The sequence below is a fragment of the Carassius carassius genome, chromosome 28 (genome assembly GCF_963082965.1).
Source record: "Carassius carassius chromosome 28, fCarCar2.1, whole genome shotgun sequence".
NCBI lineage: Eukaryota > Metazoa > Chordata > Actinopteri > Cypriniformes > Cyprinidae > Carassius > Carassius carassius.
Window position 1 is genome coordinate 21,108,468 of NC_081782.1, and position 66,673 is coordinate 21,175,140.

The 66,673-nt window shown below is 38.7% G+C and overlaps 1 protein-coding gene across 1 annotated transcript; it reads right to left on the reverse strand.

Moving 5' to 3' along the window:
- Positions 1-8,914: 8,914 nt before the first annotated feature.
- LOC132108182 (tumor necrosis factor receptor superfamily member 19-like) lies at positions 8,915-42,922 on the reverse strand. Its single transcript, XM_059514791.1, has 10 exons — positions 42,580-42,922; positions 41,991-42,083; positions 41,714-41,824; positions 34,165-34,343; positions 31,276-31,361; positions 20,460-20,621; positions 13,608-13,730; positions 13,296-13,398; positions 12,136-12,341; positions 8,915-9,489 (listed from the first exon to the last, which is right to left on the reverse strand). Exons 2-10 carry the CDS (start codon positions 42,078-42,080, stop codon positions 9,485-9,487), a joined length of 1,065 nt encoding a protein of 354 aa, XP_059370774.1. The 5' UTR covers positions 42,081-42,083; positions 42,580-42,922; the 3' UTR covers positions 8,915-9,484.
- Between the last annotated feature and the right edge of the window lie 23,751 nt (positions 42,923-66,673).

The window sequence follows — 66,673 nt, forward strand, 5'->3', positions numbered from 1 at the left end:
ATAAACTTAAACTTCTATAACTTTGTTTTCTGTTTTTAAGTTTCTTCTTTTTTCAGTTCTTAAATTTGGTTTAACTTTTTTCACTTCAGCAATAATCTTCCAAATTTAATTACTTTATATAGTTGTTTCTTTTCCCCCAGAAAAAAAGTTTAAATGTGTGTGTCGTCTTAAAAAGATGTCTATGAAGTTAACAGGCACATACTGAAAACCACAAAACTCTGTCACAAAAAAAAAATATATATAAACTGTTTTCATTTCATGGGGTCTTTAAAAATACCAGGATATCTTAAATACTCTGCTGTGGTTTTGTGCTTTAGCACTTTTTTGTTTGGACAGTTTTGGACATGTCAGGCAGGTAGAGAGGGAACATAAGGGTTTATGGGCTTGGATTCTGGGAACGATGCTGGTAGTGTAAAGTAAACCTCTGTCTGCTCACGTTGTTGCAGGGAAACCGGAGAGCATTACCATAGAGAGATGCTGGCTCATGGGGGAGGGAAGGACCCCATGCTGATGGTGGAAGGTAAGAAAAGAAGTCTGTGCTCGGGAGAATGAACAAGGTCTCAGTTCAGTCACTGCTGTTACTTTGTCCCTTAAAGAGTCAACATAAAAAGCCCAGATTGGCCTTTTTTACCTTCTGAGTACATGTTCCTGGTGTTATACAGAATGATTCATCAGTGCATGTTATTACAATAAAGTGCCCCAGTAATGTCAAAATTTATTAACCTGTAATAAACAATTGCCAAGAGGCTATTTATATCACAGCAATGATAGAAAATACGAATAGACTACTATTGGGTAAGTGAAGATGATCTCTAGATAATAAAAAAATTCCCAGCCCTGGTATTGCAAAGATAGATAGATAGATAGATAGATAGATAGATAGATAGATAGATAGATAGATAGATAGATAGATAGATAGATAGATAGATAGATAGATAGATAGATAGATTATCTATATTAGCTATATTATCATTAGGGGTTCTCCGATTGATTGGCTGGCGATCTCAAGCTGATGATGTGTGGCTCAGTCTCTGTCCGGCGCGGGTGCTCTTCTGGAGACCGTGCACTCATGCACTTTTAAAGATAGATAAAAGTCACATAACATAAAAATCCTGATTATAATTAAAATATATTATTTGTTTTATATAACATGATGCAATTATAATATATGCTGTTAATTCAGTTATTAACCATATTAAAAATAATGATGATAATTTTTACATATTGGTATCAACTAAACATTGATCTACATTATTTATTTTATTAAGTCATATCAAATCAGTTCATATATAGTTTATTATATAGGCTATATTAGGGCTGGGCAAGTTACCACGTTATTATCGCATTAATGCATTAATTGATTAACACCGAAAAATTATTTATCGCACAGTTTTTTTATTACTTTGAAAGTCGTTGCTCATTGGCTCTGATTATACATACAGACAAACCATGGGTCACATGAGGGGTGGGAAGGTTCCTGTTATGTTATGATAGAGGCTGTGGACTCTGAGCATTTTTATATCATGCTGGATAAAAATGCACCCTTCACAAGATTTCACGGCTGGATTCGACTGAGTTTGCAAGGTTTGTGAAATTAAATGTCCATTAGTCATTCAAAGATTTGTTTAAATTATATAAATGCGTATTTGCTTAATGCTGACAGCGAACGAAAAAGTATTATAATATTTGCCTTTCTATTACTAATAGGCCTAATATAAAATAAATCGTTATAATACATACTGTATATATTAATTACTTTGTTTAACCATTTTATCTGATTATTAGACTATATGACCATATTAGACAGAACTGTTAATGACGACGATGAACAAGAGAGAGAGTGTGAGCTCTGTGTGTGCTCAGGCTCTCAGTGCCATCAAAATAAAAGTCCTATGCGCTGCCAAGCAGAAAAACTTGGTAATGTATCGGTCGACCACTAATTATAATATATGCTGTTAATTCAGTCATTGACCATATTAAAAATAGTAATGATAACAGTAATATTTTTACATATTGGTTTCAACTGAAATTGTTTGATTTATTACCATATTATTATATTTGAATTTTAAGCATCTGATCTTTTTTTACTGAAATTCATTCAAATAAGGTTGGGATTTACAATAATTATGAGTTAAGTAATATATATATATATATAGTTTTGTTTTGTTTTGTTTACTTTTTGAATTATCTTGTATGTGTTTACCTTTTTAATTTTCTTTTTTTATTTTAATTTAAAATAATACAATTAATATATCTGCTGTTAATTCCATTATTAACCATAATAATAATCAATAAATAAATAAACATTAGTGTCTTCACTTCCTTATTCTCTGTTTCCTTAGCTACATGTATTTTCCACTGTTAACTTTCCGGATCAGAGTACACCCCATGCCCCCTCCTCTGTGCCGGATCACAGTGGAACAAGAGCCACCCTAGAGAGAGCCTGTAGCCGGGGACATTTTTATCTGCCAGGCTCCTCGCTCCTCGCTGGCCGGATCCCAGGCCTCTGGTGCTGAAAAGTCCAGGCTGGATTAGATGGCATAGCAGAGAGAGGAGAGTGACGGACTGACGGCCACGTTGACTGAAGCCCTGTGTTCTCCAGCCTTGAGCTGCACAGAAGCGTCTTTCATGGCCCTCAGCTTTCCCAGGGACCTCTATTTTAGTGCCGAAGGACAGACTGAAAGAACAATGCAGACTCGAGCACCTGGGCTGGGATGTGTTTTAGTACTGTAGCACACAGATGCTGACATGCATGAGCTTTAGATACAGGATCACAGGAGGGTCAGGTTCAGGTTTTTTAATAAGAATATTCTTGTTTTCAGAATAAACACATTGACTTAATATGGTGTAAGGGTGGCTATAAGTTGTTAAAAATCTAAGAAAGTTTACAAAAATAAACTAATATATCACACACTTTTATTTATTGGATTAAATAATAGTATTATAGTAATAAATTAAAGTTAGGTTCCAAAGTCTCAATCCAAATGTTTATTTTCAGCATATTAATCAGCATATAAAAATGATTTCTGAAGGTCCATGTGATTCTTAACACTAAATTAATAGCTTAAACCTCTTAAAATATTACATAGAAAACTGTTATTTAAATTGTAGTAATATTTCACAATATAACATTTTTTGCTGTATTTTCTAGCAAAAAAACAACAACTTTTGTCTATGGAATATTTTAGAATATATGGAATCATTTGCGTCATTAGCAGTCAGATGTGATCCTCTCAAATTATGCTTCAGAACATGATATATGTTTACACGATACATGTGATGATGTTTACGTTTATGTCGAAATATGTTTATGTTTGATTATTATTTTGATATTTTATATATATATATATATATATATATAATAGATGTTTCCATACAAATTTATATCCTCATAACAAACTAATAAAAAGATTTAGGAAAAGTCGAAATTGTGAGATGCATACTCAGAATTTTGAGAAAAAAAAAAGTAATTCTGTTAAATACTATATTATAAATGATGTCATTTAAATATCTACTTTTTTCCAAAATTGTTGAACAGACCTCAAGGCACATAATTCATGTGCACAGTGGCATAATCCCTGAAACTTTAGCTACCTTTTAATTTTTTTCTCAAAGCTTTGAGACCTCCAGTTTTAATTACAGTCAATGATGAAGTAACTTCAGCCTTAGGTAGAGCATGAGCTTAGTGTTTTCAACTCGTGACATGTTTGAAATAGTTACAAACACAAGCCGTGGAGTATCCAGAAAATCTCTTCATCTGCTGGGAGGGAAGCTGTAATTATCTTCTTAGTTTTGAAACATTGCTCAACCTCAGTCTAAGCAAGTGTTCATCGAGACCAGCACTACTGGATCTCAGTGTGCAGTTTTTGGAGCACATAATGAAGCCCTGAACTCGATGCGGTTGCATAACACTTCATATAGTGTCCTCGTTTGTCCTCTTGATAACCCTGTCCTGTTTCACATGAAACCCAAACCAGCGCTACCTGAGTCATGTTCCACCATGTCTGTGTGCCCATGTAACTGCACAAGCTCAAGGTGTGGTGAAGGAGCCAAAGAACGGTGTTTAAACAGGGATTAATTGAGGAGAGATGAGCCTGCCTCACTTTGATCTGTCTTTAGTTTCATCATCCTCCATTCCCAGTCAGGAGCTCTTCTGACCAATCGCAGAGAGCCTCCTCATCCTCTTGTTCTCCTCTGATAAATGAAGGGAAGCTGTTTGAAAAGGCATGTCGGACATTCGTTCTGTGGTTGACCGCCATTTCAAAGCACACACAGCTGGGTTGTTCAGGACACCTTGAACTAGAAAGTCCCTTTGATTCATAATAAAACACACACTGTGCACCTGCACTGATAAATATGGCGACTTTAGTCCCATCTTTCCTCGCAAATGTTTGATCCTGTCAACCGTTTAATCAGGTTTCCACATAAAAGAGATTAATTATTCCTCAGCGTTTATTTATTAATAATTATAATTATTCATATATATATAATTGACTTATTATGGTTAACTTTTTTAACATTACACAGTGTGTATATAATATTTTTTATTTGGTATTGTTCACAAGTTTGGGTTTGGTAAGATCAAGAACTTGTGGGGGTATTTTATTTATATATTTTTTATTTATTTAGACCATTTTTAATGGACTATTTGAGTATTGAGTATCATACAGTTATATTTATAATGTATTTAAAATCTTGTGTAAATAAAATGTAGAAAAAATAAAATGTTAGGGGATAGGTAAGATTGAGGGGTATTCTATTTGTAATATTTAGATTTTTTTTTTTTTGAGTATTATAAAAGTGAGCGTGTACATAATTTTAATAATACTCTAATAAAAATGTATAAATTATACATATATAACGATTGCAAAAAAATAGCAAAAAATAAAATAAAAATAATATTAATTATAAAAAAGGGCTCAGATAAAACTTAAATAGATAGTTCTGGCACGAAAACACATTTGAATTGCTCCAAATGATCTAGATCATTCCAGAGATCAAAGGAAACAATAATGTAGTCCTCTATATGTAATCTAATGTAGTAACTCTTTAACATCAGAAATGTAAAGCTCATTCCTGAACATCAATCTGATATCTTTATTGGATATAATTTGTATATTTTTGGTTTTAGAAAAAAAAAGGAGTCTGGATTGGGTTTTACTCTGAATCCCCTCCAGAGTGAGCTCAGGAAATTGGCATCATTACAGTAAGTGCTATTGAAGCTGGAGACGTCTAGTCCTTGTGTGATCCACTCAGAGATTAAAGCAGTACTCCGGCTTACATCTTCAGCTCTCTGAACAAAATCTGTGGCTGTAGCATTCATCATAAAAAAAAACAAAAAAAAAAACACACGAGTACAGTAAGGTGTACAGCTGGAGATAATGCTTCCTTTTACCGATATAATGCCAGAGGTAGAAGTCAGACAGGTGTTTTAGTCAGACAGGTTTTAATGCTAGTCTCTTCATATCTCTTATGCCCGGGTCATGTCAAGTAGGTCAGGAACCTCCTGGCAGCTATCTGGCAGCTTGTGCTTAAAAACCGAACAAATCAAGATCCCAAATCTACAGAGCCCATAAGGGGACATGACGACGGAAAAAAAATTATGAGATAAGATGAGAATTTATACTTGAATGATTTTGGGCTGTCTCAGAAATTTTGATCACTGACAAAACTGTATTAAAATTTTGTACTTGTTTTTAGAGAGAATGCAAATGTTCTTGGAGAAATGCAACACTTTTGCAAGATAATGCACATTTTGCAAGAGAACGTTTTTCAGGGGGACGCCATTGTTTTGAGAGAGCGCAAATGTTTTGCAAGAGAATGCAAAGTTTCCCAGGGGAATGCAATACTTTTGCGAAAGGATTAAAATATTTTATGAGCAAATGCAAACATTCTTGGGCGAGCACAATACTTCTGCGAGAAAATTCAAATGTTTTGCGAGTGAACGCAACGTTTCTCAATACTTTTGCGAAAGAACACAAATGTTCTGCGAGTGAAAGCAATGTTTCTCAATACTTTTCCGAAAGAACACAAATGTTTTGCGAGTGAAAGCAAAGTTTCTCAATAGTTTTGCGAAAGAATGGAAATATTTTGCGACCAAACGCAAAGTTTCTCAATACTTTTGCAAAAGAATGAAAATGTTTTGCGACCAAATGCAAAGTTTCTGAATACTTTTCTGAAAGGACACAAATGTTTTGCGAGTGAAAGCAAAGTTTCTCAATAGTTTTGCGAATGAATGGAAATGTTTTACGAGCGAATGCAAAGTTTCTCAATACTTTTGCAAAAGAATGAAAATGTTTTGCGACCAAATGCAAAGTTTCTCAACAATTTTGCAAAAGAATGAAAATGTTTTGCGACCAAATGCAAAGTTTCTCAACAATTTTGCAAAAGAATGAAAATGTTTTGCTACCTAACGCAAAGTTTCTCAATACTTTTGCAAATGAATGGAAATTTTTTCCGAGCGAATGCAAAGTTTCTCAATACTTTTGCGAAAGAATGAAGATGTTTTGCGAGCGAATGCAAAGTTTCTCAATGCTTTTGCGAAAGAATGAAGATGTTTTGCGAGCGAATGTAAAGTTTCTCAATACTTTTGCATAAGAATGAAAATGTTTTGCTACCAAACGCAAAGTTTCTCAATACTTTTGCGAACGAATGGAAATGTTTTCCGAGCGAATGCAAAGTTTCTCAATACTTTTGCGAAAGAATGAAGATGTTTTGCGAGTGAATGCAAAGTTTCTCAATACTTTTGCGAAAGAATGAAGATGTTTTGCGAGTGAATGCAAAGTTTCTCAATACTTTTGCAAAAGAATGAAAATGTTTTGCGGCCAAACGCAAAGTTTCTCAATACATTTCTGAAAGGACACAAATGTTTTGCAAGTGAACACAAATTTTCCAATACTTTTGCGAAATAATATGTTTTAGGAGCGAACGCAAAGTTTCTCAGTACTTTTACACAAAAATGAAAATGCTTTGCAAGTGAACATTTTCTCAAGGGAATGCAATAATGTAGCGAGAGAATTAAAAGTTTCTTGTAGGAATGCAGTACTTGTTTTTTTCTATCACCATGTCCCTTCAGGGGCTCTGTACAAATCTACATCCGTTGTATATATAATTCTGAATCAGAGGGAGAACATTTAATCAAATAAGGCCATACTGTGATTGCGACCAGATTTCAGATTTTCATCTCATCATTTAGTACAGAATCAGAATTAAACCATTGTAAAAGCAAATATTTGCACAACTAATTCTAAATATCTTGTTAAATTTGTTTAATTTTATTATCTATTAATTCGGAAAGATGTGCATAGCAGGGTTTGTGGGTAAAAAAAAAAGTTGCACAAGATTTTAGTGCAGCCAGTTGCTGTGTGGACTTGGCCTCCTCTCTGTGTGTGCATGTGTGTGTGTGTGTGTGTGTGTGTGTGTGTGTGTTTTAGAGGTGACCCATGCAGGAAAGAGGGGGAAGGGAGGAGGGCCTATTTACATTGGCAGCTCTACAAGGGGAAATGAGCAGACTTCAAAGCGCCAGCAGAGAGGAATTGTAAATCGAGTGCACACAGTTTAGCAGGACGATGCACACTGATACTGGCTGCACTGCATTCACTGAGCTGGGCAGCAGCAGATATGTTTCAACCTGTGGAAGATGATATTGTCATATTATAATGTAGTGTTGGGAAGATGAAACCTCTGCCCTTTTAGATGCTGCTTCTCTGCCAATGTAAATGCTGCTTAGATTTACAGCGATGCTTTGAACATTGTTCGATACAAAGTATATGGAAAACCTTTACCTAAACAAGTAATTAACACAGGAAAATCATCCTGGTGAAGCTTGAGAGAGTAACTGGAATTTGCCCCTCGTGTTTCATGCCCAGGCATGTTGCAGAAAAGACCCTCCATCGAGGACTTTGTCAACGCCCTCGTGTCTGATCTGAACCCTGACTTTGAAACCTTCATCATGGACTCTGTGAGCTGAAGGATTTTTTAATAGTAGTATAACTTTATCTTCCTCAGGGTAATCAGTCTTTACAACTGGCTAATTAACTGTTTGGAGAAAGAAAGTTATGAACCAAAACTGAACGGTCTCACAACAGTGCATTGTGGGATATATGCTAGTGAATTAAAAAAATATATATACATATTGTTCACATCAAAAATATAAAGTATATGTGTTATATTATACAGAAAAAGAATGTATATGTGTTTTGTTTGTTTGCTTTTCGACATCCAAAATTAGTGCAAAAATATATATTATCATAAATGTAGAATGAATGTATTTAAACATCATACAGCATGTTCGTACTACATGTAATTATCACTAAATGTAGTTATTTAATTATTAAACTGAATCGTTAAATAAAATAAGGTTTCATAATTTAATAAACCATTTGTATATCACAGTACTCTTTTTTTACTATAATACCAAAAGTCTACTATAATAAAAAATACAAGTAATATTTTTACTGATTTTAGGGTATATATATATATATATATATATATATATATATATATATATATATATATATATTAATTACAAAATTATATATAAATTATTAAATTAATTAATTACAAAAATAAAGAAATATATACTTTTTTAGTTTATAATTACTAAATTAATGATTCCAACATAAACATTCAGTCATACATGGTAAAAAAATTATATACATATGGTCTAACAACTGGGCATACTTAAATATATGTGTATATATATATATATATATATATATATATATTAATATTGTTGGATAGTAATTAAATATTATATGGTCTCCTCAAATAAGGTTATTAATTTACTCAGGTCTCCTAGTGTATATCTAAAAATACAGTGCATTGTAGATTATAGTTTGTATAATTTCAGATCACTGTTATAATGGTATTATTTTTGTGCTTTGACTTAAAATTTTCATTAAATACTCCAGCAAAGCTTATAAAGTTTTATTTACAAATTTGATGAGCAACACCATTCATAAGGTTTGTATGAGTTCACCATGCATCATTACGAAAAGCAAGAGTGAAGGTATGAGATGAGTATCTACATTATAAAAATATTGTCCTTCTATTTACTCTCATACAGTATCTACAATTCAACACACTGGAGATCACACACACACACACACACAGCGCAGTTTGATCTATGGAACTGGAATGCACTGCAAAGAGCAATGCAAACCATTCAGGTCAACTGCAACCAATACCTGCAGCTGAACCTTAACTTCAAGCCACCTCAACAGGTAGTCAGTGCTGGGGTACAGAACTATCTAGTGCTTTCTTTACAAAAGACAGCAATCTTCGGTCTCGTGTGGTTTTGTTTACACATTAATAAAGTCTCTTTAGGCTGCTGTTGGCGAGCGTCACACACGGCTGGAGAATGACGGCAAAACACAGGTTTTCATTATGTGTGGCCTGATGTAATCGGAGGTGGGATCTTCCTTTGCTCGTTCTACCTCCAGAGTGACTCTCAGAGACCAACAGCAGAGGAGATAAGAGCAGGTCATCCTGGAGCGAGACAAAAAAAGCACAAGAACAAACCTGTTAATCGCTTGGCAATGAATCAGTCAAAGTAAATTAAAACATGTCTCATGAAGCCTCATCATTTATGAGAATTTAGCACAGACACAGTGAGGTTTGGCTTGGTCTCTTAAAGGGATAGTTCACTATTTTTTCTTTACAATGGAAGTGAATGGAGACTGGGACTTTCAAGCTCCAAAAATGACAGAAAGCACCACAAAAGTTGAGCATATGACTTACGTGTTATATTTCAGGTCTTCTGAAGCCATATATTAGAAAAAAAAGCCATATGATTGAGTTTTAGTTATTTGCGGAGAATAGTGTATGTTTAAATGTTGCCTTAAAATGTGCTGTGCCAGAAATTCTGTCAAAATTAATCAAAGCTTTGGAATATATTGCATGAAAAAAAAGAGGCCACAAATTGAGAATATGTTCTTATTATGTATTTATTCATTTCCTTGATTAAAGGTAAAGTTCACCTAAAAATATACATTTTGTCATCATTTGCTTGATAAATTTCTTTCCTGGAACATAAAAAATCTATATTTTTTTATACGAATTTTGGTATCCAAACACTTGCTGGTGGCTAAAAATACAATGGAAGTCTATGGAAACTGTTTGGTTCCCACATTTTATGATTTAACTAAATTTTTAATAAATGAATAAATAAATAATGTTAATAATAATACAATTTGGCCATCATTTACCTAAAACTAGTGAATAAATGAATCAAAAATGGCCTTGAATTAAAAAAATGAATAAAACATGGCCACGGATGGAAAAAGTCGAGTGGAAATGAATTCTTAAAGGGACAGTTCACCCAAAAATTAAAACTTGAAGTATCTTTGTTCAAGTGATACTCTCATGAACGCGAGTTGAAGACAATTGTTGCATAAAGCCATTATTTTGTTTTAAAAGTATTCTTGTAGCTTCATAAAACTAAGGCTGAATCACTGATGCAACATGGACTATTTAAATAATGTCCTTACTACTTTTCTATGCCTTGAACATGTCAGTTGCATTGCTGTCTACGCAGGATCAGAAAGCTCTCGGATTTCATCAAAAAAAATTAGTAATTTCGTAATTTATGAATGACATGAGGGAGAGTAATAAAGATCATTTTAATTGTTGGGTGAATATTTATTCTGTCAATGATATCTACTTTTTTCATCCATGTTATGTATGTTTGGACTACTTTTAAACTACCTGTAAGTTTCTTTAGTCATTTCCAAACTTGACAGTCCCCAGTTATTTTCATTATACGGACAAGAACAACCATAAGACTCTGAAAATTCTCTTTGTGACTTCGACGAAGAAAAAAAAAAACGTCATGCAGATTTTAAACAATTTGTTTACAGATTTTTTTATACTATTGTAAGCTTCCTTTTTAGTTTATAATCTCACATGCCAAGAAATACTTGAAACAAAATCTAACTATATAATCCCAAACATCTTGATTCATCGTGTTTAAAGCTCACTACTAGCTGGTGACATTTTGAAAGCTAACAAAGTAAGGGAACGCATGACTTCACGTGTTTCACACCAGCACGCTGTTTAACAAAGGGCCCTTTTATGTGTATCAAAGGAAATTGAATAATTTGTTCCTTTCATGTTCGGCTTTTCACCATAAGGCTTTTGTTTCCTGTGATCGCATGTCTACACACCACCCTCGGCTCTGGATGGCATCGACAGTTTGTCAGTTGCTCATTTGCTTTGGCTCTCGTTAAACGAACACAGAAGTGGAGTGTTTCAACATCTCAGTTTCCATTCGGCTCACATCTTGAATTCTGTGTCAATTCTATTGCACAATTTTGATTGATTGTTAATATAATTCAGCTAACAAGGCATATAGTAATGATAAATGCCTCAATTGAAAACTTCAAAACTTAATTTTTGGGGGGGGGGGGGGGGGGTTGGGGGGGTGATTGTGTAACATCACAATAGCCTTAAACATGTTTATATTAGTTAATGCATTAGGTAAAATTACCTAACATTGTACTATTTTAAAGCATGTATTTTTTTTGGTTAATATTAATTGTTAAGTTTTTGGTCCATAAGAATTTTTGTTTTGTTTTTTAAGAAGTCTCAATAATAAATATTATTACACTTAAAATAACTCATTTGTATTTGAATATATTTTATAATTTATTATTTGTAGAATTTATTGCTGTGATGCAAAGATGATTTTTTTTCAGCATCATTATTCCAGTCTTCAGTGTCACATGACCCTTCAGAAACCATTCTAATAAACTGATTTAGTGGCAAAAAAAAAAAAAAACACTTATTATATCAATGTTTAACACAGTTATGCCATTCTATATTTTTGCAGAAACTTTAATAAAAACGTTTGAGATTCTGTTATGAATTGAAAATTTAAAAGAACAACATTTGAAATAAAAGTAACATTATAATTGCCTTTTTTAATTAACATGTATTTTGTGTACCATTAATGTTACAAAATACAACTCGTTGACATTTAGTAAACATATTTTTGGCACAAAACTAACCTTTTCATTAATTTCTGTGGCAGCATGGGAATATTATAGACTCTTAAACTGGACATTCCCATGTAATGAGTTTTCTGTCAGTCACCTTGGACTGATGAGTTGCGTCTGACCCTGTAGCTTCGCTCACCTTCAGTTGCAGACAGCTGTGGCTGTAGAAGCCGACTGTTTAACCCATCCTCAGGCTCAGCTGGGGTCAGGCCTGAGCTCTGCACGTCTCGTTCCTCGTCCTCATCACAATGTGTGGACTCTGAGGGATCGTCCGAGGTGGTGAAGGCCTCATCAGGTGCACATCCCAAATCTGCCTGGCTGCCGCCCAGAGATGGATTCACCGGTCTGTTGGGATAAAAAACATACTGTCAAATTACACAGAGCTCAATGGAGGAGTTAAGCTGGAGGTAAACTGCTTCTGATGGCATCTTAAAGACACAAGGCTCATTATTAAATAAAAAAGAATGCAGACAGAATACAAGAATGTGTCCTTTTGTTTTCTGAATTCACACAATACCCACATTTCTTTTAAAAGAGCAATACCACTCAAAATAAAAGAATTAAAAAAGTGTTTATTATCTAGAATAGAGAGACCAATAATCAATGGAAATGGAGAAAATGTAACAAAAGTCAGTTAACATTATTTTCTAAAAAAAAGTAGCAAAACACGTAATGCTTTTTTATTTGAAATGAAACATTTGAAATATTGGTCACCAGTAATTTTATTAATAACCTGACACCAAATAAGATACAGTACCATTTAAAAAAAAAAAATTATTATTATTATTATTATTATTATTATTATTATTATTGTATTTAACAGGGATATATTTAAATAGCTCAAAAGTGACAGTAGAGACAAATTTCTACGAAATAAAAACTTATTTCAAATAAATAGTTATCTTTATTCATTAAACCATCAGAATGATCAAAAACATTTCAGAATTGTTAACACTTTTCAACATTGATAATATTAGGAAATGTTTCTTGAGCAGCAGATCAGGATGATTTCTTAAGGATCATGTGACATGATGCTGAAAATTCAGCTTTGCATCACAGTAATAAATTGCATTTTGAAATATATTAAAATAGAAGACAGTTACAGTTACTGTATTTTGAACTGTACTACTATTTCACAATATTTTTATTTTGTTGACTTAAGACTTAAATAGAATTTTGTCAGCAACTGTAAATGAATCTGTTGAGTTTGATCTAATCTTCCAGGTCTGCCATGCAGACTAAAGTGGCACAGATCCAAACCTGATCCTTGAACCTCATTTGAATGTGAATGTGACCCACCCTTCATTGAGACTGTTCTGAGAGAGATATGGACGAATCTCTCGGCCGCGGCTCTGGCTCCACGAGTCATCGCAGCACAGAGACGGGATCATGTGCACAGGACCTGGAAAACAAACCGCACATCAATCCAACGTCATGATAATCAACATTCCTGTTACTCTGTGTGTGTGATTAATAAAATGCTCATCTGACGGATAATTACTGGATAACTGACATGTTTGGACTCGTCCAGAGAAAACGCACAACTCCTCATCACACTCCAGCCGTTTAGCAGCGTGTTGGTAAGACTTCTGAAAGGTGTGTGAAACTCACCGCAGGTCTGTCCGGAGCTGTGACAGCAGTGACAACAAGGTCGCTGGGAAAACTCCAGAGCCCTCCGATCCAGACAAGACAGCTCGGAGCCCACATAAGGGCCCTCATGGGACCTCACTGAAACTGAGAGATCGACACACGGAACAACAGAAAAAAAAACAGTGACGTTTCATTATTGCCTGATTAGACAAAGATTAAAGCATAATAATGAACTACTTAAAAAAAAAAAAACATTTTAAAAAAGTCTCGGTTACGTCTGTAACCACGGTTCCCCGAGAAGGGAACGAGACGATGCGTCGATAACCCTTTGAGAACACATTCTGCGTGAGTGCGTCTGAAGCATCCATGTCAACTAGTCCAATGGCGAGAGTGAGCGTCAGGAGTGACGTCACGACCAGGAATTGATAAAAACCCCAACCGGAGCAACCGGTGTTAGCTTCGACAGTGCCGAAGCAAGTCGATCACAGGAACGAAGGAAGTATGGCAGGGAGACGCATCGTCTCGTTCCCTTCTCGGGGAACCGAGGTTACAGACGTAACCGAGACGTTCCCCATCGAGGGAGAGACAATGCGTCGATAACGCTTTGGGAACGAGAATACCCAAACCGCCATATAACAAGTGCCTGAGTGTCAGCCAGAAAAAACCAACGGCTCAAGAATTAAAAACCTGAGACCCGGGAGTAGCGTCCAGGTCTAGGCTATAAAACCTGACGAATGTGAGTGGCAAGGACTAGCCTGCCGCATCGCAAACATCCTGAAGAGAGGCCCCAGATAATAAGGCTCTAGAGGCCGCCATACTCCTAGTAGAATGAGCTCTGACCCCCAAAGGGCACGGTAGGTCAGAAGACTCAAAGGCAAGAAGGATAGCCCCAACTATCCACTTACTAAGTGTCTGTTTAGTGGCAGGAAGACCTATCTTAGGTGACCCGAAACAAACAGCTGATCGGATTTCCGAAAAGAAGAAGTCCGATGAACATAAGTGTCCAATGCTCGCACCGGGCACAAGAGGTTAGACTTTTCCTGGTCCGATGATGCAAACGGGGGAGGACAGAAAGCCTGCAGAACAATAGGTCTCGGAACAATGGTCGGTACCTTAGGGACGTATCCCTGCTTAGGGTAGAGAAATGCTTTGACCATCCCAGGTGCAAATTCAAGCGCAGCGCAGACCCCCCTGACGGTTGATGTAAGAGACCACCGATGTATTGTCTGTGCGGACCAGCACATGATGGTCCCTCAGGTCTGGCAGGAAGTGCCTCAAAGCTTTGAAGACCGCCATCATCTCCAGGCAGTTCATGTGCCAAGAGTGATGATGGCTCTCCCACAGACCCTGAGCTGAGCGGCCTTCCATTACCGCTCCCCAGCCAGTAAGGGAAGCATCTGTCGAGATGGCAACCCGATGACAAAGAGCTCCCAATACCGGACACTGGGACAGGAACCAGTGTTCTCTCCATATGACCAAGGCACGGAGACACCGCCGCGTGATCTTGATTGTACGAAGTGGGTTTCCCCTCGGGGAGAACCCTCTGGTCCTGAGCCACTACTGTAAAGGTCTCATGCCCAGCAGGCCAAAGGGGATCACATTGGACGCTGCTGCCATGAGACCCAACAATCTCTCGAACTGTTTTACAGTGCGTGACTGGCCTAGCTTTAGCTCTGATGTGGCTGTGAGGATGTTGGCTACACGAGCGGGCGAAAGATCGGCTCGCATCGTGACCGAATCCCATACCACCCCAAGAAAAGTGGTCCTCTGTAATGGAGATAGCACACTCTTCTTGGTATTGAGCCTCAAACCCAACTTCTGCATATGAGCGAGGACGACATCTCGATGCCGAACCGCCAACTGTTCTGATTCCGCTAAAATCAACCAGTCGTCCAAGTAATTCAGAATACGTATGCCCTGCAGCCTGAGCGGGGCCAGAGCTGCATCTACGCATTTCGTGAATGTGCGGGGTGAGAGAGCTAGACCGAAGGGAAGTACCCGATACTGGTATTCTTTGCCCCCGAAAGAAAACCTTAGGAACTTCCTGTGCTGAGGGAGGATGGAGATATGGAAGTACGCATCTTTTAGGTCTATCGTGACGAACCAGTCCTCGGATCTGATTTGAGTCACGATCTGTTTGAGTGTCAGCATCTTGAATTTTAATTTCTGAACAGTACGATTCAACAGACGAAGATCTAAAATGGGACGCAGCCCTCCATCCTTTTTTGGAACAATGAAATAACGGCTGTAAAAACCCGATGCCCTGTCGGGAGGATACACCTGCTCTATAGCATTTTTCGCTAAAAGAGATTTCACTTCTTGCTCCATGACCAGAGCCTGCTCGGGATGCACTACTGTGAGCAACACCCCATTGTAGCGAGGGGGACGAGAACCGAACTGGATTCTGTAACCCTTCTCTACTATCTGCAGGACCCATTGAGATATATTCGGCAGACTTTTCCATTCTGTCAGACATTCTACTAAGGGAACCAGCCTCTCGAGGCTGGCCTCTGGTGTAATTTGAACAGCTAGTGCGGGGACCTGAAGCCGAAACGCAGGAACCACCGGAGCTAACTGCTCTTGAACCCCCCTCAGAGGGAGCGAGCCCGATGCAGCGTCTGAGAGACACAGCGCCAGAGACCCGCTGGAGACCGCTGCGCCCCGAGGCACCAAGGGTGGCGGGGTTGGCAGGACGGCCCCGTGAGAGCACCGAGACCGGACTTGGCTCGGTCCCCGTGATTTTTGAGGAGGAGCGCGAGACGCAACACTCTCTTTTTGAAAAACACGATATGAGGAGCATGAAGGCTGGGGCTGCCTTGCACGCCCAGCAGCATCAGGATTAGATCGGCGAGGGAGAAAACTTTTAAAAGCTTCAGATTGCTTTTTATTTTCTTGAAATCTTTCAACCACTTCATTCACAGCATCACCAAACAGACCTTCATGAGAAATGGGAGCATCTAAAAGAAAAGATCTATCTTTATCTTTAATATCTGAAAGATTAAGCCAAAGGTGTCTTTCTGTAGAAACCAAAGCAGCCATAGATCTACCAATAGCACGTGCTGTTTCTTTAGTCGCCCTGAGAGATAAATCCGTAGCCCGACGAAGTTCGTGAATTTCGTCACGGCTGACTCCCTCACTGTTATCTAACTCCCCCAGCAGCTCAGCCTGATAAGCCTGAAGCAAAGCCATCGAGTGAAGGCAAGCTCCAGCCTGACCTGCTGCTGTGTAAGCTTTACCCACTAAATTAGATGTGATCTTTAAAAGCTTCGTGGGCAAAGTCGGGTTCTTAATAGATGACGCTGAACCAGGGGAAAGATAGCTCGCGAGCGTCTGTTCCGCCCGGGGCATCGCTTCATAACCATTTTCTTTCAGCCCTCTTATATCAGAATAAATGCGCACTTGAGGGCTGAAAAGACGTGATGAATATGGCTTATTCCACGATGTAGACAGCTCACTGTGAAGATCAGGGAAAAAAGGGAGACCCTGTGATGTAGGAGATGTTTTAGAAGACAGAAAACGCTCGTCTAATTTGCTTTTAGGACGAGCGCTCTGTTTATCAGATGGCCAAGATATATGTAACTTATCTACAGCTCGTGTTAATACATCAACCAACTCCTCATATGCTGGGGAAAGAGATGGCGAATCCTCTTCCTCCCTGATTGTGTCACCTTCACTGCCCGTTACATCTAACTCCTCGGAGCTAGAGCAACGAAGCAATGAGCTCTCCCCCCGGGCGGAAGAAGCCGCGGGGCGGGCTTCCGACACCGGAGTTTGAGCTATGGATCTCCCAGGTAAGGGAGGAGAAAGAGCCCTCGGACCCGTCTCCAACCCCGCTGAGAGATCCATTTGCGAACCCCAGGAATGCATTCTCCGTTCTGCCTTGGCAGAAGCGGGTCCTGCACCCTGAGGAGCGCGAGGCTCGCCGCTCTTCTCATCAAAGAGTGACAAGCGGGAGCGGAGCATGCGAAGCGAAAGCTTCTCACAATGCGGGCAATCAGTCTCCTCAAAGGCTGATAATGCATGCTCCACTCCCAAACAAACTACACAAAGCTCGTGTGTATCCCCACCCGTTAAATAACGCGGGCAGGGAGAAACACACTGTTTGAATAGTTGTTTCGCCATGATATATAAACTTTGAACAAGACAACAGTAAATATGACAGACAGGTTTGACACAGATCGCTTGCTGAGGCACAGAAAGCTAACACCGGTTGCTCCGGTTGGGGTTTTTATCAATTCCTGGTCGTGACGTCACTCCTGACGCTCACTCTCGCCATTGGACTAGTTGACATGGATGCTTCAGACGCACCCACGCAGAATGCGTTCCCAAAGCGTTATCGATGCATCGTCTCTCCCTCGATGGGGAACCCTGTACTGCATGACATCAGGAGGCTTAATGTTGTTGTTGTTTCTTTTTGTTTTTAAATAGCATTAACAGTAACAAAATAAAAGACAACAATGCATGACAAATTACTGATATAAATATGTTATTATATAAGTTATGCAGCTGTTCAAATGTTTAGTGTTTAAGTTAGTATGTTTTGTTTTGTGTCATTTTGTTTTGTGTTGTTTTATTTTATTTGTATTGTTTTGTTTTGTGTAGTGATGCACCGAAATGAAAATTCTGCGCCGAAAAGGATGCACTTGGCCGAAAACCGAAACTGAAGCCGAAAATGGCTTCTTTTAAAAACGTATATATATATTGCTTGGATTTAATGGATCTGAATTGAAAAATCACAATATAATAATCAAACTTTTATTAACAGTTACATAACAAAACATAAAATATTTTTAACAATAAATATAAATAATAATTATTCTTCAAGTTTTATGTTCCATCAAATAAAATAGTTTTTTAAAAATTGTGCAAAAAAAATCCACAATTTTGGAGATTTTTGCAGAACAGATGCTACATATTGCAACTTTGGTGTCCTCTCGTATAGGGCTGTCACTTTTGTGAAAAAAAAATCCTGTTCGATTTTTGAGACATAGGCAAAGTGTTCATTGAATCGTTAGTAAATTGCCTATATTTGGCGTTGATCCATTTTTCAACGCCAAATATAGGCAAATCCACCGACAACTAAACAGGCATTAGGGCGAACGTAAAGAGGGCGCTTGAGACGCGCACAAGTCAGCAATGTGGACTGCCATAACATCAATGAAAAACATTACTGAAGGCTACATTGATATTATGCACTAATAGGCTTTGTGTGTGTGTGTGTGTGTGTGTGTATGCGTGTCAGAACCTGCAGTTGCTGTGTGACGCGCGTTCGCTGCGAGCGTATAGTGGTGAGCTGGACGCGCTCCGAGAGAAGGCCGTTAAAATCGATTCCCTATTTTCGTTTTCGAAACTTGTGTTGGTTGGTCCGATCGATTGTGCAGCTTTTGTGACAAGCTTTTTTTGATTGTGACAGCCCTTTGACATGTTTAATCTTTGATAGGCAGACGCGTGATAACAGCTCGACCGTGAGTGAAACCTAAGCGCTTGCTCACGGATGGGAGGGGCGGGTGACAATCATTTTCGGTTTACGTTTTCGGCTGTTTTTTTTATTTCAGCCCGAAACCGATAATGCCATTTCGGCCGAAAATTTTCGGCGGCCGAAATTTCGGTGCACCCCTAGTTTTGTGTTATTTACTTTAGTTTTTTTTAAGTTTTGTGTTGTTTTATTTAGTTTTTTTGTTTTTGCTTTTAAAGTAACGAAAAATCTATGTTTATTTTAACATTGTCTCAAAATATTTCTAGTTCAAATAAATGTTGTTTTAATTCCTCAAAGACATGCTGCTTTGCACAGGATTTATAAAATGTATTAAAATAAAATTCAAAAACCCTGTACTGCATGACATCATGAGGCTTAATGTTGTTGTTGTTTTTTTTGTTTTTAAATAGCATTAACAGTATTAAAATAAAAGACAACAATGTATGATAAATTACTGATATAAATATGTTATTATATAAGTTATGCAGCTGTTCAAATGTTTAGTGTTTAAGTTAGTATGTTTTGTTTTGTGTTGTTTTACTTTGTGTTGTTTTACTTTGTGTCGTTTTTTTTTGTTTTGTGTTGTTTTATTTAGTTTTTTTGTTTTTGCTTTTAAAGTAACGAAAAATATATGTTTATTTTAACATTGTCTCAAATATTTCTAGTTCAAATAAATGTTGTTTTAATTCCTCAAAGACATGCTGCTTTGCACAGGATTTATAAAATGTATTAAAATAAAATTCACAGTAAAAACCCTGTACTGCATGACATCATGAGGCTTAATGTTTTTAATGAAAAATAGCAGCAACAGTGAAAAAACAACAACAATGTTTAATAAATTATTGATATAAATATAGTATTATATAAATTATGCTTCTGTTCAAAATGTTTAGGGTTAGTACAATTTTTTTTTTTTCTTTTTTTCTTTTCAAAGAAACAATAAAATATACTTGTATTCAGCCAGGACACATTATATTGGTCGAAAATGACAGTAAAAAAGATTTCTAGTTCAAATAAATGTTATTTTATTCATTAAAGAAATTCATCTTTACACAGGAATACATACTATAATAAACTACTTAAGAAATATAGTAAATTCCCTTAACTGTACTCTGCTTACAACAAATTTTAACGTTAGATCTGTCAGTATCATTAAATAGCCAACTGATTTTTAATACATGGTAAAAATGTTCAAGGGATGCTATTTTGGCATGTTTCGTAACCTTAAAAACCATTGTACTGTAAATATTTGTAAAGCGTAATTAGAAATACTTTTATTTAATAGCACTAATTATAAAATGAAACCATTATTCCACAAGCTTTCTAATCATAAACCGTGACTCTTGTACTAAAACACTGATACATGTTCAGAGGAAGGAGCAGATGGAGTGACTCACCTGGTTTCTTCTCCAGAAGCTGTCTCTTACAGTAGATGACACACAGGATGAAGAGGGCGAGCAGGACTGTGGCCAGCGCACTGCAGATGACCGCAGCTAGAGCCATGTCTCTGGGGCTGGTCACTGCAGGCTGGACCGGGACAAAATTCACTCGCCCCATACCTGACAGAGAGAGGAAGTGAGGTCACCGAGGGGCTCTATTATTCACTCTCATACAATAAGTGCAACACAAAAGGAACTTTTGACAGAATGTGTGTTCAAATAGTGACCAGGACCTGTCAAGCTCCAAAAAAGATAAATGCCAGCATAAAACACCCATTTGAGGCTTTTTTAGAGCTTGACTGGTTCATCCCTAATTTACTTTCACCATATTAAAAAAGAGCTGCGTCGACATTTTGCTAAAATTCTTACTGAAGAAAAATTGTTTGAAATGATTCATTTAAAGCAGAGTAATTATCGTTAACTAAATCTATTTTTGTTCATTAAAATAAAGCTGAAATACAATAAAAAGATAAGTTTTAGATAAATAAATAAAAATGTGAAATATTTGTCTCGTCAAACTGAAATACTAAATCTACAAAAAAAAAACTAGAAATGTATAAAAACTAAAACTGAAATAAAAAAAATAGCGATATTAAAAAAGTTAAAGCTAATAAAAATGACAAAAGCATTTAACAAAATTGCTAAAGATTCAAATGAATTTAACTCAGAATATTAAAATTAAAAATTAACTCAAATATTAATAAAAAACATTATAGTATATAAGTTAGTGCTGTCAAATCGCATGTAAAAATAAAATTTATTGTTTGCATAACATATATAAGTGTACTGTTTATATTTATTATGTATATATAAATACATACATGCATGTATATATTTAAGAAAAAAGTGTTATGTTTATATGTTAAAAATATTTATATTTAATATACATGTAAATATTTTCAAAATATATACTGTACGTACTTGTTTGTATTTATATATACATAATAAATATACAATAAACACTCATATATAATATAAACAAAATTGTTTATTCTGGATGCAATTAATCGTGATTAGTCATTGCACAGCACAGCAAATCCAAGAACAAATGGGTGCGAGGGAATTTAAACAAATCTGCTTGAAAAGGAAAATCTGTTTCAGTGGTTTGAAACAGCTTTCCAGAAAACTTCACGCCAGTCGTGGACACCTTCAAACTGCCAACAAACATTTGATCTGAGGCTCCACCTTCTATGACATGGAAATCGTTTCAGGTTCTTTTTTTCACGAGATCAGACACGAAACATCAGATGTTTGCAAACAGTAAACCGCTGGCTACCATTTCAAATTTCTGTTTTCCTCCAAGTGAAAAACGCAGAAGAACTTTGCCATTAGTACTGTTTGTAAGGGACTTAATTCACCAAGAGCTCCTTTAAGAATCTCCTACAAGATTTAATAATAGTGTTATAAAATCCAGACATTATATGAAGAGGCTTTCACATTCTACTACACTTTCCGTTTTTTCCATTTCCATCCATGTTCCATTTAACCTGCCAAAACCAAAACCCCAGCTTGAGTGTGTGTCACAAATCTCCTCTCGCTGCAGATGCGGCTGGGAATCTGCTCCAAAGAAAGGCGTTTTATATAGCAGAAATGTCCTGAAGGTGAAGGGCACATTCCCGGCCTGCCGATAATTTTTCACCCCTTCACCCCGGGCCAGTCGGGGCTTCACTTGCCAGTCTAGCGAGCCCATTATTAAGAGGCAGATCAAGGCTGAGGGCGGTCAGTGCTATATGTTTGAAGTGGGGTTGGGGAATGTGGAATCAGCCTGAGAAAACAGCTGCCACAGTCTGAAGGCACCAGAAGAGCTCTGATCTCACTGTCTACAGAGCCTTCCCTACCCTGAAGACAACAGCCATCTGAGAAAAAGCGAGGGTCTATCAAGTGACTGATCTAGCCTGAAGAAGGGGTTTTACAGTCTGTTTTCTGACACCGACTATTAAGTCATTGAGATAATTGGGGTTATCATGATATCTGGTGTGTACATCAATGTATCCTTCACTTAGGACTGGAAAAGCAGCTGTGTGGCGAGCTCTAAAGAAGAGTGTATAGTCACAGTTAATCAACAGCTAGTTAGCAACTACCTCGAACAACCTGCACTAACAACGACTTCATGCGAAATCTATGGCGTAACAGTCTGGTCTTGGAAGTGAAAACTCATTCACTTTCTCTGATTTTTAACACCAACTTATAGACCTACTCTGAGCTATGAGGCTGTTCATCGATGGTATATGCTTTTGTTTAAAGCAGGTCTGCATAATTTCCACTTAAATATGTTTAACATTGAAATTCCTGGTGAAAAACTACTTTTTCCATGATTCTGCAAAATAAATATGTAACACTTTAGTATAGGGACGAATTTACTAATTAATAATGAGTAGTAAATTAGGAGTTTATTGAAGCAAAAGTCATAGTTAATGGTTTGTTAATAGCGAGAATTGGACCTTAAAATAAAGTGCGACCAAAAAATCTCCACCAATTAAAAAATCTGAACAAGAAAATCGTAACATTATAACTATTTAGCCACCACCCACTCACATGGACTGCGAATGACGAGTCCCTACATGCTCAAAAGAATGAAATATATATATACTCCAGATTTCTCTTCTGTCAGAAAATGAATGGGAAAACAAAGTAACTTGAGTTATTTATTAGTAATAAATACTTTAAAGTAATGCAAATATTTCATAGTAAATTTATTTGTGCAGTCAAGCATGTTTATATATATAAGAAAAATATGTTATGTTTATATATTAAATATATTTATAATATAAATATATACATGGAAATACATATTGAATATGAATACATATATATATATGTATGTGTATTTATTTTTACATGATACATATACACAGTACACTATTTATCATGTAAATAAAATATATATATTACGGATGCGATTATTCGCGATTAATCGTTTGACAACACTAAAATATATATAACATTTAAAATAATGAGTTACTTTACTAGTTACTTGAAAAAAGTAATCAGATTACTCGTAATATGTTACCTCCAACACTTCTGGCAAGTATCGAGAACCGCTCTAAAACCAGCACCGCAGGCCAGCCTGCCCAGCTTGAATAGACTAGCAACTTCATGGCTTGGCATCGCTAACTCATATTGTAGTGACAGGTTTTGCACAGGCTTTCAAAGACTTCTTTATAAAAGAGCAAAAAATCTAGTAAAATGCAAAACAGTTTTGCATTGTTTTCGTTCAATACCAGCAATCTGTAAGGCCAGAATACATCAAAACATATAGTGACTGTACAGACATGCCTATTCCAAATCCTACACAGTCCGATTTTGGAACAAAGACTACAACACATTGAGATAAAGCCTGTGGACTTCTTTGTGCCTACGTATTATTTTGGTATAATGAAGTTAAAGAAGAACCAGATATTCGTTCAACGTCTTTTCACTGGATGGACCCAGCATTCTTTATTTGCTCTATGGTAAATTAATCATTAAGTAAACATGGGCTTGGCCTTCACAGATACAAGTGCTCTTTGTGAGACAATGTCAACATCAGTTGAGCTCTCAAAAGAAGTTTCTTTGTTAGAGATGTGTGCCTTTGTGCACTCCGTTTGAAGATATAATCAAAACTATAGGTGTAGAGCTCATCATAGTGACTAATCTCTTTCTTTACATTAGAGCATTTGCCCATCAGCAGATTTAGAAGGTATTTAGCTTTTCCAAGGTGTTGCTATGTGTATTTGATTTTTAGCTAGCTGATATAGTGTTCTAGGTGGTTGAGTGTTCTAGGTGGTTTTGGGAGTGGTTGCTAGGTTGTTTCTTTCTGTCCCAATTGTAAAAGAAGTCTTTATGACTGTGTCTGAATTTGCCTTCTTCCATACTATACAGTAAGCAACAGTATCCCAAATGAAGTAGTATGTCAGAATTCCCAGTATTTGAAAAAGAGTTTGCGTACATCCATCAATGTAAAACCCTAAGTATACTATATTTTGTATGCATATGCTAGCGTGTGCGTAGTGTACGCATGATGTAAATTTCATTAGCATTGTATGTGCGTACTGCACACACACAGCCCAATTTGTCTCTCAGGCACAATTATTTTTTTGCATTACAAGGTGGCAGTACGTGTTATTTTAAAGTCATAAAAGAAACGAATGACAACAACAACAAACTACTGGAGAAGCAATTATAGATGCCCACGCTGACTAGTGCTTCTGTAATTGGGTTAAGAGCTACAACACTAGTTTAAAGACATTTTTATCGCTCAGAAATTTCAGAGAGAAATAGCGCATACTCTGAACATAGAAGAAACTTTAGAGAGTGCATGAGCTGAACATATATGTTGCATGCTACGCATTCGCATTAAACCAAATTACACTTTGGGTTTGAAATTGTGTTCAAGTCCTCCTGGGAAGTTCGTACTGTATTTAAGAGTTGGGAAGTCTTAATTATAACATCATAATACCTTGTTTTTAAACAAAACAACATCAAGATTTTTTAAAGGTATAGTTCACCTAAAAATGAAAATCCTGTCATTAATTACCTCATGATGTTCCAAACCCATAAGACCTCCGTTCATCTTCAAAACACAAATTAAGATATTTCTGATTAAATCTGAGAGCTTTCTGATCCTCCATAGACAGCAACGTAACTGAAATGTTCCCAGACCCAGAAACTTAGTAAAGGCTTCGTTAAAATATTCCATGTGGCATCAGTGGTTCCGCAATGTTATGAAGCTACAAGAATTTTTTTTTGTAACAAAAAAATAACATTTCAGTTCCATTCCTGTCTATGCAGGGTCAGAAATCTCTTGGATTTCATCCAAAATATCCTAATTTGTGTTCTGAAGATGAACAAAGGTTTTGAAAGAACAGAGTTTTCATTTTTTTGGGTGAGCTATTCCTATAAGTCTACTTTTCCAAAATGACGAATGAGGAATATGTGATCTGCTTCACGATGACATAGAAGAACCTTTTTGTTGAAATGGTTCCATAAAGAATCTTTAATATGTGAAAAGCCTTTCTGTTTCACAAAAGGTTCTTTGTGGCGTCAGAAGATTCTTCAGATTAACCAAAGGTAAGAAAGCGATGGTTCTTTGACTGAATGGTTCTTTGTGAAACCAACGTTGTTTTTAAGAGTGCACAATGCTTTGCATGTCCTCAAAGTTTGCTCATTGGTACAGTTATGTCTCAGTGCCAGCAAATCTGGCCCAGCTGTGTGCTGTCCTCCTTCCCTTCACCTCCCCCCAAAACCAAAACCTTTCCCCTCTTATCAGCTGCCCACAGCTGCAGCAAACACAGACAAAGGGCGGCCCTTGAAAAGATCTCACCTGCTGATACGATCGCTGCTCTGCGCTGCGTGAGCCAATAGACCGTTCTCTTTGATACGTGCGCCTGTTGACTTTAGAGAATGCTACACTCAAACACATGGCCTTGAGCCTGAAACAACTGTGGGGTGTGTAGTATAGAGGATTGTGTTGATCTAGATCCCGATTCCAAGCGGGTTGGTGATTAAACGCTCCATATAAGAGCCACCATTATTCACTTCATTACTTGCCATGGTTAGGTCTTTTAAGCTGGTAGGGATGGGCTCTGTTCTATAACCTAGTGAGCGTCCTTGCTGTCTACAACATAGGCAGCATCATAACCCAAATGGAGCCACACAAGTGAAACTCTGCATGTAACAAATAAGCACTTCTCATGGGAAATGCACAGGACACTCGATTCACAGGTCAGTAGAGTTTAAAATTAGCATGCTAGTAAGCTGGCAGCATTCTAGCCAAACACCCAAACCATACACATACTAGGTAAAACTGTCCGGTTGTAAAAATGACTATCAATACTAATCAATGTAATTGTCATTGATTATGGCCTAGAAGAAGAACAAGATCAAGAATACTATATATATATTAATACTTATACAGTATATATTTATCATAATACAGTATAAAAGTATTATTATTATTAAATGTATAGGTTTTATTATCTATAATGTTATATTCACTTACAATAAGGACTGTTATTTATAATTTTTTTGCGCTGATGATTGTCATACAATCATATATATATATATCTATATATATATATATATATATATATATATATATATATATATATATACAGAACAAAAACAACAATAATATTAATAATTATAATATATTTTCACTATTATATAATATATAATGTATTATGTACTTGTGTATATTTTAATTATTCTTTATTTCTTTATTACTGTATAATAATAATACAGTATAATATAGTATTACTGTTATATAATACTACTATATTTACTGTATTTACAATTTAACAATTTTACAGTACTTAATAATAATAGTAATAATAATACAGTTTTATATACAGCTTTGACCAATACTTCGATGCAGGTCTTGGATCCGAGCTGTTTTTTCATGTGTACTGTTATATGAAGTTTTTCTCTTAATCAGAGGATTGTCTTTTTTGTAGTGCTTCATCACCTGCACCCCAGACTAATCAAATAAGTCCATCAGTGACCCGCAAGACACACGAGACTCCGAGATGAAAGCCATCGCTAATTATGATCTGTGGGCTGAGCCGATGTGATGTAATCCCCTTCAGGTCAAATACCGAAGCTGCGGTTCAAGCTTTCTTCAATATGAAACAGAGTTACACTACATAACAGATCTTCCCATGACTGAACAGCACCTCCATGAAAAACACATCGTCTCCTTTCATGCCGGGCTGCTTCAGAGGGTCTAGATTCAGTAGCTTTGGGCTCGAATCCTAGTCGAAGTTAAAACAGAGGTGTTTGCAAAATCCAAAATCCCAGCTTATATTACTCTCACCTATTACCAGCCCAGCAGCCGCCCGGCTCTCATGTGACCCCTTCAGAAATTGGCTTCACATCAGTTCAGATGCTTAGATGGGACAGCTGTGAGGGGCTTTGCCAAATATTTAGAGCTATCCCATGACAAGAAAAGACAGCAGCAGATGAAACGCATTAAAGCAGCTAGAGGAACCCATAAAATGCTGTTTTCTTCCTTTCGCTCTCAGGATGGGCCAAGGAGACCAGCGTGTTTCTGGATTTATGGTCCTCTTCCTCGCACAGCTGCGTGTTCGCCCCGGGCCGACGTGGGGGCCATTAAAACCAACAGGCCTTTGAGTTTTCACCACCCTCTGTCAGATAATGCCAGAGGAGAGGAACGTCTGGAGTCCTTTCATCTGTTTGCACGCACAGTGGCTCAGAGCAGATCTTTTTGCTTCAAAAACGAAGGAAAATATACTTTAACTCAAAACCTTCATCCCAAGCCCAAAATAAATCTTGCTCTGATATCTACAACGTTCCTAACACACGACAACTAACAATTACATGTCAACTATTTGGCATTCAGACACTTGTTGTGTGCTGAAATGCACTAGAAATCTCAGTAGCAAGGAAATACTTCACGTAGTAACCAACGTATCCTTCTGTATGAACCCACAGCTCTTTTTTATTTTTATTTTATTCTATAATTATTCAATAATTTATGACAGCCGTTATAATTTAGCTATTAAAAGAACAACTCAATGTAATAACCATATGTACATATTTATTTATTAATTCATTCATTTGTTTTTAGACATACTCTTATGTAGTAACCAAGAACATTTATTTTTTATTTTTTATTCTTTTATTTTTATGTACTATTTTGATTTCTGCATTATATTTTATTTTATGTCATTTAATAATTTATGGCAGTTTTTGAAATGTATGGTAGCTGTTAGAATAATTTATGGTAAATATTAAAAAATGACTCAATGTATTAGCTATATGTATGTACTTATTTATTAATTTGTGTACATATTTATTTATTTATTTACTTACTGTTAGAAATACTAGTAGTAGTAACCAAGACATTTTATGTTTTCATTTTAAAATGATAAATTCCTTAATTTAATTTAATATAATTACCGTTATTATAATCTAGGGTAGTTATTAAGGGAATTTATGGTAGCTATTAAAAGAACTACTCAATGTAGTAACCATAATTATATACATACATACATACTTTTTATTTGTTTGTTTGTGTGTTTGGCATTAGAAATTAGCTATGTACTAACCAAGAAATAAATGCTTTATTTTATATTATTTTATTATTATTGATGACAGTTCGATCCCGTGTCCTTCTCTCTCTCTCTCTCTCTTCACTTCCTGTCAATAATTAACTGTCCAATCACAATAAATGGCAAAAAGCTTTTTTTTTTTTTTTTTTTTACCTTTTTATAGCTAAAACCAAAGAACATACTGGTGTTCTCTACTCTAAAGACTTTTAAAATGAACCAAACATCATAGTGCATGATGATTACATAATAAGCCAGAGTTTACACAGAGATCAAATTCGTCACATGCAGGGGTCGAGCTGACCTGTGCGTCTACAGGACGTCTGTCCATGTATTTGGCACAAGAGTGTTAGAAGTGGCTCAAACTCTGCTCGACAAACGCACTGCGAATCCCCACATGATGCAGCAGCTGCAAACATCTTGAACCTCTGGAAGTCACACTTCATTCTGAAGCTAGAAGATGACTACCAGACACACTAGCTTCTGTACAATGGCACTCAACGGTGGCTAAACTGAGCCCAGTTAACACCACAGACTGCTGGAGAACAATGCGCTGCTTTGTGAAACACCACATACCCAGTGTGTGTCTACAGAAGAAAGCCATGTAGTTTCACAGAGAGTTATGTTTATTACCTTTGCCTGTGTTCTGACTTGTAAAAAGAGGCTAAAACACTGCTTTATGAATCACCAAGACTGAGTGGGTCGTCATCTCACAGATTATTATTAATGCAACTGTTTGTAGGAAGGCCCCTTTTAAAGGATTACACACACACACACACACACAAAAATCTGTCATCATGTACTTGGTTATGCATGTTTTATTTTACTCTAAATGGAAAAGAACTGAGGCTATGGACCTCCAAAATTAAAAAAAATTAAAACACCATAACAGTCTGAAGTCATCATTTTCTGATAATCTTGCCCTCCGCATTCACACATATTCAAACTGGCACACTGCGATCAGCAGAGGTGGGTAGTAACGAGTTACATTTACTTCGTTACATTTACTTGAGTAATTTTTTGGGGTAACGAATACTTTTCGGAGTATATTTAAAGATGGGTACTTTATACTCTTACTTGAGTAAATTTTTGGGGGAAAATCTGTACTTTTACTTCGTTACTTTGGGCGACGCTCCTCTCGTTACTTTATCTTAATGCAATAAATGTTATAAATGCTTCAGTTTATTCCAAATGCGCCGTCTACTTTTCTCTGGGCAATGAGCGATGCCCTTTCGCGAATGATTCATTCTTTTGAGTCAATTCTGTTCAAAGGCTTGATCAAACCAATTGGCAAACGAGTGAATTGGTTCATGAATCAGTTTGAATAAGTCGTTCAGTTCCCTGCAGCACGCGCTGAGCGTCTGAAGTGGTTCACTCGGAGTTGTAACGTTTAAGAACAGAAAGAGCGTTGAAAACGTGGCTGGAACTGCACTGAATTGAAATCTGCAAAGGCTATTATTTGCTAGCGATGGAGATCCTTATTAGATGAACACCGCATGTGCGGTCTACTGTTTAACAGGTAATAACTTGGGCTACATTCGATTACAGTACACGATACCACTGACATTAGTTTGTTGTACGTGTGTGGCTTATAACAGAGGGGTGTCAAGTTGAATGCAGCTTCCAAAAGACAAAAAATAGCCGATTAAGATTTTATTAATTTTAATACAATCACACCGGCGTGAGTACGTTCAGCAAGTCATATAATCAGCTGCTAAATTCAGATCTGTGATCGCTTGCTGGCGCTGAGCCAGAGATAGATGCGTTTATACAGCGCTGCGCATTATAACCAATCACACATGATTCTTTTGAGCTTATTAAAGCATTGGCCAATCAGAGGTGTTCCGATGAGTCATCGCTAAAATTCCGGTTCTTCCTTCACTCGCTCACTGACTGAATACCTCTTTCTGGCGAATTCTCTCGCATAAACAACAAAGTGCAGATGTGTGTACGAATCTTTAATTAAGATATTGATTTCACAGTGTTAACAGTTTCAGTGATTTTAATGGGAGTTTCTGAGAGTGATTGAAATCTAGACTGTCTGTGAAAATTATCTTTAATAATGTAAATGTTATTTGCTCTCTTTCTGAACAATGAAAGATTAGTAGCAATATTTATATCACATTAACTTTCAATGTTAAATTCACATTTAATATAAAGTCAGTCATATTAAAAATATGTTATGGCATGACACCTATATCTGTTACTTAAGTAAACAGACAGGGTTTTATAATAAATTACATAAATTTGAGTAAAGGCTGATGAAATATATACATTTATACACGCACACATACATTACATACATTTTATCTATATATCTAAATAAAAATAGGCTCAGTATATATGACCCAAAGTAACTAGTAACTAACTACTTGAGTAGATTTTTTATCCGATACTCTTTTACTCTTACTCAAGTAACTATTCAAGACTAGTACTTTTACTTTTACTTGAGTAAATATTTCTAGAAGTACTTTTACTTTTACTTGAGTACAGTTTTTGGGTACTCTACCCACCTCTGGCGATCAGTTAATTAAGAGACAAGGAATATAAGTGCACTAGTCAATGGTTGTTAAAGGTATTGAAAACAGTGCCTAGGACCTTCAGCTAAATATTTTCTATTATGTTCCATGGGTTAAGAACGTCATATAATAGCTAAATTTCTTCCTCAAGGACTGAAATGTCTTCCAATGTGTTTGCTTTCAGTTGTAATAAATAAATGTGCTTACAGTGTGGTTCATATGGTGGAGGCGGATCTCCACACGGGATACACTCCATATCCTGGAATCCACTCAACTTCGTCTTTCTGTAAAATCTGAAAGATTAAAATGCATGTTCATTTATTTGCCATAATAATATTATAAAAAAATGCATGATTTATTTTTGGGTTTAGCGATCAATTCAAAATTGTAATTAATAACATCATATAACAATTAATTATTCAAAAAATATTGCATATTTAAAAGTTTGGGGTCAGTTTTTAAAAAAAATGTACACTTATATGCACCAAAGAGGCATTAAATATCTCAAAAGTGACATTTATAATGTTCTAAAAATATATTTTTTTAAATAAATGCTGTTCTTTTGAACTTTTTATTCAGCAAAGAATCTTTAAAAAAATGTTCACTGATAATAATAATAAGAATCAGTATATCAGAATGATTTCTGAAGGATCATGGGACACTTTAGACTTTACTGGAGTAATAATGCTGACAATTCAGCTTTTCATCAAAACGAATAAATAGTATTTTAAAATATATTCAAAAAGAAAATGATTTTCAATATTTCGTAAACATTATTGTTTATACTGTTGTTGTTGTTTTTTTTACAAATGAATGCAGCCTTGTTGACCATAAGATACATATATTTTAACATTATTTGCTGAGAAAAACCACCAACTGATTAGAATTCAAAGACGTACTATTATTGTTGCAGGCGATCAAACAACTTATGTCAAATACAATTTAAAGTCTACAGTAGCTGATCCATTTTACAATCAAAATAGACTTGTTTACAAAACACATTTTTTCTGTGAAAGTTTTTATTTGTTGGATTATGTACATATGCATTCCATCTCGCTGCTTTTCAATTGAATTTCTCTGATAGCAGGAAAATCCCTTATAAGAAAAAAATGACATTGACAGCATTAACTAATGAATCAGTGTTGAGGGAAAACGATCCCATACAACATGAGAAAAAATCCAGCATCATTAACAGCCCTAAGAACATATTCTTCTAGAATGCTGTAGATGAACTATGAAGGTAATGTGAAGATTTGCCTTCAGCGTGTCGTACTGTGCCAAAGCACTTAATTATGGGTAATCAAAAGTTATTAAGAAACTTATCTGGTGGGAGCAGGATGCTGCTGTGGGGAAACTAGGAACTCTTGCAGCGAAAAGCAGGTCTCTGAAAACCTGACATGTTTTAGCTTCCAGGGCATGTCTGGGCCTTGGGTTTATTTCCCTGACCTAGACTTTAAACTCTTTAAACTCAGAAATCTTCGGCTTCGCTTGCGGCTGGAGGACAATAGTGCACGTTAAAACACTCTTAAAAATAAAGGTTTTATTATTTATTTATTTTTTGGCACTGATGAAGAACCTTTAACATCCATGGAATTGTTCAGTTCCACAAAAGGTTCTTTATAGTGGATTTTCTTTTTTAAATAAAGTTGCAAAAGGATTTTTTTTTTGTTTGTTTGTTTTTTGTGTAAAGAACATTCGAATAATCGAAATAAACTTTTTTTACACTATAAACAGAGAATGGGTAGACAACTTACAAATTATAATCCATTACTGATTCCAAATTACAAGACAAAAATCTAAGTAATGTAAACCATTGACTACTTTTAGAAAAATGCTGGGTTATATACAACCCAGCGCTGGGTAAAATATGGACAGACCCAGCAACTGGGTTGTTCTGACCCAGCGGTTGGGTTAAATGTTTAACCCAACCTTATGTGTAGTAACCCAACCGCTGGGTCAGAACAACCCAGTTGCTGGGTCTGTCCATATTTTACCCAGCGCTGGGTTGTATATAACCCAGCATTTTTTTATAGTGAGCCTTCTTATTTTTAGATACTAGTTTCTATCAGATTACTTTTGACCCATCTTGTTTTTCACATTGATTTAAACTGGATAATCTAGTACCATATTGATATAAAATACAAAGATTATAAGCAATATATTCCATTTGTTGTAATCAACAAATGGAAAAAACATGCATTAAACATTATATTATGCAAAGGCTTCCCAAAATGGGGTTTGTGAAGGAACTGCAGGGGGTTTACTGTATGAGATCAATGAAAAGCTAATAATGAATTAAATCATAACACCATTAAATGAAATACTTGTCCCATATTTTTCTTATTGTACTGTCATGAACTTTATCATTTCACATGCTAACTGAGGCCTGTCGAGCCTGCAGCAAAGTTCTTGGGTTGTCTGCCATTCTTCTGAGCGTCACATGGTCTGGTGTTGGGGTGAATTTGCTGGGACGTCCACTCCTGGGAGGATTGTTATCTGTTTTGAAAGTCTTCCCCTTGTGAATAAACTTCCTCACTGCAGAATGATGGACTTCATATGGTTTGCAAATGGCTATAGTACTCTTTCCAGATTGATCGCAGCATCAATTGCTTCTCTAAGATCATTGCTGAGGTCTTACCTCGTTGGTTTTGAGAAGGCTCCAGGCCAGCAAACTGCCAAAACTTCTGCTTTATTATAGAGGTGCCCACACTTGCTGATGATCAGTGTAACTCGTGGCTTTTGCATTTTGGATTTATTTTTTTCAAATAAATAATGACACAGTGTGATGTCATGTATTGTTGTTCATGTGTTTTATTTTCACATTTTTACGACCTGCCAAGGACCATGTTCAATAGGGTGTCCTAACTTTTTCATATTTCTATACATCCTTTATTTTTAAGAGTGTAGATTGTTTAAATGTTCCTCACACTAAAAAACAATGGAAAAAACTGATCACTGAAAGGGTTTTGGGGAACCCTACAGCCTCACAGTGAAAACCCTCTTTTGAATCTTTATTATATTCTGACTTAAGCTTGCAGTTTCTGAAAACGCCCATCATCCTTTATTCTATGCAACTATGTTTTATTGCTGACTCACCCGGGCAGGCAGTCTCCGCATACAGCGTTGCTTGTGGTGGAGCAGTTCCCCTTCTGGAAGCGGTTGAGGAGGGAACAGTCCAGACAGGGCTTGCATTTCTGCAGGCTGCGGTCCTCTTTGAAGCGACTGGCTCTGCAGGGCACACACTGGGCATCCTCCCCATAGCCAAAGCCACATTCCTGCGAGGATTAACGGAAGATATCTCACTGCCGAGGAAAGGATGGGCGAGGGAGAGCCTCGCTAAAGAAAAGCAACAATGTGGACTAACAAGAGGCCGAGATGAAATAATGATCACAGTATGTGTCTGTGTGTGTGTGTGAGATCCCCCCGCTGAACAAAGGCCAAGCTTCTTTTGAGAGAGTCTATCTTACACAGGCAATAATCTCCCTGACTCTCACGGGATCAATGAACAGCCTTCTGCTCCGGGCCCCCGAAGGGCTCCGCATTTGAATCAGAAAGGCCCACGGGGACGCCCATTGTTGGTTTACTGGGAGTTTATTGCAGAGGTTTTGTCAGGCCTCTCTTCGGCTAAAGTGTGCGCAAGAGATATTGATATTGAGAGGTTTAGTTAAGCATAACGGAGAAAGAGAAGAAATCCCTTAAACTAAGATTTTACGTTAACGGAAACACAAAGGATTTAAGTTTGCACATATAGTGTCTGCACAACAAACTTTGCTTTCTCTGTTAGGTTCCAACCACAGAATCAGGCATGCACCCACATTTCAAAATTAAATACAAATTATCAAATGTAATTATAAATGTAAATCAAATTTAAATATATAATTTTACATCTTATAAATAAATTATACATTACGAAGATAAATGTATTGCTAACCTAAAAATACATTAAAGATTAAAGATAAATTCATAAAAATAAGAAATAAAAATGCTAAAGTTAAATTAAATGCATTAAACTGACCAAAAGTGGCAGTAAGAACGTTTTTAAAAAATTTAAATAAATTTCTCTTTGACAAAAACATTCACAGTTTTAAAAATAATAATAATAATTAAGAAGCTGTTTTCAACATTGATAATACCAATAAAAAAAATTTCTCAAGCAGCAAAAATGCATATTTGAATCATTTCTAAAGGAGCATGCGACACTAATGACATAAAACATCACAGGAATAAATTCTATTTGAAAATATATTAGGTGTTGATATTAAAAATAAAAAGTTGTTTTAATCTGTGGTCATATTTAGCAGAATTACTGTTTTTACTGTATTTTTGATCATATAAATGCAGCCATGGTGAGTATAAAAGATAAAATATAAATAAAAACATTATACATCTTAGAACATTATAGTGCACATATAATAGAAATTGTAGAATAAATGTGTGTGTGTGTGTGTGTGTGTGTGTGTGTGTGTGTGTGTGTGTGTGTGTGTGTGTGTGTGTGTGTGTGTGTGTAGAAAATTGTAGTCATAAAAAACAGAAATGTGTAAAGTGAAGTTGACTGAAATGTGACAAAATCTATACAGTAGATATCAGTTCCTCCAAATGACTTTAGGCCTCATGTTCTTTTAGGAAAATGTATTCATTCACTCATTCAAGGGTGAAACATGACCCAGACATGGTCTTGACACAAACAGCGATCTGTGTACATATACAAATCCTAAATCATGAAAGAAACGTGAAGAGAGGTCTCAATGTCTAGCTCTGGGGTCTAGAAGAACTGTCTTGAATAAGACAAGACAACACCCTTTGCTTTGTTCCCTAAATACAGGCCTATTTCATTCCAACACAAGCTCTAAAACAGTGCAGTCTGGGTAATAATATGAGGCAGATTGTACAGTACATATGCAACGTCTAAGAACAATATGACAAAGAGACCACAGGGAAAGTTTCAGACATTATAACAAGAGAACAGAATACAGTGGTCTAAGCAACTAGTAACAAAACACAAGTGAGACTGGGAAGATGTTTAGAACGGTCTTTTCTCGAACACCATGTTGGACTTTTACGTTTTGCCACATTAAGTTTGACATTAAGAAGTGAAATGTAAGCACATTTTAATTTTTCTTCCAGGCTCCAGGATCTAAACTGAAATCTTAAGTGCCGCTTAATTAGCATTACTCAGAACAGCCTTTCCCCCTCCTGGTCCACCAACTTCAATAAACAATACCAGAGTCTCTTCCAAGCTCTGCTGACAGTAATCAATCTGGAATACACTTGTTTGTTTTTAATCCTTTCCATATTGATATAATTCTTGCGGGGATCCATTCAGCTTTCACTGAGCCAGATTTCTCAAACCATGAGTGAAGCGAAGCTTTATGGGATTCAAATAATGCCTTATGCAACTATCCAACTGAATTCATCAATCAAGACATTTCTCAATGAAACCCACCAGCAATGTGACACTAATTCAAAACACAAGAGTTTCCAGTCTGGTTCTGACTAAAAGTTCTCATGCTCTCTCTTGATTCGTGTCAGCTAGAGGAAGTCTGTGCAAAAATGAAAATTCTGTCATCATTTGCAAACTTCGTTATGAGAGCAAATGGAGAATATCTGGAATCAACTGATGCAAATGAGTTTTGACATACAGGGTGCAGCAGGGTTTCTGCTGAAAGACTTAGAGTTCGTTTCTCACACAAGGATATTGTATGGCATCAGACTATGTAGTGCACTTTTTATAGTGCTGCATTTCACAATTTCTTTTTTCTGCATTTCTTTTTTGGTTCCACATAAAAAAAAATAAAAAATTTTAAACTATAATATAATTAATTTATTATTTATAAAAGTAATAATAATACTGTAAAACGATAATATTGTAAAATATTGTTACAATTTAAAACGGGTCTATTTGAATATTTATTTTAAAGTATATAATTAATATAAATAATATAAATATATAATTAATTTACATATAAATGTGTCATTTATTCCAGTGATGGTAGAGCTGAATTTTCATTAGTGTCACATGCTCAGTTATAATCAGCTATTAATGGTCCTCAAGTTATACCTGGTTGTTATCAAAGCTGAAAACATTTTTGTGGAAATTATGATATATATATATATATATTTTTAAGGATCCTTTCTTGACTAGAACGTTCAAAAGAACAGCATTTATTTGTAATATACATATTTTGTTTCATTATAAATGTCTTTGCTGTGACTTTTGGGTGATTTCATGTGACCTTAGAATAAAAGTTATTGCACATTTTTGAATGATACTGTATTGTGGTTTCCACAAAAATACTAAGCAGCACAACTGTTTTCAACATGGATAATAAGAAACGTTTCTTGAGCACCAAATCTAATGGCATTACATTAAAAATATTTTCAAATAAAAAAATAAAAACAGTATATTGTAAAGTGTAATAATAGTATGACAATTTTAACTGTAATTTTGAGCAAATAAATGCAGGCTTGGTAAACATAAGACACTTCTTTCAAAAAAAAAAATTTTTTTTCACTTAAAAAAAAAAAAATACAAAAAGAATGAGTGCTAAATCCACCCTAAGATGCTTCTTCAACTTTATAAACAACACAATCTGTAACAATCACATCTCCTCAAACAATCCCATTCCAGCAGAGGAGCGTCATGCAGAGAAAAGTGAGAGGATCTTCGTGGTTTGATATCACCCTGCACTATTGTTTTTTTCCCAGCTGCCCCTTCCCAAGTCAGGTCACCCTTACCCGCCTGCATTTCCACCACACTGAGCTGGATTAGAGAAGAGGCTCATATATCATTAACGCGGAGATCGGCTTCAAACAGGGGCCTTCTTTCTACACCGCGATCCAGTTTCCCAGCTATGGCACACATGGATTACTGGCCAGCGTGAGAGAGCCAGTGACAAGAGCTCTCCACAAAGCCTGGCCCAGGGATCAGATGGGGATAGAGAAGACCAAGTTGGCTTTCTCAACACAGGCCCTCCAAAGACTGCATATAGACTGCCTGAACAGAATGACAGATGTTGTTGCCTCGCTGCTGCCCATATAAGACCTTCCTCTCCAGCAGGGCATGAAGAATCGGGAGGGAAGGTGAATGAAAGAGGTATGGTCACTCCGTTTGAAGGCATGATGCCATTCCTGGAGAGATAATCAACAACAGAGCGAAGAGGGGAAGAGAAATCTAAGGAGCTCTATAACCCCCTGTGGTTTGTCTGTTGGAGTGTGCTGCTGGGATCTTCCAGCGTTTAGAAGTTCAAATAGATAGCTGCACCTGAGATAAAAGCCATTCAAGCTCACAAATACAGCTAAGAATGCGTCTGCATGACAGAGCTGTGGCTTCGTGGTTTTCACTGTGAGCTGTGGTGCTAATATAAACAGGACGGGTTTGAATCTGACTAAGCCATGGCTTAGTAGTTTTCACTGTGAGCTGTAGTTCTCAAAAGGGCAATTAGAGTTCAAGTCTGGCTCACAATATGTCCTAATCCTGTTTCCTTCAACATTATCTGTCCTTTGCCTGTTATAATTTTAGTAGAAAAAATGTCAAAAAAGTATGGGTATTAGAGATATGACTTTGCAGTTATCGCTGTGAGATGTGGTGCTCAAAAGGGCAACTGGATTTTGAATCTGGCTTGCAATATTTCCTTATTTTAGCTGGACATCAGATAAAAACAAATTATTATTTAGGCTCCTAAATATGGCTCAGATGTGTCTACCTGTCGGAACTGTGGCTTAGTAGTTATCATCTCAAACTGTGGTGCTCACAAGGGAAATGGGTGTTTGAATCTCATTCGCAACATTAATAATCCTCAATGGATGTCAGATAAAAGCCAATGAGGACTCAGGCACCCAGATGTGGCTCTGAATGTGTCTTTCTGTCAGAGCAGTGGCTTAGTAGTTAAGCACTGCAAGCTGTTGTGCTTACAAGGACAACAGCTGGACCTCAAACCTAAACCTAGCTGGACCTCAAATAAAAGCCCATAAGGATTCAGGCTCCCAAATATGGCTCAGAATGTGTCAGAGTTTAATAGTTATCTCTTTGAGCTGTGGTTCTTGTATTGGGACCAGAAATTCAAATATTGCTCACAACAGTATTTTTCCAATAATTACCTGTCCTTTCCTTGTTATTACTTCAACAAAAGTTGTCAAAGGCAGTCACAACAGAAACTAATGGTTTTCCCCAAACACACCTCTTGTCTACCATTGGTCTGACAAACAGGCAGAACTGCTCCAATATTATCTATAATAAATGGTGTTCGAAGAAAGTAGCATACATGCTTATATTGAGCTCTAGTGCTCATGAGGGCAATATGAGTTTGAATACGACTTGCAACATTTCCTAATCCTGTTTCCTACTTCATTTCCTGTCTGCTTCCTGCTACTGTTTTAAAAAACAGCAAGAAGTCAAAAGAGGTCAATACACATTATATAAGACCCTAACTAACAGGCATGTTGCAATAAGACCAAATGATTGTCTGTGTAGAGATATTTGAGCAGTACAGTGCAAACTAAATTAAATGTATTAAATTAAATGTATTTTACACATGCATACAGATATGTACACTTCTGCTATAAAATGAAAAGTTAAGAATGCCATCTCTATTCTTTCCAAACACCTGTTTTCACAGTGAAGAATCACCCAAGAACAATCTTGTCTAAGAGGACTCACCAAACCAGTACCTACAAGTACCATTTTTCCACTATCTCCAGATCAGATTGGAGTGAGAATGCCAAGCAAAACAGCAGGACGGATGTGTGTAAAGCATGTTCAGACACACAGCAGCATATTTAAAACCCCAAAACACTCTGTTCTACTAAATAAACCTGAACAGTCCTGCTCATCAATACTTCCTATCAAAGCAAAGAGTGAACTTCTTACTTCAGCCAGCAGGGAAGCTTTAAGGGAGACTCATAAAACATGTCAAGAACATAGCTGGGTCATATTTCACCCCAAAATCCAAAGAAGAAAATAATTATATTTTGCTAATGAAATTAGGCGTGGGAACATTATTTAATTAAAAAAAAACTGCATTACAGCAACATGTAAACTTTATTTTAACCATATTTAAACTTTATATGTATATAATTGTCATTAAAAAAATTGTGTCACAATGAAATAAATCAATAAAAAAACAGTAATTGCTGTTAAGACGGTTTTCATTTAGCATGCAATCCTCCATGAAGCTTAGCAGTCAGAAATGTGTGTGTATGTTTATGAGGTCTGTTCTCCATTCATCTGCATAAGATGAATCCTATGACGGATTAAGAAGATAATTCATCAAAAGTCCTAATTTACTTCCAGAATCATTTAAAGCAATAGTTGAAAAGCAATGAAAGTCATCATTTATTCACGCTCCTATCTGTCCAAGCTGTTCTTTTGTCAGATTTGTGAAGAAATCTTTTGAGTTAGGTCTTTTCAAGGGTGATGGGCAAGACGACTTCAAAATGTATATGATACTACATAAAACTTATATTGGGGCTTGTGTTGCCATGTCATTATTGGCAGCCGATGCATAAAACATCATTAAAACACTTTTAATAAATGTGTTTAAATCGTTGTTAGAGCTCACCTGACTGATTCAATCTCAAATCAAACTGACTGGGTTCGCGAGACACAGTGATCTTGTTGCATGCAAAATTTCTGAATAACATGAGGCTGTGTAAATGATACTGATGAAAACTATAACAATTACAAAATGCCTATCAACAAAACTTTGTCTTGGCTGTTATAAGAGAAAGTATTTTGACATCGAAATGAAACTAATCAAAAGTAACTCGACCACCACATGATCTTGTCCTTGGCTCTAAAGAACAGGGTAAACCGCAACTGTTTGAATGGAAAAAGTAAGCAATCATTCACTACCTCCTCAGGCCCCAAAGCATTAATTGGCCTGAAAACATCTGAAGCGCATAACCAATAAGTGTGAGTTCAGGTGTGCCAACATTAAAAGAAGCATGTGCACTACATCTGTATACATCCAAAAGCCTGATGTACCTGCATTTACCCAGGCATAAACTGTGTAATGGTTTACAGACTTCAGAAATACCCCAGACCTCCGTTTAGATTAGGTTTATAGTACAAAACCACAAAATTTCTTAACATGCCATGTTTACAAGGCCTTGAAATTCTCAGGGGAATGGCGATGACATTAAAAGGCGTCAAGGAAAAACAGAAGATTGTGAGGAGAAGTCTGGGTGGAACTGATTAAAACGTGGCCAGCGGTTTACCCTTTCTCTTAATGAAACGGAGGAAGCAATAAATTACTGGTCAGGACAAGCTATTCAAATCATTGGCCTCCCCTCTTTGTTGGTGAACTCTTTGTTTTTGGCCAGTTTGGTCTTGAAGTCTTTCATGAACACTGATGGGAACACGTCTCTCGGTCCCAGATTTAATCGCATACGTGGTCTTTTTTAAAAAACAACTCAAAGTATAAGCATCTAAATATATCTGCGTATTAATCTGACTGCGGTAGGTTCCAGAATTCCAGAATTGAGCTCAATGGGAATCAATTCAAAGGAACAGAGTGCTTCGGATGTGATGTCTCGATTTAAGATGTAATCTTTTTAGGAAATTAAAAAAATACTAGTTTATATGTGCGCCTATGATTCAAAGTAGGCTAAAACTAAAAATGAATAACCTAGTGAAGATTTGGCAAACCTTGGATAGCTCTTGTCCAGCATCACACTGCCGGCAGGGAATACAGTTTCCGAACTTATCCTTGTATTCCTGTTCCCTGCAAACTCTTCTCTCCTCTGCCATGACTGCAAACTGTGAGGAACATGAATCAGACATGGCTAATTATTCCAGAATATCATTGGAGTTGAATTGGAGTGCATGTAAATGTGTAAACGGTGGTGTACGGTCATTTAGAGCACGTGTCAGAAAATCAGTTGTTCACTTTTAAAGTTAGCAAAAAGTGTTAATATGAACATACCATAACACACAGTTGAAGGACGAGTATCCTCTGAAGAGAAAAGGTGGAGAAGATCAGAGGCCGGGGCATTGTGAAAGGTCTTTCCCACATACACTGTGAACACAGAAATCCTTTAATCAATGATTAATGCAGGACACTATTTGCATTATCTTTCATAACTGTGTGAACACCAAGCAAACAATGATAATTATAAATAAATACCCTTTGTATATTGAAACCACACATCGAAATATTAGAAATGCTCTGTAGATGTTTAATATTTTAAGAGGTTAAACATTTCCTGAGTTGGATACAGATGGCGATACTTAAAAACAGGGTAACATTGGCTGATAATGATCTATCAGACTCAATTTTCATAGATTTCACCTACATAAACATTCTGGTCTATACTGTTATACTCAGAAAATATTATAAATAAAACATTATTACAGCATAAAAAAGAGTGTATAGGACGAAATAAAATTAGGTCCCTTGTATTAATTATAAGCTGTAAGTGTTTGTTCGTGTAGTTTTCTGAAGATAACAGGCTTTCGGATTCATATTACGCGCGATCAAAGCAGCGCTGCAACTGTGTGCAAAACTTTCTTACCGATAATCAACGAGTCGCTCGCGAGATCGCCCTCTCCTGCGGAAAGCTGTTCGGGAACGGGATGTGATCCAGTGCGCTGGCGTTGAGGTCTGAACCCTTCCAGAGTCCAGCCCTGGAGTCAAAGCTCAGATGAAAGCCTGAGGTCTGATGCCTGTAATCTGATCTCCCATCAGCATGTGCATCAAAACTGCAGACACGAGTCTGTTTATTCACTTACACCCCTTCATATGTTAATCCGAGTATCTGCAAGTGCACAGACTCCAAATGGACACGAGAGAAGCCTAACTGCATGATCCCGAGGAAGGCACGACTCGGTCTTGCGTGTGATCTGATCTGATCTGCTGCGCGTGTTTGATGCAGAACTCCCTTTCATCTCAGTGACGTCACCTGGCGAGCAGCGATTGGCTGGAGCGTCCGCAGGCAGAGGAACCTTTTCACATCGAGTTTATATGTTGCCCTGTTGTTTTAACTTCATACGAGTTCAGTTTCTTGAAATCAAATCTCTTGCATTCACTGGCTCAAAAAAAAGAGTATTTGGAGTACACTGGAGTCACACTTAAACTCTTTGTCTAGACCTAATGATTACTCAATTAAGTTCTTTAGTAATTTCAATATTCAATATGTACTGGATGCTCTCTGCTGGTCATTTCAGAAAATTACAGTCAAGACTTTTACGCCTATTGCTGAACTCAAAAAAAAAACGCTGACTAAATTGACGAAAACATTCTTCAAAACAATTTTTTTTTGTTGCAATGTTTTTGAAGTTGTTTACACAAGCCACCAAAATACAATGGAAAACTTTTATTTATATAGCACATTTAATAGCAATGTTGTTGCTTCACAGTTATAATTAAAACATGCATATATAAAAACATTTGCCATGCCTAGCAAAATGAAGGCATACACACTCTTAGACATAGACCCTCACACAACTGTATAGTGAGATCTGTATAGACGTGAAAGACGGGAAAAAACAAAAAAATAATAATTTATTACGTCAATGACTGATTTGTTCAAAAAGTGGATTCATTCAGTTTGGAAACACCTCCTCAGTGTTTCTCAAAGACGCAATTAGTGCTGTAGCTTAGTTTTCAACTTTTTTCGTTGGTGAAATAGTGCTAAACAGGCAATATGGTGCCTAAAATGCACGTAATATTAACTTCTTGTTTATTCAATTTTTATAAAAATCTAAATTACATTTGTTATACTAATATCTGGAGAACCACTGCATTCTTAGTATGATGTTATATTAGATTAACTATATTAAATGAAATAAACCGACCAGTGGCGGCTCGTGGATTTTAAAATAGAGGAGGCAAACTAATTGTATTGGTCTGGGGATACCTGCCGATTGTTATTATTATTATTTGCTTAACCACTTTAAAATGGCTTTTTGGCAGCTTTTAGTCAGAAACCGTATATATATTCAATATCGCTACTCATTATAAATACTTGGTAAATTATCAGCCCAGCCGCTCCGGGAGACGTTCAATCCATAGACTGTATAAAAACAGGTTCAAACTAATAGCACGTAATTTACGTCTCTATGATGGTTGGTTTGATATTCCAGGGGTGCTTCTCAATTCATATTTGTGCATCCTCGTTTCCTTTCCTCGCTTCCTTTCCTCGTGTCTTAGCTCCACCCTTTCAGGATGCGAGGGAAGGACGCAAGGAAAAGACGTGAGGATGGAGGACTTGAATCAAGTGAAATGATTTATCCTCGCTCCCTTCAGCGTTACTTCAAAGTGTCATCAGCTGTAATTAAAGGGATCTGCCCTTATGTTGTTAAAGTTTGTTAATTAAGACATTCATAATAAATATTAATAAAGCAAGATGCCCTGTTTGAAATATATGACATGCATGGTTTATTTGAAGTGAAAAGGTAAAATATAAATAAAAATTGTTACAACAGATGTGAAGGGGGAGGAGAATTTATACGTGCGTCACGTTAAGTCGATAAAATACTTCCGCATAGGATACACCTGTGTATTCTCGCTCATCTCTCCTCATGAAGCCTCCTCCCTCCTCGATCCTCGTCTCCTCGTGGTGCAATTAGAGAATTGAGATGTCCTTCAAGATGGCTGTGCTCGATCGGTTTCCGGGTCATAGGATGGAGGACGGAGGAGCGAGGAGACGAGTAGGGATATTGAGAAGCACCCCAGAAGAGAGGCAAGCCTCCTCTATGATGTAACTTTTCTCAGCACTCCTCAGCGCTGAAATTGAACACTCGATGCTGATTGGCTCCACTGGCCTCCCTCTCCCCTTCTCTTTCACTTAGGGTGCTTCTCGATATCCTCGTCTCCTCGCTCCTCCGTCCTCCATCCTATGACCCGGAAACCGATCGAACACAGCCATCTTGAAGGACATCTCAATTCTCTAGTTGCACCACGAGGAGACGAGGATCGAGGAGGGAGGAGGCTTCATGAGGAGAGATGAGCGAGGATACACAGGTGTATCCTATGCGGAAGTATTTTATCGACTTAACGTGACGCACGTATAAATTCTCCTCCCCCTTCACATCTGTTGTAACAATTTTTATTTATATTTTACCTTTTCACTTCAAATAAACCATGCATGTCATATATTTCAAACAGGGCATCTTGCTTTATTAATATTTATTATGAATGTCTTAATTAACAAACTTTAACAACATAAGGGCAGATCCCTTTAATTACAGCTGATGACACTTTGAAGTAACGCTGAAGGGAGCGAGGATAAATCATTTCACTTGATTCAAGTCCTCCATCCTCACGTCTTTTCCTTGCGTCCTTCCCTCGCATCCTGAAAGGGTGGAGCTAAGACACGAGGAAAGGAAGCGAGGAAAGGAAACGAGGATGCACAAATATGAATTGAGAAGCACCCTTAGTGTGTAATTACATCAGCAGATTCGGCACATTCGCGATAGAAAAGCGGAGCTTTCATGTAATGGCATTACAACTGTGAAATTACAAACAAAAAGATATACATTCTGAGACATGAACTGAAATGAATAGTGTACTTATTAACATTAAATCTTCCTCATTAAATTAAACATTACATTTTCACCTCAAAATTTGGGGGAACTGTGCCTCCCCTGCCTCATCCGACGAGCCGCCACTGAAACCTACATCATAGTGAACCGCACTAGTCTAATCTAACGTACAAGACTTGTATATGCGTACACTATGGGTGTGAATGTGAATTAAGTAAGCTTGATTTATGGAGTTCCACAACGACTGACACAGTTGTTTTCTCGCACCGGACTGTGTGTCGGTGGTGGCAGTGTTGCCAGATTGGATGGACGATTTCCAGCCCAAAAGCTCACAAAAACCCGCCCACTCGAACAAAAAACCGCCCAAAACTTTAACTAACAAAATAATGTGATACAACATGTCAGTCAAAGGTGTTAAGAGCCATTTTAACTCCTTAAAACTAAATAATAACGTTAGATAAATTTCCCATGGATCAAATGGTGGCAAATACATTAAAGACAATTACCGAATATGATTAAAATAGGTTATGCAAGCAGTCACCGTCAAAACATTTGATTGATTTACAATTGATTTACCGATACCCTCGAAAAAACATATGCATCATTTTCAATGTCAACAGTCAGAATTTAAATGCATAAGTGTCCAGTATAAGTGATAGGAAAAAGCAACGTAATTAGGTATTTCACACTTGTTTATGCACACATAACAGTTAAAACTGTGTTGTCATTCATTGATAAATACTGTATGAAAATTAACAACAACAACAATAATCGCCATCCGAATCCATGAGTTTATCACAGCGGTCCACATGAGAAACAATACCGCCCTAATAGGGGCTTTAGTCTTTTGTGAAGTTCATATGGTAGAACATTACATTTGCACAGTCAAAACTAAGAAGATATACCAATCTGTACTGTTTAAAAGATAAAAGACAAGATCGTTTAGATATAGATTAGATATAAATAGATTATGTTATAAATTAAATAATTTAACTGCTCTATTTTAGGAGTTGCAGTAATATTAGAGTCTTGGTGTCATCTTTCCCTCAACAGGTGTAATTCACGTTTTGAGTGTTAAAACACTCTACCACTCTTTATCTGGGACTTATCAGACTGATCCAGGAGATAGTGAATCCTGTATGTCACTCCAGGAGAAATCACATCAGATCCTAGGCACTCTAATATTTCAAAGGGGCCTTTCCAGTGAGGAGCAAGTTTTTGTTTTGCTGTAGTGGGGTCATTTAACCAGACAAGGTCTCCCGGAACATAGGGAATGTGCTTAACACTCTTGTCATACTGTCGTTTCTGCTGATTGTGGGCAAAATCTCTGTTCCATGCAGCAGAACTGAAAGCAGACTGAAGTTTCTGTGTCAATTGTGCAACATAGTCAGCAGGAGAACCCGTAATAGACAAAGATGGTGTGTTGTTAGGTAACAGCATGTTGACAGGCATCCTGGCTTCATGACCATGTGTGAGGAAGAATGGTGTGAATCCTGTTGTAGAGTGTGGGTTGGTATTGTAAGCCAAAGCAACTTGGTTGAGGCAGTCATCCCATTCCCCAGACTGCTGAAGAAGTATCTTGGCTAACTGATCAATAAGTGTCCTGTTGAACCTCTCAATCATGCCGTCACACTGAGGATGATATGGGCTGGTTCGTGTTTTCTGCACGCACAGCAGGTCACCCAGATGTTTCACCAGGTCAGATTCAAACTGACGTCCCTGATCAGTGTGAAGCATTTCCGGAATACCATGCTCACAGATGAAGTTTTCAAACAGACATTTCGCTACTGTCATGGTGCGCTGGTCTGGAATGGCATAAAGGTTGACATACTTGGAGAAAAAATCTTGGACAACAAGCACATACCTGTTGCCACGACTCGTGATGGGGAGCTCAAGTATGTCAGCTGCAACCTTTTGGAATGGCTCAGTAGCAACAATTGTTTTCATTGGAGCTCTCTGATAAGGTGTGGGACTCCGTCTGGCGTCACATGGAGTACATTGCTTGCATCACATCTTGATGTCACGTGACATAAAGGGCCAGTAGGACAGCTGTTGAGCACGTTTCAGGACCTTATCAGCAGATGAATGACCAGTTACAGGATTTCCATGCAGCATCTGAAGAACAGTGTCTTTCAAAGCATGAGGGACAATCAGTTGATGGAGCACTGATGTTGTGGATGGGTTGAAAACTTTACGGCAGAGTACACCATTATGAAAAGTAAGTCTGTGGAATTCTTGCCAAAATGCTTTCTCAACAAGTGTGCGTTTTTTCATGCGCCAGTATGGGGGTTTCTGTCCCTTAACTGTCCAGCTAATAACCTCTAACAGTACGGAGTCTCGCTGTTGTTCCTTTATAAAATCCTCTTCAGGGAACTGCAGCACAAATGTGGAGGAGACAGACTGTTGAACACACTGTGAGGAGGTCGGAGGAGATTGTGGTCCAGTCAGGTTACAGCAAACTGGCTTTGTATCAGTACTGCAGAGGTTGTGATGTACAAAACTGACCGGACTAGACAGACTCACAGGACTCAGATTAGAATGTCTCTTGTCAGAGTGCGGATTACCAAAAGCACTGGAGGAGGTGCTCTGGTCAGTTGGTCTGATGTCAGCAGGGCGACGTGACATTGCATCTGCATTGAGGTGACTGTGGCCATCCTTGTGAATTACAGTCCATTCAAAAGGATCAAGTTCAAGGGCCCAGCGTGCACGGCGACCAGTTCTGTCATTGTCAATGGGTATTTTCCTGAGACCCAGGAGAGGTTTGTGATCAGTTACAATAACAAAGGGCTGTTTGTAAAGGTAGTGGCGAAAATGTCGCACGGCCCAGACAATGGCCCAGAGTTCTCTGTCATATGTTGACCATTTTCTTTCTGCTTTTGTGAGAACATGACTAGCATAAGCAACCACTTTTTCTTGATCCCCTTGCCTCTGAGCAAGCACAGCACCAATTGCAGAGCCTGAAGCATCTGTGTAGAGGGAGAATGGCACAGTAAAGTCAGGGAAAGCAACCACTGGAGGGTTTGTGAGTGCATGTTTCAGTTAAGTGAATGCATCCTGACATTGAGAAGTCCATTGGAAAGGTGCATTATTCTCTGTGAGAGCATGTAGAGGAACACTGTGATGTGCAAAGCTTCGGATGAATTTGCGGTAATATGAACAAAGTCCCAGAAATGCTCTTACTTCTGTAGCTGACCGTGGAGTAGGCCAGTCTTGGACACTTTTCACATCGCGGGTCTGGCTGAATGCCGTCTTTGGATACAACATGACCCAGAAACTGTACTTGATCCCTGGCAAAACAGCATTTTGAGGGATTCAGCTTCAGGCCACTTGACTGGAATCTGGAGAGAATTTCTTCCAGGTGCTGGAGATGTTCACTGAAAGAGCGGCTGTAGATGAGGACATCATCCAAATACACTAGGCATGTTCTCCATGGGAGGCCACGAAGTACCATTTCCATCAAACGCTGGCATGTGGCTGGAGCATTGGTGAGACCCATTGGCATAACTTTAAAGTGATAAAGGCCACTACCTGTTGTGAATGCTGTTTTTTCACGGTCTTCCTCCTGCAGCTCGACTTGCCAATAGCCATGTTGTAGGTCCATTGTGGAGAACCAGGCAGAGCCCGACAAAGCATCCAGTGCGTCATCGACTCTCGGAAGAGGGTGGGAATCTTTGATTGTCACTGTATTAAGTTTTCTATAGTCCAGCAGAAACGCCATGTGCCATTTTTCTTGCACACCAAAACAACTGGCGCAGCCCAGGGACTGTAGCTTTCTTCAATGACATCTGCCTTTAACAGGTTGTCAACTTGAGTCTGTATTTCAGCTCTCTGTTATGGTGTCACTCTGTAGGCTCTCTGTTTAATTGGTGTGCCCTCACCAGTGCGGATTTGATGCTTGATGATGCTCGTGCGACCTCTGTCCTCTGAGTGTTTACTGAATACTGCTGAGTATTTCTGAAGCAGTGACTGAACAGGGCAGAACAGGACAGAGACTGAATTTGGGAAGGTGACAGGTCACTGTCATTTATCTGGACAGATGGAGCTATATCATGCACAGTGGAGGTTGCACACCCTGTCCCTTCCCCTGAAACGACGTCAACAGATGAAACTGAATGAAACTCACCCAGGTGTTGACCTGAATGCAGCTCAACGTCATCTCGGGAGGGATTTAAGATTCGAACCACAGTTGTACCATTCTGAACCTCACTGAGAGAATGTGCCACAACGATGTCACACAATGGGTTGGGCATGAGAACACCATAATAGTCAGTTGGCATGGGAGAAGCAGGTGTAGCTGCTGACACACAGGCTGTGATGAGAGTTTCACTCATAGCTGGAATCTTAGTGGGCGCTAGCACAGATACATTACAGCAGGCGGCCACTTCATGTCTTTTGGGCAGGAGAGGAATTTTCATGTCCCAAAGTTGCAGCATTTTGTTGTTTATGTCAAGGAGGGCATGGTGTTTCCGTAGAAAATCAAACCCAAGAATGACTGGCTGGCAAGCACCTCTGAGAATTTCAAAGTCCTGTTGCCATACCTGATGTCCAAGTCTGATACCAATCGTTAACTTGCCTAAAATGTCAAGGCACTGTCCATCGACTGAGCGAGCTGGCAGAGAGGAGGGTGTCATGGGGCGTTTTTTCAATGCTGGGTGAGAGTTACGAAAATCTTCGCTCACAATGGAAACAGTAGAACCAGAGTCAATTAAAGTGCACACTTCAATGCCCTCAACAATAGCCAAGATTGTAGAAGAGACAGAATCAGAGTGTGAGTCATTTTTGTCAGGCATTAACTTGGGAAAATCCTTCTGGGGCAGTGAGACAGTAGCTGATGTTTGCCCCTCAACAGCAGCTAATGGAAGTTTCCCTGACGGTTGGAATCAGAGTGCGAATATCGTTCAGGAGACTTGAAGCGAACACTACCTCTAGCATGTGGACTGGCATCCCTGTTTCCCTGTGGAGCAGGACTAGGGCTGCGTCTGTATCTGTTCGTATCATACTTGTCATGGCGACCATACCTGGAGTACTGATAGGACTGGCGTGAGGGAGAGCGATGCCGGTCACGTCTATCATTGTCATGCCATTGACGGTCTCTCTGAGTAACAGGGGAAGGAGGACAACGGTCATAGCAGGACCCTGGATCACGACCATGATACTGCTCAGGTGAGTAATTGTAAAACACTCTGCGGTGTTGTCTGTTATAATAGGGTTGTGGAGAGACACTGCGTGCACTGCATCGAGCATCGTCAGAGGAAAACCTTTCAGTTTGGGAGTCCAGACGCTGAGCCAGGTAGCTGTGTTTCTCTCTTAATAGGTGTACTTCACTTTGTAAGCTGTTGACAGTAAGAGTCAGCTGCTCAACTGCATGCAGAAGCTTATCATCAGTAGATTTAGGACGAACCATAGCTACCTGCTCTGAAGCTTGAGAGTGTGGAGACCCTACAGTTGTCAGTTGGAGCGCTGCACGCGCCCTCTCCCAGCGGCTGGCGATACGCAGGGCATCCTCAAGATCCTCCGCACCCATCTCATGGACTTTTGACTGAAGATTTGGGTCCAAGCCAGCAACAAAGCGGCGAAATTTTTCACCCTCCAGTGCATTGTGGTCATAGTTGGGAAAGGCTTCTAATACAAGACGAGTGATGTCAGCACTGTACACATCCAAACTTTCACCTGGTCGACGAGGTCGAGCATTCACATGTGTCTGGAAGAATGGCAGGGAGTATATTGGTCCAAAAACGTCCCTGAGTTTCTCCTTTACTGAATCATAGTCCTTCTGGATAGAAGAAGGAAGGCTGTCCCAATACAGAAATGCAGCATCTGCTAGGCGAGTAGGGAGGACGGAAGCCATCACCGTATACAGATCTGTATCAGTTGAACTCATAGCCTGCACTGCCTCTTCAAAACGCCGAGACCAACTTGTGAATGATTCAGTCCCATCTCCTTTAAAAGCAGGTGGAAGATCAATTTTAGGGCACTGGAGACAGCACATGTGGCTAGAGAAACAGCACCTGTTGATGTAACGTTAGCATCGCGCCGTCGTCGCACGGGGGAAGACTGCAGCCCAGTTTCACTTTCATCAGCCGACATGGTGACAAAATATCCAGTCCCAAAACTCACAAAAAGCACGTAAAGTGGAAAAATAAATAAGTAAACAAATACCGCATTAGTCCCTTAATATCTCCACACTAGTTGTTAGTAAATCCACTGTTCTCAAAGAGTGTAAAATCCAGATAGCGCACAAAAAAAAAAAAACAATGACCGCATCCACAGTTCGTAGGAATAAAACTCGCCAAATGTGCAAAAACCACCAAAATAACACCACGCTGCCACCAAATGTAACGTGAGGGTTCAGTATGTGGTGGTAGATCACTCTTTATAATAATGAACAGCAGAATGGAGACAGAAGACTTCAGTCAAGCGGCACTTTTACTGAACACCGTCACATCAACAACACTTCCTTCAACACAGCCTTTCACGTGAAATCACTAACCAATCAGAAGCAAGGACTTAGACTGAGATAAACGTGAGTGAATCAGATAGGCAGCTTCAGCAGAATATCCTTACTGCATTAAATATGTAAACACATAAAGGTGTAAATAATTAACTGACTAAACATTGCAAATATACTTCTAGTATATTAACTCAAATATAAATCATATTAAATTCTAAGCATTACAACTTTCCAACATGAAATATGAACTCCACTTCTAAACCTTACAGTATTCAGACCCTCTTAAATTTTTTGCTCTTTGTTATATTGCAGCCATTTGCTAAAATCATTTACAGTTTTTCTCGATTGTTAAGACACATTTCTTGAAAGCTGCTCTTCTTTTCTCTAAACTGTGAACACAAAACCCAATTTTCAAGCTACATTCACAAAACATCAGACTCTTCTTGTAAACCCAAACTTTCACCTCAAAACAGTTCAATCTGTGCTCAAAACTGAACTATGTTGTCAAATCGTGCCCCGAGTCAATCAAAATGAAAGACACTACTGAACAGTCACTAAACACTACGTAGAAAAATAGAAAACACAATGCTCAGGACATGAAGCTGGAGAAATGAATGTTTATTGTTCACTGTAGGCTAAACGCATGTTGCAAAACAAAAAAAACCTGTGCATTTAGCAATTGTACAAAAAGACAAAACAGAAATCTTATGCGTTTGCCACTTGTGTACAGTAACCCCATGTAAAAATAAAGTACAAAAATATACAAACAAGTGCATTACTCAGCCACAGCATCATGTCTCCTTACTGGGTCAGGCCACAGCACTTCATCCACATCACAGGCCACATTTTGTCTGGCCAGGCAACGGGGGAAAAAAACCCTGGCAAAGGGTACTCTGTATAGCTGTTTCATGCGCAGTCTGCTGCGATTGAGGACACGATCAACAGCAGAGAGGCTGACACTGTTGATACCCTCAAAATGTACATGGTGCTCAATGATCTTCTGCTGAATTTCACTCAGTTTAATGGCATTGTTCTCACGGACCATATCAACAATTAGGGTCTCTTGGTGTGGGGAGAACACACCTATCCTCCCACCCTCATGTGACAGTCTTTCAATTCTACAAAAAGAGAACATGGAGTTACAAAAAATGTACATGGAATACTAGGCATACAAACAGTTAGACCAACCCTCCATTACAATATTACAGTATATTGGTACAGTGATGTACTGAAACATATTTACTTACAGTATACTGTGGTACAATATATAGTATGTCATACAGTAATTGCTGTCAACATTTACATACTGTTCTATAATGTCAAAAAAAGGTAATTACCTGTTCTCTAAATCTTCGGATTATGGTGAACACCGTGAATCTACTGATGTTTGGTTGTGCCCTTTGTCCAGCCTCCCATATGCTCATACCATGGACAAGAACATGGTCAATCACAGTAGCTCTGAATTCATCAGATATTACTGTTCTTTGTCTTCGCTGACCACCTCGACCTCCTCTTACACAAACTCTTCCTCTCAGATTTCTATCCATTGTAGGGCCTCACAAATCAGTGCTCTCTGAACTGGTTCACTGTATATGTTCCCTCACATCATTAGCCACAAGTGTGATCAATTTTGAGTTGTTGTGTTCAAATGGTGACATCTGTGCTTTATTTGTGTTTGACTTTTGTCACCTGTGCTCACCATTATACAGCACGGGTGCATCATAATGAAAATGTCTAAACAGGTGAAAAGTGCTTATGGTTTTGCCAAAAGAGTGATTGATTCAATCAGTGGGTTCAGGCAACTGAGCATTTGGTTCAGACAATAGGGTTTAGTGTTTTAGCAATTGGGAAAAAATGTAAGTTCATTTCATTTCATTTAATTTCATTTAAGTTTTCCTCATTAATGTACACACAGTACCCCATATTGACAGAAAAGCACAGAATTGTTGACATTTTTTGCAGATTAAAAAAGAAAAACTAAAATATCACATGGTCCTAAGTATTCAGACCCTTTGCTGTGACACTCATATATTTAACTCAGGTGCTGTCCAAATCAGAGCCCTGACTTAAACCCAATTGAGCATCTCTGGAGAGACCTGAAAATGGCTGTCCACCAACGTTTACCATCCAACCTGACAGAACTGGAGAGGATCTGCAAGGAGGAATTGCAGAGGATCCCCAAATCCAGGTGTGAAAACGTCGCATCTTTCCCAAAAAGACTCATGGCTGTGTTATCAAAAGGGTGCTTCTACTAAATACTAAGCAAAGGGTCTGAATACTTAGGACCATGTGATATTTCAGTTTTTCTTTTTTAATAAATGTGCAAAAATGTCAACAATTCTGTGTTTTTCTGTCAATATGGAGTGCTGTCTGTACATTAATGAGGGGAAAAAATGAACATAAATGATTTTAGCAAATGACTGCAATATAACAGAGTGAAAAATTTAAGGGGGTCTGAATATTTTCCGTACCCACTGTAAATATACTGCATATACTGTACAGTTATTGTTTAAAGAATCTGCCATATTTTTGCATTTTACATTTTAAACCAACTTCATCCTTTATTACACAATTTGAATTATTTAAAGGATAGTTCTCCCCAAGAAGCAAAGATCATTTTACTTTGTGTGACTTTATTTACACACATACACACACACACACACACACACTGACTACGTTTACAAGCTGTTAAAATTCGGGTTATGGTCGGGTTAAGGTCACTATTCGGGTTTCTGAAACATTCGGGATAACCCGTTTACAACCCGAATTCCGGAAAAGTTGGGACGTTTTTTAAATTTTAATAAAATGAAAACTAAAAGACTTTCAAATCACATGAGCCAATATTTTATTCACAATAGAACATAGATAACATAGCAAATGTTTAAACTGAGAAAGTTTACAATTTTATGCACAAAATGAGCTCATTTCAATTTTGATTTCTGCTACAGGTCTCAAAATAGTTGGGACGGGGCATGTTTACCATGGTGTAGCATCTCCTTTTCTTTTCAAAACAGTTTGAAGACGTCTGGGCATTGAGGCTATTAGTTGCTGGAGTTTTGCTGTTGGAATTTGGTCCCATTCTTGCCTTATATAGATTTCCAGCTGCTGAAGAGTTCGTGGTCATCTTTGACGTATTTTTCGTTTAATGATGCGCCAAATGTTCTCTATCGGTGAAAGATCTGGACTGCAGGCAGGCCAGGTTAGCACCCGGACTCTTCTACGACGAAGCCATGCTGTTGTTATAGCTGCAGTATGTGGTTTTGCATTGTCCTGCTGAAATAAACAAGGCCTTCCCTGAAATAGACGTTGTTTGGAGGGAAGCATATGTTGCTCCAAAACCTTTATATACCTTTCAGCATTCACAGAGCTTTCCAAAACATGCAAGCTGCCCATACCGTATGCACTTATGCACCCCCATACCATCAGAGATGCTGGCTTTTGAACTGAACGCTGATAACATGCTGGAAGGTCTCCCTCCTCTTTAGCCCGGAGGACACGGCGTCCGTGATTTCCAACAAGAATGTCAAATTTGGACTCGTCCGACCATAAAACACTATTCCACTTTGAAAAAGTCAATTTTAAATGAGCCTTGGCCCACAGGACACGACGGCGCTTCTGGACCATGTTCACATATGGCTTCCTTTTTGCATGATAGAGCTTTAGTTGGCATCTGCAGATGGCACGGCGGATTGTGTTTACAGACAGTGGTTTCTGAAAGTATTCCTGGGCCCATTTAGTAATGTCATTGACACAATCATGCCGATGAGTGATGCAGTGTCGTCTGAGAGCCCGAAGACCACGGGCATCCAATAAAGGTCTCCGGCCTTGTCCCTTACGCACAGAGATTTCTCCAGTTTCTCTGAATCTTTTGATGATGTTATGCACTGTAGATGATGAGATTTGCAAAGCCTTTGCAATTTGACGTTGAGGAACATTGTTTTTAAAGTTTTCCACAATTTTTTTACGCAGTCTTTCACAGATTGGAGAGCCTCTGCCCATCTTTACTTCTGAGAGACTCTGCTTCTCTAAGACAAAGCTTTTATAGCTAATCATGTTACAGACCTGATATCAATTAACTTAATTAATCACTAGATGTTCTCCCAGCTGAATCTTTTCAAAACTGCTTGCTTTTTTAGCCATTTGTTGCCCCCGTGCCAACTTTTTTGAGACCTGTAGCAGGCATTAAATTTTAAATGAGCTAATTAAGTGGATAAAAGTGTCAAATTTCTCAGTTTAATTATTTGCTACGTTATCTATGTTCTATTGTGAATAAAATATTGGCTCATGTGATTTGAAATTCCTTTAGTTTTCATTTTATTAAAATTTAAAAAACGTCCCAACTTTTCCGGAATTTGGGTTGTACATGCGTGAGCAGAGAGAGTTACTCCTGTATGCATGGAATGTGTAATCAGTCGCCAATCCTGATGTAAACGCCGACGCACGGTTAGCGTCTGGACGTACGGACAACAAGACGCAATATGCGTCATTTCCGATTCTTCTTCCTGTATCCAAAGACAACAACAACAGCAGCAGCAGCAGGCGGATAATGAATAGTTTGGGGCAGATAGCGATAGTCTTTGTTTGCGCTTTGGCGCTGGTACTGATCCACCACCAGCACTTGACACTACTGTGCCTCTATACTGCACGCTGGTTTTTTTATGCACCGTCTCTACTCAAAAGACCAAGATTCCTTGCGAATAGAACATGCGCAGAACACACATTTTGATGGGGATATGCCGAAACGCGTTTACAAGACCAAATATTCGGGTTAGAAAAGGGGTACCCATGGTATAATATCCCGGTTTTTAAAAACCGTGATATGAGCATATCCGGGTTTTTGCCGGTGTTTACATGGCCGTGCACGACCGGGTTATTGCTAATATTCCGGCTTTGAACGGGTTATTGGCTGCATGTAAACGTAGTCACTGTCTGAATCCAAACTCTTTGTTGTATTGGTGTTGGATCTTGTCAAACACATTATTTTTATCTTTCAGTGTTGTATTCATCTCGAATCTGAGCATCATGGTATGAAACAGACTCACTACTTGTGCCACCGAATTCATCTGGAAGGATATTCTTATCAGTTTTCTGTCAGCTGTGAAATATTAATCTGCATGTTTTTTGGTTTTTTTTATATTTAATCCAAAGGCATTTTCATAGAGGGTATTTTACCCCTAACCTCATTAACACCGTACTTTATCTTTCATTTTCAATTTCTTACATTTAAACTATAAAATGTATTATTATAATGTAAATATTGTTATCTCCACGTTATCAGATTAAACCATTTACACTGAAAAAAATATAATTGCACTGAATTTTGGGAATATACAAACAAGAATTGATGGTGGAAGTTGTACTTTTAATCTAAATTAAAACGCCAGTATGGTGCCAGCAGTGAGCGTTTAATGAGTGAGTCACTGATTCGTTCAAATGACTGATTCATCAGATGTTTATGCATGGACTATTGAAACTGGACTCAACCGATTCGTTCAGAACACGGAATCATTCATGTCATCATTCATTCATCATCAAGATGTAAGTGACCTAATATTATTGTAGCTGCTTATTAAACTGTTTATTGAACTGCCGGTGCCCTGCAGAGTTTTATTCCAATCCTGCTCCAACACGAATAGTGTGTAGTTTTCAAATAAGCCTGAAAGACTTGATTAGGTGAATCGGGTGTGTTTATTAGAGTTGATAGGTTTAATAGGTTGCCAGGTCTGTGTAATAAACCCGACCAAATAGTTAATCAAATATTGCCTCAAAGTAGCTTAATTCCGCGTACTTGGTAATACATGCGCCTCAATCACAACATGGAAGGTGATGGACGAGATGTGCTGCTATGGTGGAAACAGCACGAGACCCTGCTACCTCAACTGTCAAGACTGGCTCGCTCTGTGTTTAGTGTCCGCGATCAGCAGCAGCGAACGTGTCTTCAGCGCAGTGGGAAGAGTGATAGAAGAGAGGAGGACTGGGTTAAAACCTTCCACTCTGGATGCTATTCTTTTTCTCCACGATGCTCTGTAAGAGACTGTTCTAACTTTTCATTTGACTGGACTTTATTTTTGTTTAACTGTTGGAAACTAATGGAAAAAAGAATGGATATGTTCTGTGGTGCATTTTTGAGGTAAGATAACCTGCAAGTTTGTTTTTAATTAATTTAATTTGTTAAGATTGTAGGCTATTTCTCATTTCGTTTGCGAGCGCTGTTGCGAGCCTGCCTCAGTATTTAAATTTTTTTTTTTTTTTTACTCACTGTGGTTTAATAAATAAACATATATTAAACTAACTGTCTGTGTGATATGCTTGAAGTGTTTTATATCTATGGATTTTATTGTAGCCAAGTAAAGTATTAGCGTTAATTTGAGAGGTTTAATTGATTAAATATGTTTTAGGCTACTCGCTGTCGGCTCGGCTGATTAATGTAAATCTTCATTTAAAAAAAAATGCTCCAAACATTTTTCTAAATTAACTTGATAAAGAAATGAAAAGAAACATAACACAAAACTGACCCCTTTTTAATTGTTGCAAATAGGGCAGGCTTCTGCTGTGTAATAAAATAAATAAATAAATAAATAAAAACACGGGCTCGTGTCGGACTCGGGCTGATAATTCTGATGAGCTGTCAGACACGGGTCGGGCTAGGGCCTGAGCGTCTCGGGCCAGGGCCGGTCTCGGGCCTAGATTTGAGGCCCATGCAGGGCTCTAGCCCTTGAGCAAGGCACTGAACCCCCAACTGCTCCCCGGGCGCCGCAGCATAAATGGCTGCCCACTGCTCCGGGTGGGTGTGTGTTCACAGTGTGTGTGTGTGTTCACTGCTCTGTGTGTGGACTTAAGATGGGTTAAATGCATATGAGTATGAGTCACCATACTTTGCTGAATGTCACTTCACTTTATTTTTCGATTGCAATTAATGTGTAATCTGTCCGTGCTGACATCCAAACTCAGGGAATTATATTACTGTTTCCATATAGAGCAACAATACATTTGAACTAATATTCTATTTGATTAATCTGTTTACCTTCTCACTGATACAGTGGAATATAGTTCCTCATATAGGTCAAACCTATATGAGGAAATTCTAAAATACAAAACTCAAGGTGTTTATCCTTTTGTCTTAAAAAAAGAGCAGAAATATTTCATTTGCAGATGTTAATCCAGTTTCCAAGTTAATGGCAAAGTACTTTAAGTGATAACTCCTTTACAATGACATGTTTTCTGATAGTAAAGTGAGGTATAGTGATACTCCAAAACTTGATAATAACAAAAAATAAGCGCTTGTCAAGACACTATTCTTAACTGACTTAAAGCAACTAGGACATTGACAATGACCTGTTTTCTAATTTCAGATTAAATTGGGCGTATTCCTTCAATTAGGCCTTTAGAACCTCATTGCAAATAATTTGTTTAGATTTAAAAAATAAAGCTATTTCAATAGATGGCAAACTTGATCACATCTGTCATGCTGTCTGGTCTCTGTTTCCCTGAGTCTCCACTAGTGGTCTCACTTCCCCATAGGCACCTCACATTAGGCACTACAATTCCCACAAAGCCTTGTCCATTCATCACAGTAATTGCACTCCTGTTAATTGCACTCAGGTGTCTTCACTTGATAGTCATTACCCTGCCTATATTAATAGGTCTTTTCTGTATGTCTTCATGGAGTCCTTTCTTTCCGTCACCCAGTTTCCTCGCCTTCCCAGTTCCTCGTCTTCCGAGTTCCTGTTCCTGTTCCCTTTCCTGTTTGTCTCTTTGTTGGATGGATTTATGGCTTTGACCCCTGCTTGTTGATTTCGTATTTGGATTACCCATTAATACCCACACTGCGATTGGATCTCTTGTCTCCTGTGTTTCCCTGGGTCTCCGATCGTAACAGAAGGACTCCATCAATGTCAAGATCCAGCGGTGTGGTACTTCATACCCGTTCCCCAGCCAGTATGGTGGAACGAAGGGCACGATACATCAAAATGACCACCCTCCGTCCGCCAAGAGGGGATTGAGGTGGGTGCTATGGCACAAATGTTCTGGACCCTAGCTGAGGGTATGGGATATAATGATGCGGCCCTAAAGGACACTTTCAACACCGGTCTGGATGCCCCATTTCCTCGTAATGAAATGGAGCAGTTGGACGCTTATAATTTCTGGGAGTTTGTATTCTATTTACAACATCGGTCTCTGTGGAATACCCCAGCCACACCTGTCTCTCCCGGTGGGATGGCCGATTCTAGACCGGGGTCTACAAACAGGAGGACCACCAGCCCAGTGCCACTGCACAAGATGGCCACCAGCCCAGCGCCACAGCACAAGGTGGTCGCCAGTCCAGCATCACAGCGCAAGTTGGTCGCCAGTCCAGCATCACAGCGCAAGATGGCCGCCGGCCCAGCGCTACTGCCCAAGATGGCTGCCGGCCCAGAGTCATGGCACAAGATGGCTGCTTGTCCAGCGCCTCTGCACAGGATGACAGCCACAGTTGACCCTCCAAAGTCGAGTGGGATGGCCGATTCTAGACCGGGGTCTACAAACAGGAGGACCGCCAGCCCAGCGCCACTGCACAAGATGGCCGCCAGCCCAGCGCCACAGCACAAGGTGGTCGCCAGTCCAGCATCACAGCGCAAGTTGGTCGCCAGTCCAGCATCACAGCGCAAGATGGCCGCCGGCCCAGCGCTACTGCCCAAGATGGCTGCCGGCCCAGAGTCATGGCACAAGATGGCTGCTTGTCCAGCGCCTCTGCACAGGATGACAGCCACAGTTGACCCTCCAAAGTCGAGTGGGATGGCCGATTCTAGACCGGGGTCTACAAACAGGAGGACCGCCAGCCCAGCGCCACTGCACAAGATGGCCGCCAGCCCAGCGCCACAGCACAAGGTGGTCGCCAGCCCAGCGCCACGATGCAAGATGGCCGCCGACCCAGCACCACTGCCCAAGATGGCCGCCGGCCCAGAGTAATGGCACAAGATGGCTGCTTGTCCAGCGCCTCTGCACAGGATGACAGCCACAGTTGACCCTCCAGAGTCGAGTCGGGTTCCCGTTGACCCTCCAGAGTCGAGTCGGGTTCCCGTTGACCCTCCAGAGTCGAGTCAGGTTCCCGTTGACCCTCCAGAGTCGAGTCAGGTTCCCGTTGACCATCCAGAGTCAGGGCTAGTCACCATTAAACCTCCAGAGTCAGGGCTAGTCACCGTTGACCCTTCAGAGTCAGTGCTAGTCACCGGTGATTTTCATGGGCAAAGTCAAGTCACAGGTGTTCTTCATGGGCAGAGGTAAGTCACCTTTGATCTTCCTGAATCCAGTCTAAACACCACGGAATTACCAGAGTCTCTCCACGTCTCTGCGGAACTACCAGAGCCTCTCCACGTCTCGGCTGAACTACCAGAGCCTCTCTTCGTCTCTGTTGAACTTCCAGAGCCTCGTCACATCTCAGCTGAACTCTCTGAGCACTCGACTGATCCTGTCGTGGCCACGGAGGCCACCCTTAACTTGTTCATGTTCTCTGTTTCAGACTTGCCTAACCAGAATTGCTCTCCTTTGTCATCGATCCCACTGTGGTGGTCTTCTGCGCCGCCCGGGTGGGCTTCTGTCTCGACCGCACGGATGTGGTGGTCTTCTGCACCACCCTGGTGGGCTTCTGTCTCGACCGCACGGAAGTGGTGGTCTTCTGCGCCGCCCTGGTGGGCTTCTGTCTCGACCGCATGGATGTGGTGGTCTTCTGCGCCGCCCTGGTGGGCTTCTGTCTCGACCGCACGGATGTGGTGGTCTTCTGCGCCACCCGGGTGGGCTTCTGTCTCGACCGCACGGATGTGGTGGTCTTCTGCGCTGCCCTGGTGGGCTTCTGTCTCGACCGCATGACTCCAATTCCACCTTGCTCCTCTCTGGATTCCTGCCCTGTCGGTTCGGCCCTGGGACACTGAACGTTATGTCCTTCCTGGACTTGTGTTTTGTTGTTGTTTTGTTTTTGTTTATTGTTTTTGCTCCTCTTCTCTCTGTTTCCATCTATGGACCTGGCCCTCCGTCCCTCCCCCTGATCCTTCGCCGGTCCACCACCCTCCTGGGCTCCTTGTTTTTGTTTTTTGCACTTCTTGTCTCTGTTTCCCCATTTTACCTGGCCCTCCATCCCTTCCCCTGGTCCTCTGCCGCTCCACCTCCCTCCTGGTCTCTGTGTTCCTTGGTCTCTTCTTGGGTTCAGGTGGAGCATATGGTAGCTGCTCCGTGGAGGAGGGGGTAATGTCACGCTGTCTGGTCTTTGTTTCCCTGAGTCTCCACTAGTGGTCTCACTTCCCCATAGGCACCTCACCGTAGGCACTACAATTCCCACAAAGCCTTGTCCCTTCATCACAGTAATTGCACTCCTGTTAATTGCACTCAGGTGTCTTCACTTGATAGTCATTACCCTGCCTATATTAACCGGTCTTTTCTGTCTGTCTTCATGGAGTCCTTTCTTTCCGTCACCCAGTTTCCTCGCCTTCCGAGTTCCTGTTCCCATTCCTTTTCCTTTCCTGTTTGTCTCTTTGTTGGATGGATTTATGGCTTTGACCCCTGCTTGTTGATTTCGTATTTGGATTACCCATTAAAACCCACACTGCGATTGGATCTCTTGTCTCCTGTGTTTCCCTGGGTCTCCGTAACAACATCTCCTCAAAAAACAATGTAAAGTTCAGAAGAAGTTGCTGGACAAAAAGAGGCCAACTCATTTTTATTTTCGAATTAGAAAAATACAAGCTTGCCATTTCAGCTAGATTCTACTTGCCTGGAATGGGGGTGGACATTGATAAATGGGTAAAAAGGTTTAAGGGAAAGAGGTCAATTTAGCTCAAAGGGAATCATTTAAAATTTTAAAGGGAATTTGAACAGAATCACTGTTTCACTGCTAATCACGAGCCGTATTACATCAACTCTGCACCGGATATTAATATCCAAAGTATAGTGAAAACACTATCAATTAGCACAGTAACAAGATCGGCAGTTTAAGACAATAACTTGTAAGCACAAAACTTAAGATACTTCTCTTTTCAATATGAATAAGGCTTTATTAGATAAATCTAAGACAAGCACATGCACTCACACATTCATACAAGTTGATAGAAAGTGATGAAAGAATGAGTTGAAGAGAATGAAAATGTGAAATCCCAAGTTTACAGCAATACATGTAAATTGCATAGACATGAACAGCCATCAATCACTTAATTAATCCTCGCATTGAGTTCCTCAATAAGGTTAAAATTATATCAGATACACCAGTACAGATCAGAGCCTGGAGGTTACTTGAGTTTCCTGTGTAAAGGGGGTTCCCTTTGTTGTCGTTGAAAGGGGGTTTCCCGAGGTTGCTGATTGGCTGGAAGTTCAGTAGTTGTTGAAGTGACGTCTTGGGAAGCCCGTGGTTGGGTGTTGGCTGACGATGCGGAGTTGTGTGGGCTGGTTGTAGTTTTAGGCAGCCACTCGAGATCGGACTCGGAGACAAAACTGAACTCAGAACACGAAACTCTCAAACGGAAAAGAAAAGAAACTAAAGTAAAAGAACAGAAGTAAAGTTTGACGAGACTAGGTGGTGTTTCTTCTCATCGTGGCTAAGTAGCAGCAGGCGTGCAGGCCGAAGAATATGATACATTTGACAAATAACTGATGGTCAGAAACATTTCAATCAAGGAGGTTCTAACACATACATACTAAACATGAATATGAATCCTTGAACTATTCAATATTTATTAAAAAGACATACACACTAAGCAATTAGAAACATTATAGTCAAATGTGTGGATTACATGAATGATATGAAGTTAAGCAATGGACTGATATTCCCGGGCGACGACTTCTCCCCCTCCTGCCTTCGACATCTCCATCCGGAACCGCTTCGCTCCCCTCCGCGAGACAGGACGCGATGCTGTGATCATCGGAGACTCCATCGTCCGACACGTAAGTGCTACGTTAGCCGAAGGTAAAGTGCACACTCATTGTTTGCCTGGTGCTCGTGTTCTCGATGTTTCTGCGCAGATACCCGCGATCCTGAAGGTCGACGAGAGCCCCAGAGCGGTCGTGCTTCACGCCGGGGTTAACGACACCACGCTGCGGCAGACGGAGACGCTGAAGAGGGACTTCAGCAGCCTGATCGAGACGGTTCGCAGCACGACGCCCGCGGCGACGATCGTCGTGTCAGGACCACTGCCCACGTATCGACGAGGACACGAAAGGTTCAGTAGACTTTTTGCTTTAAATGAATGGCTGTTGTCATGGTGTAAAGAACAGAAACTGCTATTTGTTAATAACTGGAATCTTTTCTGGGAGCGTCCTAGGCTGTTTAGCGCTGATGGATTACACCCCAGCAGAATCGGAGCGGAGCTGCTCTCTGACAACATCTCCAGGACACTTCGCTCCATGTGACTAGTAAGACAATTCTCTAATAACTATTATGATGAGTTTTGTTCCACCCGCTTAAATGATAAAAGTACTTGTGCTGTAAAAACTATTAAGACTGTGTCTGTTCCCCGAATAGTGAGGTCAAAATATAATGTAGGATCTAGAAAAAATCTTATCGTAATTAAACCAGAAAAATGTAAAGTAAATGAACAAAAACAATTTTTAAAGTTTGGGCTCATAAATATTAGATCACTCACACCCAAAGCAGTTATTGTAAATGAAATGATCACAGAAAATAGTTTTGATGTACTCTGCTTGACTGAAACCTGGCTAAAACCAAATGATTATTTTGGTCTAAATGAGTCTACTCCACCAAACTACTGTTATAAGCATGAGCCCCGTCAGACTGGTCGTGGCGGAGGTGTTGCAACAATATATAGTGATATTCTCAATGTTACCCAGAAAACAGGATACAGGTTTAACTCTTTTGAAATACTTCTGCTAAATGTTACACTGTCAGACATGCAAAAGAAGTCTAATGTATCTCTTGCTCTGGCTACTGTGTATAGACCACCAGGGCCGTATACAGAATTCCTAAAAGAATTTGCAGATTTCCTCTCAGACCTTCTGGTTACAGTTGATAAGGCGCTAATCATGGGAGATTTTAATATTCACGTTGATAATGCAAATGATACATTAGGACTTGCGTTTACTGACCTAATAAACTCCTTTGGAGTCAAGCAAAATGTCACCGGGCCTACTCATCGTTTTAATCATACACTAGATCTAATTATATCGCATGGAATTGATCTTACTGCTATAGATATTGTACCCCAATGTGATGATATTACAGACCATTTCCTTGTATCGTGCATGCTGCGTATAACTGATATTAACTATATGTCTCAGCGTTACCGTCTGGGCAGAACTATTGTTCCAGCCACCAAAGACAGATTCGCAAATAATCTGCCTGATCTATCTCAACTGCTATTTGTACCCAAAAATACACATGAATTAGACGAAATTACTGACAACATGGGCACTATTTTCTCTAATACATTAGAAGCTGTTGCCCCCATCAAATTGAAAAAGGTTAGAGAAAAACGTACTGTGCCATGGTATAACAGTAATACTCACTCTCTCAAGAAAGTAACTCGTAGTCTTGAACGCAAATGGAGAAAAACTAACTTGAACGTTTTTAAAATTGCATGGAAAAACAGTATGTCCAGGTATAGACAGGCTCTAAAAACTGCTAGGGCAGAGCATATCCACAAACTCATTGAAAATAACCAAAACAATCCAAGGTTTTTATTTAGCACAGTGGCTAAATTAACAAATTACCAGACGCCACCTGATTCAAATATTCCACCAACGTTAAATAGTAATGACTTTATGAATTTCTTCACTGATAAAATAGATAACATTAGAAATACAATAGCGAATGTAGATTCTACAGCGTCTAACACTTCAGTTTCATCCATCGCACCCAAAGATAAACTGCAGTGCTTTACAAATATAGGACAGGAAGAGCTAAATAAACTTATCACTGTATCTAAACCAACAACATGTTTATTAGATCCTGTACCCACTAAATTACTAAAAGAGCTGTTACCTGTAGCCGAAGAACCGCTTCTCAATATCATTAACTCGTCGTTATCTTTAGGTCACGTCCCAAATCCATTCAAGCTTGCGGTTATCAAGCCTCTTATTAAGAAACCAAAACTAGATCCTAGTGTACTGGCAAATTATAGGCCTATTTCAAATCTTCCATTTATGTCTAAAATTTTAGAAAAAGTTGTGTCTGCTCAATTGAGCACCTTCCTGCATAAAAATGATCTGTATGAAGAATTTCAGTCAGGTTTTAGGCCCCACCATAGCACAGAAACTGCACTTGTTAAAATTACAAATGACCTGCTTCTTGCGTCAGATCAAGGCTGCATCTCATTTCTAGTCTTACTTGATCTTAGTGCTGCGTTCGACACCATAGATCATGACATACTCATAGATCGATTACAAAACTATACAGGTATTCAAGGGCAGGCTCTAAGATGGTTTAGATCCTACCTGTCCGATCGCTACCATTTTGTTTACTTAAATGGGGTGTCATCTCATTTATCATCAGTAAAATATGGAGTGCCACAAGGATCCGTCCTAGGTCCCCTTCTATTTTCAATATACATGTTGCCCCTTGGTAATATTATTAGAAAATACGGAATTAGCTTCCACTGTTATGCTGATGATACTCAGCTATATATTTCAACGAGACCAGATGAAACTTCCCAATTATCTAAGCTAACAGAGTGTGTTAAAAATGTAAAAGATTG

Bases quoted from the DNA above. Each gene is read 5' to 3' on its own strand.
- LOC132108182 (XM_059514791.1), bottom strand. From the start codon at position 42,080: ATGTGGGAAAGACCTTTCACAATGCCCCGGCCTCTGATCTTCTCCACC. The intron at 34,344-41,713 runs GTTTGCCAAATC...TAATCCTCGCAG, and splicing joins CTGGACAAGAGCTATCCAAG to GAATGTGGCTTTGGCTATGG. The intron at 12,342-13,295 runs GTGGGTCACATT...TTATCCCAACAG, and splicing joins CAGAACAGTCTCAATGAAGG to ACCGGTGAATCCATCTCTGG.